This window comes from Hylobates moloch, unplaced genomic scaffold (genome assembly GCF_009828535.3).
Source record: "Hylobates moloch isolate HMO894 unplaced genomic scaffold, HMol_V3 SCAFFOLD_6, whole genome shotgun sequence".
Lineage (NCBI taxonomy): Eukaryota > Metazoa > Chordata > Mammalia > Primates > Hylobatidae > Hylobates > Hylobates moloch.
This window is the reverse complement of record NW_026652281.1, coordinates 82,088,492-82,151,917: the sequence shown is the minus strand read 5'-3', so window position 1 is coordinate 82,151,917 and position 63,426 is coordinate 82,088,492. Positions and strand designations below refer to the sequence as shown.

At 49.9% G+C, this 63,426-nt stretch overlaps 3 protein-coding genes across 3 annotated transcripts; 2 read left to right on the top strand and 1 right to left on the bottom strand.

Annotated features, from left to right (window-relative positions):
- Positions 1 to 5,377: 5,377 nt before the first annotated feature.
- On the top strand, positions 5,378 to 12,857 carry ZNF843 (zinc finger protein 843). The gene is given in 7 exon segments (XM_032156029.2): positions 5,378 to 5,559; positions 5,841 to 5,982; positions 11,767 to 11,997; positions 11,999 to 12,064; positions 12,066 to 12,151; positions 12,153 to 12,463; positions 12,466 to 12,857. Coding segments are annotated over 7 exon segments (1,323 nt in total). The 3' UTR covers positions 12,771 to 12,857.
- Positions 12,858 to 19,582: 6,725 nt separating this feature from the next.
- LOC116471196 (cytochrome c oxidase subunit 6A2, mitochondrial) lies at positions 19,583 to 20,453 on the top strand. Its single transcript, XM_032157238.2, has 3 exons — positions 19,583 to 19,930; positions 20,032 to 20,168; positions 20,328 to 20,453. The coding sequence occupies exons 1-3, from the start codon at positions 19,858 to 19,860 to the stop codon at positions 20,409 to 20,411; spliced, it is 294 nt and encodes a 97-aa protein (XP_032013129.1). The 5' UTR covers positions 19,583 to 19,857; the 3' UTR covers positions 20,412 to 20,453.
- Positions 20,454 to 21,724: 1,271 nt separating this feature from the next.
- On the bottom strand, positions 21,725 to 54,410 carry ITGAD (integrin subunit alpha D). Its single transcript, XM_032155931.1, is given in 30 exon segments — positions 21,725 to 21,838; positions 23,278 to 23,388; positions 23,653 to 23,754; positions 23,898 to 24,011; positions 24,208 to 24,285; positions 24,397 to 24,504; positions 24,664 to 24,742; positions 29,129 to 29,212; positions 29,313 to 29,392; positions 29,502 to 29,618; positions 31,047 to 31,188; positions 31,409 to 31,482; positions 32,693 to 32,824; positions 33,079 to 33,233; positions 34,440 to 34,597; positions 34,718 to 34,848; positions 36,228 to 36,437; positions 36,526 to 36,666; positions 36,864 to 37,006; positions 37,238 to 37,367; positions 39,223 to 39,296; positions 39,817 to 39,967; positions 40,065 to 40,218; positions 44,091 to 44,236; positions 45,525 to 45,655; positions 49,861 to 49,975; positions 50,102 to 50,172; positions 50,306 to 50,409; positions 53,416 to 53,521; positions 54,348 to 54,410. Coding segments are annotated over 30 exon segments (3,486 nt in total). The 5' UTR covers positions 54,379 to 54,410.
- Positions 54,411 to 63,426: the final 9,016 nt, after the last annotated feature.

The following is a 63,426-nucleotide window of genomic DNA, read 5'->3' as shown; positions in this document are numbered from 1 at the left end:
AGCAGTGCCATCCCAATAACAAAAAGGTTTTTATGGTTTTTTGAGATACGGTCTCACTCACTCACCCAGGCTGGGGTGCAGTGGTGTGACCACAGCCCACTGCAGCCTCGACCTCCTGGGCTCAGGTGATCCTCCTGTGTCAGCCTCCCAAGTAGCTGGGACTACAGGCATATGCCACCACACCCAGCTAATTTTTAATTTTTTTTTGTAGAGACAGGGGTCTTGCTACATTGCCCAGGATGGTCCCGAACTCCTGGGCTCAAGCCATCCTCCCACCTCAGTTTCCCAAAGTGCTGGGACTACAGGGGTAACAAACAGTTTTAAGGTAATCAGAATCAAAAAATGCTTGAGGTGATGCTCTGGAATAATGGGGACTAGCGAGTCGTGACAACTAAATGCAATGTGTGGTGTGGTAGCATTTTTCTGGGCTGTAGTCCCTAGATGGGTAGAGAATAAAGCCTCGGAGAGGGTGAAGAGGTGGGATGTGGAAAACGTCACAGAGAGCACAGGGCAGAGTGCAGAGAACTGCGTCCACAGGCTTCGCCACACCAGCGGATGCCCTCGCTTCCCAGCAGTGGACACAGGTCACTGGATCCTCACAAATGAGCAGCCGGGAGAATGTTAGCAGCCTGGAGATTCGGAGCTTTGTCAGCACCCTGGAAAGGTTTTGTTCTTGGGTTTCAGGTTTTTGGTTTTTGGATTTTTTTAGTAACAATATCGCTGTATTTATTCTCCTACAGTACACTTTTACATTGCTTCAACATTTTCCCCTCAAAATAAAAAAGAACAACAAAAAAAGAAATTCCAAACCTTAGAATTGAATTATTTGGCCCTTTCTCTCTCTCTTTTTTTTTTTTTTTTTTTTTGAGATGGAGTCTCGAGCTCTGTTGCCTAGGCTGGAGAGCAGTGGCGCGATCTCGGCTCACTGCAACTTCCACCTCCCGGGATCAAGCAATTCTCCTGCCTTACCCTCCTGAGTAGCTGGGACCACAGATGCATGCCACCACACCAGGCTATTTTTTTTTTTTTTTTTTTTGTATTTTTAGTAGAGACGGGGTTTCACCATGTTAGCCAGGATGGTCTCGATCTCCTGACCTCGTGATCCGCCTGCCTCGGCCTCCCAAAGTGCTGGGATTACAGGTGTGAGCCATCGCGCCTGGCCTTGGCCCTTTCTCTTTTTATCTCCTCGCAGTTCTCTCCCTTTAAAAAAAAATAATAATAATAAATTGAATTTATAAATAGAGGCGAGGTCTTGTTATGTTGCCCAGGCTGGTGTCGAACTCCTAGGCTCAAGGGATCCTCCCACCGTGGCCTCTCAAAGTGCTGATTACACGTGTGAGCCACCCCACCTGGCCCCAGCTCTCTTAATCGCCAGCACTCCTCTTGGAAGTCCCTCATCTTGATTACCTTATTTAACACAGGCCCTATCTTTTTTCTTTTTCTTTTTCTTTTTTTTTTTGAGAGGGATTTTTGTTGCTTTTGCCCAGGCTGCAGTGCAATGGCACGGTCTCGGCTCACTGCAATGTCCGTCTCCTGGGTTCAAGCCATTCGCCTGCCTCAGCGTCCCAAGTAGCTGAGATTACAGACATCTGCCACCACACCCGGCTAATTTTTTGGAATTTTTAGTAGAGACGGTGTTTCACCATGTTGGCCAGGCTAGTCTCCAACTCCTGACCTCAGGTGATCTGCTTCCCTTGGCCTCCCAAAGTGCTGGGATTACAGGCGTGAGGCGCCATGCCCAGCCAGGCCCTGTCTTCAAATACAGTCACACTGGGGTTAAACTTCAATTTATAAATTTGGGGGCGATACAAACATTCAGTCCATAACACCCCCTATCCCCCAACCCTAGGCAACCACTAGTCTACATCATATCTCTACAGATAACCTATTCTGGACATGTCATATAAATGGAATCATACAATGTGTGATCTTTCGTGTCTGGCTTCTTTCACATAGCATAATGTTATCAAGGTTCATCCACACTGTAGCATCCCATTTCTTTTTATTAGGAATAATACAGTTTCACTTTATGGATTGCTGTGGTTTGAATATGTCCCCCAGAGTTCATGTGTTGGAAACTTAACCCCCAATGCAACTGTTGAGAGGTGGGAACTTTAAGAAGTGATTAGGTTATGTGGGCTCTTCCCTCATGAATGGATTAATGGCATTGTTGCATGAGTAGGTTAGTTATCAAGGGAGTGGACAGCTGATAGATAAATGGATGGGTTCTGCCCCCAGCCCACCCCCTCTCTTGCACTGTCTTGCCCTTCCACTTTCTGCTGTGGGATGAGGCAGAAAGAAGGCCCTCACCAGATGCAGAGCCCTTGACCTTCGACTTCCCAACCTCTAGAACTGAAAGAAAGATATTTCTATTCTTTATAAATTATCCAGCCTCAGGCATTCTATGATGCAGCACAAAACAGACTAAGACATAGATATGCCACTTTTATTTCTTCAATCATCAGTTGACGGACATTTGGGTTGTTTCCACTCTGGAGCTATTATGAATAATGCTGCTATGAATATTCGTGTACAAGTTTTTTTGTGGAATATGCTTTTATTTCTCTTGGTTACATATCTAGAAGGGAAATTGCTGGATCATATAATTCTATGTTTAAACATCTGAGGAACTGCCAGAACATTTTCCAAAGTTAGTGAGCGATTTTACATTCCAACCAGCCATGTGTGAGGGTTCCAATCTCTCCATATCCTCACAAAAACTTGCTAATTACCTCTTTCTTTTCAGCTTTTTTTTTTTTTTTTTTGAGTCGGAGTCTCATTCTGTCACCAGGCTGGAGTGCAGTGGCACAATCTCTACTCACTGCAACCTCTGCTTCCTGAGTTCCAGTGATTCTCCTGCCTCAGCCTCCCGAGTAGCTGGGATTACAGGTGCCTGCCACCACGCCCAGCTAATTTTTGTATTTTTAGTAGAGACGGGGTTTCGCCAAGATAACCAGGCTGGTCTTGAACTCCCGACCTCAGGTGATCCGCCAGCCTCGGCCTCCCAGAGTGCTGGGATTACAGGTGTGAGCCACCGAGCTCGGCCTTTAAAATATTATTATTATTATTATTATTATTTGAGATGGAGTCTCACTCTGTTGCCCAGGCTGGAGTGCAGTGGTACGATCTCAGCTCATTGCAGCCTCCACCTGCCAGGTTCAAGGGATTCTCCTGCCTCAGCCTCCTGAGTAGCTGGGACTACAGGTGCCTGCCACCATGTCTGGCTAAGTTTGCTGTTACAACTTTGCAGAATTTGTTTAATAGCTCTAACAAAGTTTTTTTCATAGATTCTTTAGGATTTTCTATAAAATCACCTCATCTATAAATGGAGATAGTTTTACTTCTTCCTTTCTGATTTGCTTGCTTTTTATTTTTCCTTGCCTCATGGCAAGAGCTTCCAGGCAAGAACTGGTGAGAGCTTCCAGTAGTACAAGGCTGAATAGATGTGGCAAAAGTGGGCATCCCTTTCTTGTTTCTGATCTTAGAGGAAGAGCTTTTATTCTGTCACCATTGAGTATGATGTTGGCAGTGGGTTTTTTCATAGATGCCCTTTATTACGTTAATTGAGTTTCCTTCTATTCCTAGTTTGCTATTTTTATGATGAAGGATGCTGAATTTTGTCAAATGCTGTTTTTACACCGATTGAAATAATAATGTTTTCCCTTTATTGTATTGATGTAGTGTATTAATTGATTTTCATAAGTTAAGCTATCCATGCATTCCTGGGATAAATCCTACCTGGTTATCCTTTTTATATATTTCTGAATTTTATTTGCTGGTATTTTCTTGAGGATTTTTATGTCTATATTCATAAGAGATATTAGTCTCTAGTTTTCTTATGATGTCTTTGTCTGATTTTGACAGTAGGGTAATACTGGCCTCAGAATAAGTTGGGAGGTTTTCACTGTCATGACTTTTATAACCTAATTATAAGTAATTCTTGCCAGGTAAGGTGGCTCATGCATGTAATCCCAGCACTTTGGGAGGCTGAGGTGGGTGGATCACCTAAGGCCAGGAGTTCGAGACCAGCCTGGCCAACATGGCAAAACCCCATCTCTACTAAAATTACAAAATTTAGCCTGGTGTGGTGGCCGTGTGTGTAATCCCAGCTACTTGGGAGGCTGAGGCACGAGAATCACTTGAACCCAGGAGGCAGAGGTTGCAGTGAGCCGAGATCGTGCCACTGCACTCCAGCCTGGGTGATAGAGCAAAACTCTGTCAAAAAAAAAAAAAAAAAAAAAAAGAGGAATTAAAGAAAGAAAGAGAAAGAGAGAAACTCCTATAGTGTTCCACAGGTCACATAGACCAACCCTGGTGCACTGTGGGAAGGGACTAAAAAGGATGTGAACACCAGGAGTAGGATCACTGGGAATTATCTCAGCAGATGGCTGCCATAGCCACCAACTGACTAACATTCACTGAACACTTACCATGTGCCAGACATTGTGCTAAGCTCTTCACGTGGCTTTTCTCCTCGAATCTTCCCAGCAACCTTATGAGGTAAGTAGGTGCTGTTATTATTGCCATGTTACAGATGAAGAAATTGAGATACAGAGATTAGATTCACCAAACTGCCCAAACTCCCACAGCTATTAACTGGTGGAACCAGGAATCAAACTCAGTAGGGTGTGCGTATAATATAATTTGGGGTTTTGTTGTTGTTGTTGTTGTTTTTGAGACAGGGTTTCACTCTTTCACCCAGGCTGGAGTGCAGTGGCATGATCTCGGCTCACTGCAACCTCTGCCTCCTGGGTTCAAGCGATTCTCCTGCCTCAGTCTCCTAAGTAGCTGGGATTACAGGTGTGCGCCACCATACCCGGCCTAATTTTTGTATTTTTAGTAGAATAATTTTTGTATTTTTAGTTTCACCATGTTGGCCAGGCTGGTCTTGAACTCCTGACCTCAACTGATCCACTACCCTTGCCCTCCCAAAGGGCTAGGATTACAGGCGTGAGCCACCGCGTCTGGCTTTTTTTTTTTTTTTTTTAAAGAGACATGATCTTGCTCTGTTGCCCAGGCTGGAGTGCAGAGGTGCCACCATAGCTCACTGCAGCTTCAATCTCCTGGGCTCAAGTGATCCTCCCACTTAAGCATCCTGAGTAGCTGGGACCACAGGCGCCCACCACCAAGTCCGGCTAAATTTTAAATTTTTTTTGTAGAGATGGGGGTCTCGCTTTGTTGCCCTGGCTGATCCCTAACTCCTGGCCTCAAGCCATCCTCCCACCTTGGCCTCCCAAAGTGTTGGGATTACAGGCGTGAGCCACCGCGCCCAGTCTGTGTATCCTGATTACTAAATTTTGGGGTGCCTCCTTAAATTCTGTGCCAGAGGCCAGGGCCTCACTCGCCCTACCCTAATCCCACCCAGCCCAGTGACCCAATGTCCCCCTTCAACCTGCAGCATGACGCTTCCCAGCCCGGCTCCTCGCGCCTCCTCCTGCCCCTAGGGGTCGCCGTCGCGCCGTCATTCCCTTCCCTCGGTTCCCGGGCGAGACGCGCTGAAGGTGGGAGGAGGAGAGGCCGGCGCGTGTGCATGAGCATGGCGCGGACTCCCTCATCCTGGTGAGGGAGTGGAGGGGTTGGGTCTCCCGCGGCTGTTTGCGGAGTCCTCACTGTCTCGGTCGTTTCTCCCTGTCTTGGTGGGGGCCATTGGACAGGTCGGGGCAGTATTTGGGGGAAGCGAGAGGCAAGCAGGGCGGGCTGGATACGGGGCGCCCTATGACTGAGGTTAGGGAGGACGTCCGAGACCCCCGGCATCCTAGTCCTGGGCCGTGGGCCCCGGACGCCGGGTCAGGACGCCTCCAGTTCCCAGGGTCCCTTGCGGGGACCACGTTTACCCGCAGGCCCCGTGGCTGCCGGGTCCTCGCCACGTCCCCTTACTGGAGCTACGCGCCCGGCTGGGTTCCGATCCGCCGTGTCTCTCGGGGCGGCTCGCGGGGCAGGGGCGCTTCCGGCTCGGCCGCACGCCCAAGTGTCATGCGGGAGGTACGCGGGCAGGGACCTCACCGGGTAAGAGCGAGCGAAGGGGCCGGGCGCGGTGGCTCACGCCCGTAATCCCAGCACTTTGGGAGGCCGAGGCGGGCGGATCACGAGGTCAGGAGTTCGAGACCAGCCTGGCCAATATGGTGAAATCCCGTCTCTACTAAAAATGCAAAAATTAGCCGGGCGTGGTGGCGGACGCCTGTGGTCCCAGCTACTCGGGAGGCTGAGGCAGGAGAATCGCTTGAACCGGGAGGCAGGGGTTGCAGTGAGCCGAGATCTCACCACTGCACTCCAGCCTGAGGAACACAGCGAGACTCCGTCTCAAAAAAAAAACGAGCGAAGGGCCGCAGCCCGGGCCCACCGCCTCCACCTCTGAACACGCGCCTCCGCCGAGCCCCTCGACCCCGCGCCAGGCGAGGCTTGGTGGGGCGTTCCGTGGACCCCACACGCACGTCGGTGTTATCAGGAGGGAAAGGGCGGGCCAGCCCCTCCACCGCCTTTGCCGCCGGCCGTCCACCCTCCATTCTACTGCTGGAGCCGCTTCCCAGCGATTCTCCGGCAGTGCTGGCTGCAGCACACCCGGCCCGCCTTAAAATCCCAGCCGCCTCCCCCGTCCCCGAGTCCTCCCCTGGGTTCTGTCCTTAACCTCATCACCGACCCCACATACACACAGGCATGAACACCCATCTTTTCACACGCCCCGTTTGCTTTCTCAGAAAGCAGATACTCTTAAACTGAGAGGGTTTGGTGAGGTTAAAATTTATCTTGTGACATTGAGTCCAGCAGTTCAGAGCCTTGAACACCTCAGTACGTGGCCTTGACCTTAGTTTATTACTTCTGTATTCTGCTGGGCGCTGTGGCTCACGTCTGTAATCCCAGCACTTTGGGAAGCCAAGGCGGGAGGATCGCTTAAGCCCAAGAGTTGGAGAGTAGCGTAGGCAACATAATGAGATCCTGTCTACACTAATTATTTAAAAAAGAAAAAAAATTAGCCAGGTGTGGTGGTGCACACCTGTGATCCCAGCTACTCAGGAGGCTGAGGGAGGGTCGCTTGAGCCGAGGAGGTCGAGGCTGCAGTGAGCCATGATGGTGCCACTGCACTCCAGCCTGGATGATAGAGGGAGAGCCTGTCTCTAATACTAATAATAATCAATAATAATACTGTACGGTGTGCCCATTACTCAGGAGGCACTGTAGTAGAAGGATAAGCTGTGGAGGTAACTAAGGATAAACAGATAACCATTTAGCTAAAAAGATTCTTAACCTTGGCTGTTGTTACTCCTGGGTGCAGCACAGACAATTTTGAAAGCTCCCAGGTAATCCTACTGTGCAGCTAGCACTGAGAACCACTGCTTTAACCCCTGAGGAAGGTAGGTAGGGCCTAGGGTGGCCCGAAGCACTGGGCCGGGCACCTCCAGCAGGGAGCAATCTCAACCCTTTATCCCTGTGAGTTGCTCAAATTGTAACATTTTCTGTGGGTTCTATGCTGTGAAAACAGGAAGCACTGCCCTACAGTAACAAGCATGCTTGACAGCCCTTGTGTCAGATCATTCATTGGAAGAGAGGGGAATCAAATCACAAAAGGCCAGCTGGAAAACACACGCTCATCTAGGGATGAGATCAGGAAAGCCTGGGCAAGGCTGATGACAGGGAATGTAGGAGAGGAGTTATAGTCACAGGAAGAATGTTGAGTGATAGTGGAAAACTAGATGGAAATTTCTGGCAGCCTGTGGTACTTTTAATTGGCACAAGGACTGATTTCAGTAACAGGTCCCCACTGACTCCCAAAGGAGAGTTGCGGGAATTGCTGTGGTCTTCCTAGGGCCCTCAAGACCATGAATGGGCTGGAGTCTGGACCAGTCTCAGGCACTAGCAAATTGAACACTAGCTCATTCATACTGGTATAAGAGCTGCTACTTTATCGAGGCCAGAGGCCCTTTCTTATATGGGGCAGCAGCTGCGCTCCTGGGAATGATTCCTACATAAAAGATTCCACGGGGGAAAAAAATAAGCTCTGTGCATTCCATGAAGATGCTCATTACAGCATTATCTCTACCAATGATCTATTCCAATAATAAAGGAAATGAATACAATATAATATGGTATTTCAAACAAAGCCATTAAAATAGATCATTATGAAAGAATGTGAATGAATGAGAAATGTTTGTAAGTTAAAAAAATGCTTATTTTTCAGAGAGCAAAATTAGACTCTTCTGTTGCTTGGAATGGCTTCCTCTTGCTCTGTGTCTGAACTATGATTATGGAGTAGTTAAAATGCATATGCATGTTGGCAAAGCCTGAATAAAATATGCAAACGTAAAAATATTTTTTGTAGAGGAGATGAAATTATGGAGGAAGGAGTGTGTCTATTTCAAAATTGTCCTAATGAGAAGTATTGTGGCATAGTAGTTAAGAGGAAGCTCCCTGGAGCCAAAAAATTTTTTTACTGTATGTATGGCTTTTCTAAATTATTTAAACTTTCTATGCCTCAGTTTCTTCACCTGTAAAATGGGGTAATCGTTAGTATCTTGGAGAGTTGTTGTGAGGTCTAACCAATATGTGGAAACTCTTAGAATAGTATCTGGCACGTAGTAAGTACACTGTAAGTCCTGACTATTTCAACTCCGTTTTATTTATAGCTTAATAAAATATTTTAAAGATAGTTGGCCAGTCAGCACTGATACTCCTGTCTACCTGTGTTACATCTCAGAAGAAGCTTAGCCTATCTGTGCTGACACTTACTGAAGTATAAGTTATATATAAAACACACCCATTTTGAGTGTACAGGTTGCTGGTTTTTGGTGAATGTATACACGGGTATAACCATCATCACATTTAGGGTGCAGAACTTTGCCGTCACCCTCTCATGCCCCATGCAGTCAGCTGCTCTCTCCCTGACCCAGCCCCAGAGAACCACTGGTCTACTTTCTGCCCCTATGAATAAATTTTGCTTTTTGTAGAAACAGAAGTTCACAGAAATTGAATCATATAGTATGTATTCTCTTGTATCTGTCTTCTCTGGTTTAACATAATTTTGAGATTTATCCATTGCTTGCAGGTAACAGCAGTTCCACTTTGTTGCTAGTATTCTGTTACATGGGTAAACCACACTTTCTTTATTCTTCCACCCATTGATGGACATTTGGATGTTTCTAGCTTATGCCTATTATGAATAAAGCTGATATGCACATTTGTGAAAAAGTCTTTGTGTGGACGTATGTTTTTATTTTCCTTGAGTAAATCCTAAGAGTAGAATTATTGAGTCATGTGGTAAGTGTACATTTAATTTACTGTTAACCGAAACTGGTTTCCAAAATGCCCAGGCCATTTTACATTTCCCCAGCAACGTGTGAGACTCCATATCCTCAGGCAACAGTTAGCACCTTCAGTCTGCTCGATTTTAGTGGGTGCATAAGGGCACTCATTGTGGTTTTAATTTGCATTTCCCGGGTGACTGATGATAGCACATCACTTTTTTTTTTTTTTATACTTTAAGTTCTAGGGTACATGTGCACAATGTGCAGGTTTGTTACATATGTATACATGTGCCATGTTGGTGTGCTGCACCCATTAACTCGTCATTTACATTAGGTATATCTCCTAATGCTGTCCCTCCCCCCTTCCCCCACCCCACAACAGGCCCCGGTGTGTGATGTCCCCCTTCCTGTGTCCAAGTGTTCTCATTGTTCAGTTCCCACCTATGAGTGAGAACATGCGATGTTTGTTTTTTTGTCCTTGCGATAGTTTGCTGAGAATGAGCACATCACTTTTAAATGGTAGCTCACTTACTTCTAGGGAAGGAAGGAGAGCAATGAGTCAAAAGAAGTTCCACTGTTTTTGAGCTTAGGTGTCCAAGAGAATGAAACTGGTGCCACCAACAAAAGTGAAATTAGGAGTCAGTGATTTTTTGGCATAGGGGTATTAAATTTGAAGTGATGGCAGGATGTTAAGGGGGAAAATACCTGGGTGGCAGCATGCTTTGCAGGCTTGGAGCTCAGTGGGAGGTCAGGTCCTGAGATAAGAGCCAAGTATCCACTGTGAGGTGAAGCACAAACGGTGAGAGGGAGAGAGATGAGACCCAAGGATCAAGCCAGGGCTCAGAGCAGCCAGAAGCATCTGTTCCCCAGTCCCCATTTCCAAGTAATGGAAAATCCAGACTGATAGGTCTAATAGGCCTAAAAATAGATAAAATTAGCCCACTTATATATGAGCCACTGGAATACTTTCTAGTCCTATTGCAAACTCTACTCTTGGCTAATTTGATTGTTAAAATTGTAAATTAAAAGTTATCTATACCCTTTTTAAAAAAGAGTTTCAATATGGTTTGTGACAAATCAGTTAATTATCTTTGTGGCCTGAGGGCCCCCCTTCTTTTAATCACCTTAACCAATAAAGCAATAATGTCTTTCTGAAGCTGATTCTTTTTGATGGTTTGTGTTTGGATGTTCAAGGTTAGTGAGGAAATGATCCTTACCATGCTTTTGTAATTTTAATACAGACAGGGTCTTGCTTTGTTGCCCAGGCTAGTCTCCTGGGCTCAAGGATCCTCTGGCCTTAGCCTCCCAAAGTGCTGGGATTATAGGCATGAGCCACTGTGCCCAGCCTCTTGCTACACTTTCATTCAGGATAAAGATGGTAATATCCAAGACTACTAAAAGTCTTATAACCCCAATCCAAATTTTAAAATAAATCTTACTATTAAGAAGCATTGATTGGCCATGTGCAGTGGCTCACGCCTGTAATCCCAGCACTTTGGGAGGCCGAGGTGGGTAGATCACGAGGTCAGGAGTTTGAGACCAGCCTGACCAACATGGTGAAATCCCGTCTCTACTAAAATACAAAAAAAAATTAGCCGGGCATGGTGGCAGGCGCCTGTAATCCCAGCTACTCGGGAGGCTGAGGCAGGAGAATCACTTGAACCCGGGAGGCAGAGGTTGCAGTGAGCCAAGATAGATAGCACCACTGCACTCCAGCCTGGGTGACAGAGCAAGACTCCCTCTCAAAAAAAAAAAAGCATTGATTATAGGAGGCCGGGCATGGTAGCTCATGCTTGTAATCCCAGCACTTTGGGTGGCCCAGGTGGGCCAACCGCTTGAGCCCAGGAGTTTGACAGCAGCTTGGGCAACATGATAAAAACCAGCTTCTACCAAAAAAAAAAAAAAAAAAAAAATGCTAGGCCTAGTGGTATGCACCTATAGTCCCAGCTACTTGAGAGACTGAGGTGGGAGGATCACTTGAGTCAGAGAGGCAAAGATTGCAGTGATCAGAGATCGTACCACTGCATTCCATCCTGGGCAACAGAGATAGACCCTGTCTTAAAAAAAAAAAAAAAAGGAAAGAAAAAGTCAAATAATAATAAAGAAGCATTGATTATAGGATTCTGAAAGCAAAGTCTCCTTTGCAGTTTGTAGTAAAATTCTTCTGTGGTTTTCTCTCCCTCTAGAGAGAATGATGGCTCCGGGATCTGAAATCTTTCCTTCCGCAAGAACTGGACACAGCAGTGAGGACCAGCGTATCCAAGAGGACGGACCTAGTGATGGGGAACACCCAGGGACACGCCCGAGAGCCTCAATAAACACCTTCAGATGACATTGCCCAGAGTCTTACATTAGAGAACTCTCCTGACAGCCCCCGAGGCCTGGGGCCGGGTGCGGCTCCCAGACTGTGAGCTCGTGGCCACGGGAAGCCTCAGTGCGGCAGAGGCCCCACAGCTGCGCGGAGTGCGGCAAGAGCCTCCCATACAGTTACTCCCTGAGCGGTCATCTCCGAAGCCCCCCTGCTCGTTAGAAGCCTTCCCCCGCCCTGACTGTGGAAAGCGTTTCAGCCAGAGCTCTGACCTGCTGCAGCAGTGCCTGCGGAAGGGGTTTTACTCAGAGCGCATCCCTCCTCCAGCACTGGCGGGTCCACAGCGACTGGCGAGAGACCTTGTCACTGTCCCCAGTGCGGCAAGACCTGCTGTGGCCGCTCCAACGTCATCAAGCACCAGCGAGTCCACTCGGGAGAAGCCATTCGTCTGCGGGGAGTGCGGCAAGGGCTTAGTGGCCAACTCTGCTGCTGGCTCACCAAGGAGCACACACTGGCCGAAGGAAGCCCTGCGTCTGTCCCCAGTGCCAGCAGGTTTTTGGGGACCGGTGGAAGCTGATCCGCCACCAGCGAATTCACACAGGAGAGCGTCCCTTCTGCTGCTGCAGCTGCGGTGACAGCGTCAGTGAGAAGACCTCCCTCTCCCAGAGCGTCCTCCCGCACCCAAGGGAGAAGACCTGCAGGCCTGGGAGCGTGGAGAGCGTCAGCCTCGCACCCAGCTCAGTCGCCCCGGGCAGCACCTCCGGGCTCCGGCCCTGTGGGAGCCCCGGGTCCTTCCTTCAACATCTGCCCCCATCCACACTCCTGCCCCGACCTCCCTTCCTTTATCCTGGCCCCCCACTCAGTCTCCAGCCTCTGGTTCCATCCGGCCTTCCTGCAGGGCCTGCAGGGCCTCCGGGAGGCCTGAAGTTGCCCAGGTTCCGCCAGCCACCCAGCCAGCAGCTCAGCAGGAAGGGGCAATGGGGCCCAGAAGGTGTGCGAGCACGGGACGGGACTCGCGGGAGGCGGTTCAGGCCCCAGGCTACCCTGAGCCAGTCCGGGAGGCCTCGCAGCACAGAGCGGCCCGACCTCTCGGCGAGGCCAGGGCCAGGCTTCAGCGACAGTGCCGAGCTCCTCCGCCGCCCTCGAACCCACACTGGAGAGGAGCCCTACCAGTGTTTCCGGTGTGGAAGGCCTCCAGCCAGAGGTCCAACCTGGCCCGACACTGAAGAACCAGCGTGCTGCAGCCCTGGGTGGAATAGTTGCAGCCCCCGGTGGACTGTGGATCTGAGATGCAGTCCCCTCCCTCCACAAAGACCCGCTCAGGACGGCTTTTCTGTATGGCAGATCTTTCTCAGAAGTGCTGGGGGCTATGTTGTTTGTTTTTTTCCCCTGAATTCTCGCTCCTTTCCCTTATACATTAAGGGATTTAGGCAGGTGAGGCTGCGGGCGGTGACTCACACCTGTAATCCCAGCGCTTTAAGAGACCGAGGTGGGAGGATCGCGTGAGACCAAAGAATTTGAGACCAGCCTGGGCAGCCTAGCGAGACCGCATCTCTGTGAAATAAAAATAAAACGAGCTGGTGTGGTGGCGCTGGCCTGTAGTCCCAGCTACTCAGGAGGGTGAGGCGGAAGGATTGCTTGAGTTGGAGAGTTCAAGGCTGCAGTGAGCTATGATCAGGCCACTGCACCCCAGCGTGGGCGACAGAGTGAGACCCTGTCTCTCTAAAATAACTAAAATAACAAAAGGATCTAGGTAGGTAGTAGGCAAAGGTATATTATCAAAGTAATAATAATATACAAGGTATATTCTTGGTGTGGACAGGAATAATATTGTGTTATCTTAATATTAGTGATTAATATTATTTCTCTCTCCTTTTTTTTTTTCTTAAGACGGAATCTCGCTCTTTTGCCTAGGCTGCAGTGCAGTGGCATGATCTCTGCTCACTGCAACCTCCATCTCCCGGGTTCAAGCGATTCTTCTACCTCAGCCTCCTGAGTAGCTGGGATTACAGGCGCCTGCCACCACGCCCAGCTAATTTTTGTATTTTTAGTAGAGAGGGAGTTTGACCGTGCTGGCCAGGCTGGTCTTGAACTCCTGACCTCAGGTGATCCGCCCACCTTAGCCTCTCAAAGTGCTGGGATTATAGGCATGAGCCACCGCACCTAGCCTCTCTTTTAGATAAGTATTTTTAAAAGTGTTTGTTGGTTGTCTTAACGATGTGCTATTAGAGTGAGGAAAAAAAAGTTACCCTATGAGAATTTAAACTGCATGAAAGTCTGTGGTAGCATTACTGGTTCGGTTTCCAAGCTTGCTACCCCAGTCCTTGATGCCTCTTTCTCCCAATCCAAGTAGTATCAGGCACTGCCGTCTACTTGTTGTACCTCAGAAGAGGTTTTGACAGCACTCCGTGCCCTCTGTGGCCTGTGCTCTCTCGCAGGTGCAAGTCCTGTCATCATGAGCCTGGACTGTTGCAGAAGACTCCTAGCCAATCTCCCCTGCTTCCCGCCTCTGCATTCTGGTTCAGCATCCATAGAACCTACCAGTTATTATAGATTCCTCCCTCAGACTCCAGACTCCAACACTAAATCTGATGTCAGTCTCCTGCCCAAAAGCATCTCCTGCCTGCCACTCCCACCCCTCCAGCCCCTCCGCCGACCCCAGCAGGGCCTATAGAACAGGGTTCAAATGCTTTAGTGTGGCATGCATGCTTCTCCATTGGGCTTTGCCTGACCTCTGTGCCTTTGCTTGCCAGGGCCTCCTGCACCTCTGTGTCTTTGCACTTGATTTATTTCCTTCCACTGCCCAAAATGACCTTTCCCCTTTTCTGTCTCCCAGACTTGCCCTACTCATTCATATGAGCCCCACTTCCACTGAGAGACTGCCCCACCTCTCGTGTCACACCTGACGTGGTGAGTGCTCCAGTGGCATTGAGAACGTAGGGCATGTCTGTCTGGTAACCTGTCTATCTCCCCAGCAGACTGAGCTCCACGAGAGCAGAGACCCTGGTACAGGGCCTGGCTCACAGTGGGTGCTCAATTAATATTACTTATGTGAAGGAACCAATTCCAGCTGCTCAAGTATTCTGTGCTAAAACTTGGGTTTCTTTCATCCTTGTTGTCCTCCCAAGATACAATGTGTACATACTTGGAAAGTTAGCCAAGGTGACCCCACCCAATCAATCGATGTCTTCCTGGTTACTGTGCCTGTCATTCGATGATTCCATGGTTATGTTTATAGTGATAACAGAAAAAAGCAACTGAAAACAATATTGTTTACTTGGGCCTCGTGCATCTCCTCCACACATTTGTAGAAATGAGATTACCACAAATTGCCAAGACGGTTGTATCAAATTTTCAGCAGCATCAGTCATAGGCCAAAAAGGCCTTTGAGTGTATTTTTAATAATCAGCATTTACTGGTGGCAAAATACTGGTTTAGAAAATATCTGAGATTATGGTCAGGCATGGTAGCTCACGCTGGTAATCCCAACACTTTGGGAGGCTGAATCACCTGAAGTCAGGAGTTCAAGACCAGTCTGGCCATAATTTCAGATAGTGAGATTTTGGTGAAACCCCGTCTTTACTAAAAATGCAAAAATTAGCCAGGCATGATGGCGCACATCTATAATTCTAGCTACTCAGGAGGCTGAGGCTGCAGTGAGCTGAGATTGCACCACTGCACTCTAGCCTGGGCAACACAGTGAGACTCCGTCTAAAAAAAAAAAAAAATTCTGAGATTAATAGGTTGCCATTTTAGGAGCTCTTTATAGACCAGCTGGCCTAGTGGTCCTGGTCCCATAATATGTGAGGTAACGCTCTCGCAGGGGAGCCCCAGTTTCAAACTCTGTCCTAGTTTGCAGCCTTGGCTCAAATGACCCCAGTCATGAGGCAAACCAAGCACAAGTGTGCAAGTATCATGGGTTCAGCCAGAACATCAGTGTTCCCAGCATTACACACAGATTTGAGAGAAATCAAGTCACAGTGTAGAGATGTATTGTGATGTGTCACACTACACTATTATGAAACGGAAGAAAATAAAATTATAAGCCTCAACCTTTAAATATTGAGCAACTTGGGCTGTATCTCAATGTGTAATTTATTTGTCTCACTTCATTTTCACAAATATTAAATCCCTTCATATCAAGTGCCTATTAGGTTTAATTCATTAAAGGCATACATACTCCAGAATGTTTATTAAATATATTTCTATCATTTCTACAAAAGAAGCCCCAAAACTTCAATAAAACATGGATCAGTACAGGGGAACAGAAATCAGAAATGTGCTGGTAAAAGTTTAGAGATGTGCTATAGCTTCACAAAAAATGTTTAACAATAAATTAGGACTTAAAGCCCCATTTCTATAATAATAGGGGATCTGTTATTTCACATAACTGAAAAGTCTTAAGAGTTCAGCTCTTTCTCAATTCTGGTACATCTTGACTCAGAGGTTCACATAATATTAACAGGGCTAGATCTCCCATTTTTCAGGTCTGCTCTGAAAATGGCTTCAATATTGGCTTCAATTGAAGGCCCCAGCCTGAAGCTCCAGCAGCTCCAAGTCCATTTGAAGTACAATTGTATTTCAACAGTCCAAGAGAGAGGCCTGAAAATTGGAACTCATGGACTTGTGCCCCTCCCTACAACAATCATCCCAGCCTGGGCAACACAGTGAGACCCATCTCTACAAAAAATTAAAAAATTAGCTGAGCATAGTGGTTTGTGCCTATAATCCCAGCTACTTGGGAGGCTGACATAGGAGGATTGCTTGAGCCCAGGAGTTCGAGGCTGCAGTGAGCTATGAACACACCACTGCACTCCAGCCTGGGTGACAGAGCCAGACCCTGTCTCAAAACAAAATACAAAAAACAATCACTACGGCCGGGTGGGATGGCTCACTCCTGTAATCCCAGCACTTTGGGAGGCCGAGGCAGGCAGATCACTTGAGGTCAGAAGTTCGAGACCAGCCTGGCCAACGTGGTGAAACCCCATCTCTACTAAAAATGCAAACAAGTAGCCAAGCGTGGTGGTGTGTACCTATAATCCCAGCTACTCGGGCGGCTGAGGCAGAATAATCACTTGAACATGGGAGACAGGGGTTGCAGTGAGCCAAGATTGCACCACTTCACTCCAGCTTGGGGAACAGAGTGAGACTCTGTCACAAAAAAAATAAAATAAAATAAAATAAAATCACTATGGCCTGGAGAATAGAATGCTCTGATTGGGTAGGCCTGGATCATGTGGCCCTTCTTGGAGCTAGAGGAGGGAGTCAACCCCACTTGAACTGAGAATAAGGGGGGCAGGGGTACGTGTGTTAGTATCAGAAAAAAAGGCATAGATATATTGGTCATATGACACAAAACAGTAGACATCCACTATTACATAGCCGCTGGCCCCTCGCAAGTGCAGAGGGAGCTCAGAGCCCTGTTTATTTAGAGTCTATGCCCCTGTTGCCACTGGACCCCACCCCAATGCTGTCTGAGCTCCAACTCTCTCCACCTGTTCGTTCTAGCTAACCCATGTCCTGTATCACCATACAGTTGTTTTTCCAGGACAATTCCAATTTCAAACACGCTGTCCCTAGGGCCCCCATAAACATTTATACTTAGTAGATCACATGTTGTAATCGATCTTTGCTTTAGAAAATGTGGTCACGGTATGCAGCATCCCAGGAAGAGGGCACAAGAGAAACTGACCCTGAGTCATGCCTCCACCTCCTTCACACCTCTGAAAAGTGGCTGAGATGCTGCCCTCCGGGGTTTATTAGCACCTGGTGAGTTTGTTCTTCCCTCTGCCTAAAGTGGAGGAAAAATTAAACCTCTAGAAACTGAAAGTGTTGGCAGCAGCCAGGTTAAGAACTGTGTGAGTGAGAACTTACAAAAACAATGCTGAGTGCACAGCCTTGAAGAGACAGCTCTGCACACCCTCTAGAGAGGCAGGTAAGATGGTGATGGGCCCAGAAAAGCACAGACCACCTGAGCGGAGGTCTCTGGGTACCTGGGCAAGTGCACCTCGTGATGGTGACAGCAGCCCAGGACAGAAGTGGCCCTCCTCAGGGCGTTCTTGACGTCCCAGCAAGAAAACCTCTCCATAGGAGCTCCCAAGCTAAGAACAAACGGATGGGAATTCCCAGGGAATTGTTTGGCAACAACCAGAAAAACTCTGAGGGGCCATTTAGGGGAGAAAAGAAGCCTAGAACCTTTTCTTCCTCCTTTTTTTTTTTGAGACAGTCTTACTCTGTCGCCTAGGCTGAAGTGCAGTGGCACAATCTTGGCTCACTGCAACCTCCACCTCCTAGGATCAAGCGATTCTCCTGCCTCAGCCTCCCGAGTAGCTGGTACTACAGGCACAGGCCACCACACCCAGCTAATTTTTGTATTTTTTAGTAGAGACGGGGTTTCACCATGTTGGCCAGGCAAGCCTCGAACTCTTGACCTCAAGTGATCCACCCTCCTTGTTCTCCCAAAGTGCTGGGATTACAAGCGTGGGCCACCATGCCTGGCCTCTAGAACTTTGTCAAGTAAAAATACCTGTCTTCATGTCTGTTTTCTCCAGGAGCCATTATCTTATATACGTAGGGAGGGGGCTATGTGTAGAGGGAGATGCCAGGTATCTTTAACTGGAATAGGGCCCCATCTTCTCTGCAACAATGCCAAAGTCCAGCTGGGAAAAAAACTGTAGGAAGAATTCTATTATAGTTCAGTGAGAGCTCAGGAATCATTTTTGTAACACTGTATAACATTTGACTGCTTCAAGGAGGTTATTTTTTTTAAAAAAGTAGCAGCAGCAGCTGAAAGTTGGGTGGAACCTACTATTCAGTTTATTACCCAGAAACAGGTATAGATCCCCTTCTTGAAAATGTATCTTCCTCATTTTTCTTTCATATATTAAATTCAGATTATATGTCTATATAATTCATTCTTCTTTTGTATATGAAGTTCATATTAGTACATCAGCCCTTGATCAAAGCTGGAAGCTTCCTATTGGATTGTAATTCTGAAAAGGCATTGCTGTAGGGTTAACCAAAGTAACAAGGTTCAAGCATTCATTACATACATATTTTTAGAACACCTACTTCATGCCAAGGTCCCTGCCTGGTGCTGAGGACAGAACAGGCAGATGTCATCCTGCCTGGTCTTGTGGCTTTCTTGTGACCTGCTTTGATAGAGGGTGAACACCGGCCCTGTCTAGGCTTTCTTTCTCCAAGTAGTTGTATTTTTCAGATTGAAATAATGCACTTTGCAGTAGACACCTGTCAGGCTTGTGGCTGCCTGGAACCTTTTGAATACTCATCCTAGACCTGGAGATTTTCCCTACAATTCCTGCCTCCCTAAGGCAGAATCCAGAGCTCAGTTTCCCATCCCCTCCTGCAGCTGGGGGACCTAGGGGTTGCCAGTTGGTGCAATCACATAATTCTTTCAGAAAAGAGCGACCCAGGATACACGTTTCATGAAGAATCTGTTTTCAAGAGGGGATGAGGGTGGAAAATTCCGGCTTTCCAGGGCAGCCTTAATGAAGCTTTTGGCATCCAGGGTCCAGCAGTGTGAGCTGTGGGAGTGTCACTGCAGCTGGCCAACGGAATGACTCGTTTCTGACTGTGCAGACTGTAGGCCTCTCTGGCTATACCAGACATAGCGAGCTACCTAAGATTCTCAATTACCTATCTTTTGAAACTAGTGAGAGTGAGTTCTGTTCTTCGCAAAGAACTGTGACTAATACATATACTGAACTACTGTTACGTGCCAAAATCCAGGTTGACACATTCCTACCTTACATAAACTTCATAAAAATGATGTAAGGGCCGGGTGCGGTGGCTCATGCCTGTAATCCCAGCACCGTGGGAGGCTGAGGCAGGAGGATCACGTGAGCTCAAGAGTTCCACACCAGCCTGGACAATATAGTGAGATCCCCGTCTCCATTATTTAAAAAATCTTTTAAGGTACAAATTATTATACATTTTACAGCTGAAAACACTGAGACTCAAAAAGACACTTAATTCATTCTACAAATATTTATTAAAGCCCAACTGTGTGCCAGCCACCAGGCATAGAATAGGGAACAAAATAGTTTCCCTGCAACTATATAAAAAGAATGGCATGTTGTACTTAAATGCCCCCTTGCCAAAATAAGAGGCACAGGACAACAGCTGTCTGGAGACGACCTCAAGCCAGTCAGGCCCCATTTTAAATATAGAAACCCCTAAGAATAGCCGCCAGTGCTCCAGACTTAGCATGTGATTGGCCCAGAGAGGGAAGGTGACCCCAGGCCCCAGGAAAGGGAGCGAGGACAGCGCTGGTTCCCGGCTCTCCGCACCACCATGGCTTTGCCTCTGAGGCCCCTGACCCGGGGCTTGGCCAGCGCTGCCAAAGGAGGCCACGGAGGGGCAGGAGGTGAGTGGGGAGCGGGCGGATCCCGGGGCTCCCCTACCCTGCCCACCTGTTCCCGGGCCCGCCGCCTCAAGACCGCCGCGCTCACCCCGCTCCGTCCGCAGCTCGCACCTGGCGTCTGCTGACCTTCGTGCTGGCGCTGCCCAGCGTGGCCCTCTGCACCTTCAACTCCTATCTCCACTCGGGCCACCGCCCGCGCCCCGAGTTCCGTCCCTACCAACACCTCCGCATCCGCACCAAGGTACGCGGGACGGGCGCGCGGGCGGCACGGGGGTGCTGCGGAGTGCGCGGGGCGCGCGGGGGTGCTGTGGGGTGCTGTGGGGTGCTGCGGGGCGCGCGGGAGGCGCGGACTCTGGACTCATGGCGCTTACGCGCGCTCCCTCCTCCGCTCTCTCCACAGCCCTTCCCCTGGGGGGACGGCAACCACACTCTGTTCCACAATACCCACGTCAACCCTCTGCCCACGGGCTACGAACACCCCTGAGGCCCCGGACGCCCCCAGGCACAATAAAGGTGTGAAGCTTCGCGTCTGCGGCTCTGTAGGGAGGGCGGGGCCGCGAGGAGCGCGCCCAGAGGCGCCCGCTCCGCGCATGCGCCCAGCTTGGTCGGCGCCCCTGTTCCGCGCATGCGCCTAGCGCGGTGGGCGCTCCACGTGCTTTTCCCACGTCGCTGATACGGGGGTGCTCGAGGGAGCCTCCTCCACTCACAGGTAGGCGATCCCAGCTCCCTCTCTCTCACCTAGTAATAATGAGGCCTCTCACGCACACCAATTAATAATTAGGGCTCTAGGCTGTAATGGGCTTCCCCGTACACCGAATCCTCACAGTAACGCTGGGAGCAGGGTGTAAATTTAGTTCCCCTTCTCCAGAGGAGGACCTGAGATTCTCGCGAATTAAATGACTTGTCCAAGTTCCGGCAGCTCGGCAGAGCCACCATGGGAGCCCAGGGCTGCAGATCCTGAAGTCCCACTTCTTGCCTGACACCTGAGCCGCTGGTGTCTGTGAATCCCAGCTATCTGGATTTCAGAGGGAGGCTCCACAGTCCTGTGTGTGAGGCCTTGGGACCTAATGCTGGATTTGGAATCTTTTGATAATTCTCTATAATATTTCTCAATGGGTCTTCTATATGAGAAATCACATGCTCCTAGCCTGGCTCTCCTGGCTTCTGAGTACCTCATTCAAGGGGGACAGGAGTTCAAATGAGCTCTGGACGTTTCTTCACCTCCTAGGACAGCCTGCCCACTTACCATTACGGAGGAACCTGAAGTGTGTGAAGAAACCCGTGACCAATGCATGCCTGCGTGCCCGTGCATGCGCATGCACACACACACACACACACACACACTCACTCTTTGACCCTCTCCCCTGATACGCCTCTCAGCCCCATCAAGAAAAGATGACTGCAGGCTCCCATCACCATAGAAAGTGAAAAAACTTTTTCAATGCCCACAAATAGGTTCCCCCAACTATTCCCAGAGAGGCACTCAGGTCCCTGGGTTATAGCTCTTCCATGCAAGGAAAGTGTGCTATAAACATCCTCATTTCATGTGACAGTTCTTACGCATATGAAAATTTATGCTGGTACCATGCCTGCTTCTGTAAAAAGTGGGTCATTGTTGAAAAAGGTGGACAGATATGTAAAAACATTACAATTTCTATCTCTCCGAGAAGGTGCTTAGCACCTGGTAGGTTGCTTAGGCCAGTGCAGATCTATTCAGAAGTTGTTTTCATGTAAGTTGATTTATGGGTGCAAACAAGAGCAGCCCACAGTGGTAGAGATAAACAGAAAAGTGGATTATTAGGACAAAGGCACATTTGGGGCCACACAGCTGAAATCGTCCCCAGTGAATGTGGCAGTGTCTTCAGGCTTGTCCTCCAGCATTTCCTTGTAGTGGCGTTTGAAGAAGCCAAGCTATCAGGGGAAATAAATTAGAAAAGCTGGGTAAGGCCGGGCATGGTGGCTCACACCTGTAATCTCAGCACTTTGGGAAGCTGAGGAAGGTGGATCACCTGAGGTCAGGAGCTGGAGACCAGCCTGGCCATCATGGTGAAACCCCGTCTCTACTAAAAATACAAAAATTAGCTGGGCGTGGTGGTGCGCCTGTAATCCCAGCTACTTGGGAGGCTGAGGCAAGAGAATCGCTTGAACCCGGGAGGCAGAGGTTGCCGTGAGCCGAGATCATGCCACTGCACTCCAGCCTGGGCAAGAGAGCAAGACTCCATATATAAAAAAGAAAGAAGAAGAAGAAAAAGAAAAGAAAAAGAAGCAAAAGAAAGAAAAGCTGGGTAAGAGGGCAGGGAAGAAAATTGGGAATAAGAAGAAGCTGAGAGAGAAGAGGAGGCAACAACTAAGCTAACTTACGTTTGTGTGCGAGAACATTTATGTGAACAGCTATCATATATCGAGCATCTGCTGGCGCCGAGCACAGTAGGTACACACATGACCCGTGGCAGGACAGCATAGATCCAGGCAGATCTGTGCACATGCCCTGGCCTCATTTCTCTCTCACTTCAGCCGCTCTGTGATATAAGCATTATTATAATTTCAAAAATGAGAAACGGCCAGGCGCAGTGGCTCACGCCTGTAAACCCAACACTTTGGGAGGCCGAGGTGGGCGGATCACATGAGGTCAGGAGTTTGAGACCAATCTGACCAACATGGTGAAACCCTCTCTCTACTAAAAATACAAAAATTAGCCAGGTGTGGTGGCGTGTGCCTATAGTCCTAGCTACTTGGGAAGCTGAGGCATGAGAATCTTTTGAACCTAGAAGGTGGAGGTTGCAGTGAGCTGAGATTGTGCCACTGCACTCCAGCCTGGGCAACTGAGTGAGACTCCATCTCGAAAGAAAAAAAAAGAGAAACAGGCTCAGAGAGGTGGAGCAACTTGCCTAACATTAAACAGTGAGTACATGATACAGCCAAAATGTGTGTCCAGGCCTGCCTGCCTCCACAGTCTGAGTTCTCACTATACCAGCCAGTCTGTAGGAGGGCTTGGGTTGGATGCTGATGGTGTCAAGAGTGGGATAAGGCCGGATGCGGTGGCTCACGCCTGTAATCCCAGAACTTTGGGAGGCCGAGGCGGGCAGATCACCTGAGGTCAGGAGTTCGAGACCAGCTTGGCCAACATGATGAAACTCCATCTCTACTAAAAATACAAAAAACTAGCCGGGCATGGTGCAGGCCCCCGGTAATCCCAGCTACTCGGGAGGTTGAGGCAGGAGAATCACTTGAACCCGGGAGGTGGAGGTTGCAGTGAGCCAAGATCACGCCATTGCACTCCAGCCTGGGCAACAAGAGTGGAAACTCCGTCTCAAAAAAAAAAAAAAAAAAGAGTGGGATAAAACACTTGCCTTGTACAGTGTGGCTGTGATGAGCGCCAGCAGTAGCAGAGCCCCCACAGAGCTGCCCATGATGATGGGAATGGCGTTGTAGACCTCGTATTCTTCTAGCACCATCTCCATCTGATTTAGAGATCAGAGAGCATCCGGCCTCCTGCCATCCCAAATGCCTCCCAGGTTCCCCAACCTTTAACTCCCTCCCCTCCTTCCTGAGGCTCTGCTCCAAGGGGTGAGACACAGCAGCACCCATGCCCTTAGGGACAGCTGTCCTGCCCAGAGACCTTCACCCCCCTCCCCCAAGGCTTGCAAACCCCCCACCCAGCACCACAGATGTAGCCCTAGGGGCCCTCTTTCCAGCCTGGTCGCTGCCCTCCACATGGTCTCTACCTGAGCTCTCATAAATGCCTCCTGTCCTGGAAGCTGGGAGTACACGGATGTGTTGAATGTAATTTCAGCCACACTCATGACCGACACCTTCTTCTGCGATGTCTGCAAAGGGGTTGGGGGAAACCTGTGGAACTGGTTCTGGGGGAGGCTCAGAGCTCCGGGGATGCCCTGGCTTGCAGATGGGCACAGACATGCCAGGTCCCGCCTGAGTCTGGGGCAGGGGCTCTGCCGCTGCCCCCACACACCTCGTGGACCCAGCCGAAACTGAGATTGCCCTTCAGGGTGAAATCCAGCTCCTCCTGGACGCTGAAGGTGGGGACGTCACAGCGGAACCGTAGGCAGCCAGCAATGGAGCAGTCCTGGGGGCAGAAGAGGGGTGAAGCTGAAGGGTTCTTCACTGAGGAGGGAACCGTAGGAAAAAAATATGGTCAGGTTTGGGGTGGGGAACAGATGAGCAGTTACAGGACGTGCATGGAACTCTGCGGCCTAGCAGTACATTTCCCAGTATCCCCGGTGGGGGCTGATCTTGCGGTGGGGGTTCAGGGACTTTCTCACCAGCATGGGACTTCTTGAAATCTGGGTGAGGAAGTCAGAATGCTGGGGAGGTTTTCTCTCTGATACACAGGGGAGACTCTGGGGAGAGAGAGAAGCACTTAGCCACAGAATGAGCAACATGTCCCTGGTAAGAGGGAGTGCTGTGCTATGGGATGTCAGTCTGAAGAAAGAGGAGAGACAGGCAGGTACCTGGGATGGGGCCTCCATGACCACATCCCACACAGCCACCCCGTTCAGCAGGACAGGAACCCAGAAGTTAATGCTGATGGCCAGATCTCGCTGGCTGAGGTTATTCACCTGCAGGAAATCAGGGCAGAGTGTTATTGTGGTCTCTGGAGCCTCCCAAATCCTATTTCCCTCCTGGCCCTACCCCAGGGCTCCTCTCCATCTTCTCCACCAACTTCCAACTTCATCCACAACGTGGAAGGCAGACATGGATACTCCCTAGACTCTCACGTGGTATCGATGCTCGGCCTCTTTCATTTTCTTCTCATCAGAGGTTGCAAAGTTGAAGTACTTGGTGGATTCTTCCTGCCTGGAGAGAGAGCCTGTGGGTGAAAAACAGCCCTGAAACTGTCCCCAGCTGTGCCCTGTCCTACTGCAGAGAGCTCTGCTGGGCCGGGCAGATGTCTCAGGGAAATAACAATGGACATTATTTGGCCGGGCACAGTGGCTCATGCCTGTAATCCCAGCACTTTGGGAGGCTGGGGCAGGAGGATTGCTTGAGCCCAGGAGTTCCAGACCAGCTGGGGCAACATAGTGAGACCCTGTCCCTATTCAAAGTAAATACGTAAAAGATGGTCCCACATAACCTTTGCTGCCTCGGCTTCAGCTCCCCTCCCTCCGATGTCCCTTGTCCCCATCACCCAGATCCACTAGCTCTGCCCTGCACACTGCTGGCTCTTTCATAGCCTCATGACTTTGCTCAAGCTCCTCCTTGGAACGTTCTTACTGTCTCCAGTTTTGGAAATTTACACTTAAAGACCCAACTTAAACCTCACATCTCCTACATGGGCCAAAGGCGTTCGCACTGCTTTCTCTAATAGGTAGTGTTTGGCCTCTGGTAATGCTTGCAGAGATTGCAGCAGCACAAGTTAGCCTAAGGGGACTCTAGGAATGAGAGCTGGATCACTCAGGAAGACATGGAGTGAGGGCCCCTTCATGGTGGGAATGAAGAAATTAGATTTGGCTGTCCTGGAGCAGGTGAGTAAATGTGAAGGAAGATGGTGCCTGTGCACAAGCCTGTGGAAGGGACATCAGTGTTCCAGGCAGCAGGTGGGGTCTTTCCACCCAAACTTCCTTCAGCAAACACAGGCTGTGTGGTTGGCACTGGGGATTCAAGTTAAGCCATACTCCCTGCCCTCTCACCACTTAACATCTAAAGTTTTAGTAAAAATGAGCAAGCTGGCCAGGCGAGGTGGCTCACGCCTGTAATCCCAACAGTTAGAGAGGCTAAGGCAGGAGGATCGCTTGAGCCCAGGAGTTCAAGACTGGCCTGGGCAACACAGAGAGACCTCGTCTCTGCAAAAAAAAAAAATATACAAACATTAGCTGCAAGTGGTGGCACACGCCTGTGGTCCCAGCTACTCAGGAGGCTGAGGCAGGAGGATTGCTTGAGCCTGGGAGGTCGAGGCTGCAGTGAGCTACGTTCACACCACTCCCCTCCAGCCTGGGCGACAGAGTGAGACCCTGTCTCAAAACAAACGAACAAACAAACAGCAAAAGTAAGCAGACCAGCAGAGGGGCCTGCACCTCACACACAGCAGCCGGACCAGCTGCACAGGAATGGCCCCAGCAGTTCACCCCCCATCAGCCTGATGACTAAAAACACGGGCTCCAGTGTCAAACCACCTGGTTTCACATCTCAGGTCGACCACTTCCTACCTGAGTCACCGAGGCAAGCCCCTTCACGTCTCTGGACGTGAAAAGCTACTCTGTAGCTTTTCACTCTTTAAAATGGGGATGCAAACCGTAGCACCTCGCTGTAGTAGAGTTGTGACCAGGGCTTGGTAGTGCCCAGCACACAGGGACTCCTCCATAAATCTTAGGATTTATTTTTCCCTAAGTATGCCAGTTTTCCTCTGTGCCCCCGACCCCAAACCCTTCTCTCTATGCTTTTGTTTTCTCACCTTAAAATCTAGTTCTAAACCTCTTTTCATTTTTAAAATTTTATTTTATTTTAATTTTTAATTTTTTTTTTTGGTAGAGATGGGGTCTCACTATGTTGCCCAGGCTGGTCTTGAACTCCTGGGCTCAAGCCATCCTCCCACTCATGCCTGTAATCCCAGCACTTGGCCTCCCAAAGTTCTGGGATTACAGGCATGAGCCACCATGCACAGCCTAAGCCTGTTTTCAGGTCTAAGTAAACCACCCAGGTTTCCCCAGTCCTTGGAGACACATGCCATGTACGGCCACGGGCATGGGCTCTGCAGCCAAACCGTCTGGGTCTGATTCCTGGTTCTGTTGCTCACTTAGAAATTGACAGGAACAAAGTATTTCACTTCTTGATGTCTTTGTTGGTGAAAATGGGGATAACAATATAATTATTGGTAGGATTAAATAAATGTAAATACATATAAAGTATTTAAGATGATGCAAGAAAACCACCATAAAACAACAGCAACATAAAACAATGCCTGACATGGGTATATATAACTGTAAGCTCTTATTGTAAGTATTTTGCTGTAGATAGAAAGGGAAACCTACATGTGGCTTGAAAGGACAATGATATTACTTGATCTCCCTCGCTTCTTCCCCTAACAACTTAATACATCAGAAGCAACAGTGGACAGGTGTGGTGGCTCATGCCTGTAATCCCAGAACTTTGGGAGGCCATGGGGCGGGGGGGGGGGGGGGGGCGGATCACCTGAGGTCGCGAGTTCAAGACCAGCCTGACCAACATGGAGAAACCCTGTCTCTACTAAAAATACAAAACTAGCCGGGCGTGGTGGCATATGCCTGTAATCCCAGCTACTCGAGAGGCTGAGGCAGGAGAATCACTTGAACCTGGGAAGCGGAGATTTCAGTGAGCTGAGATCGCAACATTGCACTCCAGCCTAAGCAACAAGAGTGAAACTCCGTCTCAAAAACAAACAAACAAAAAATTAGCTAGATATGGTTGTGCATACCTGTAATCCAGCTACTCGGGAGGCTGAGGCAGGAGAATCACTTGAACCTGGGAGGTGGAGGTTGCAGTGAGCCCAGATTGCACCACTGAACTCCAGCCTCGGTGACAGAGTGAGACTCCATCAAAAAAAAAAAAAAAAAAAAAAAGCAATAGCAGCAAACTGTCCCACAGCAATGTTACAGGCTTTCAGCCCAGTGTGTGGGATGCCTTGCTCTGCATCCAGCCTTGCCTGCCCCTACACCTCCACCCACCTGCAGAACCCTCTTGCCTTCAGCCCTACACTTGCCCTTCCTGCGCTGCCTCGGCCGGGCTCTTAGAGACCTTCCCAACAGTTTCTCACACCTCTGCCCCGCTCTGAGTTTTATAGAAACCTGACCTTTCCTTTCCTCTGTGTGGCGACAGACCATATCCTGTTGGGCACAGCTCCCCAATTCAGGGTGCTCAGAAAAGCCTTGATCTCCATCTAGCAGCTGTGCTTCAGCACATTCACATTTAATACAAAGGACAGGATTTGTTTCATGTTAAAAAAGGAAGCCTTCCATTTGGAGGGAGAGGGGGAAAGGCACAGTGGTGGCAAAGTGTGTGTGTCCCACCAGCAAGTTGATTTGAGAGAAGCAGCAAGAGCTACGGCATATATTATTAGGGTACAAATACACCAAGGATGCATTCCAAGAAATTAATCGTTAGGCAATTTCTTTTTCTTTTTTTTTTTCTTTTTTTTTTTTTTTTGAGACAGAGTCTTACTCTGTCACCCCCGAGCTGGCGTGCAGTAGCACAATCTCAGCTCACCGCAATCTCTGCCTCCCAAGTTCAAGTGATTCTCTTGCCTTAACCTCCCCAGTAGCTGGGATAACAGGCGTGTGCCACTGAGCCCGGCTAATGTTTGCACTTTTAGTAGACACAAGGTTTCACCATGTTGGCCAGGCTGGTCTTGAACTCCTGACCTCAGGTGATCCGGCTGCCTCAGCCTCCCAAAGTGCTGGGATTACAGGTGTGAGCCACTGCGCCCGGCCTTAGGCAATTTCATCATTGTGCAAACATCATAGGTTGCACTTATGCAAACCTAGATGGTAGGGCCTACTGCACAGCTAGGTGATATGGTATAGCCTATTGCTCCTGGGCTACAAACCTGTGCAGCATGTTACTGTACTGGATATTGTAGGCAATTGTAACACAATGGAAAGTATTTGTGTATCTAGACATAAAAAAGGCAATGAGTTGCACTACAATGTTACAACTGCTATGATATCATTAGGAGATTTTTCAACTCCATTATAATTTTAGGAGACCACCCGTTGTAAATGTGGGTCCATTGTTGACAAAAACACCTTTTTTTTTTTTGAGACAGAATCTCACTCTATTGCCCAGGCTGGAGTGCAGTGGCACAATCTCAGTTCACTGCAACCTCCGTCTCCCAGATTCAAGTGATTCTCCTGCCTCAGCCTCCCGAGTAGCTGGGATTACAGGCAGGCGCCACCACGCCCAGCTAATTAATTTTATATTTTTAGTAGAGATTGGGTTTCACCATGTTGGCCAAGCTGGTCTCGAACTCCTGACGTCAGGTGAACCACCTGCTTCAGCCTCCCAAAGTGCTACAGGCGTGAGCTACTGCGCCCAGCCCAGAAACATCTTTATGCAGCATAAATGTCATTATATATGGCTGTTCACCCACAAAGGCATCCCAAAACAGGAGAGCTTAGCTGTGCATCATTGGAAGAGCAGGCTGGGACTCAGAGGGAGTACCAGGCATAGAGGAAGGCCAGAGGTCCAAGGGGAGGGCCAGGGACTGGGCACCTGCTGATCATGGTGTAGACTGCGTACTTCACTGGGAGCTCCAGCTGGAAGGTGGCCTTGCTGCTTGAAGCCTTATTGTTCTTGCTGGAGAAAGAAAGGGGGGACCAATGGGAAGGAATCCAGGAGAGGGGTCTCTAGCCGGGGCATGCAATGGAGGGTGGGGGATACCCTGGCCTGGACCCACCTGCTTGCACTGGCCCTCATAAGCATCCTGTCTCCCAGGGTGGCCTTGTAGGAGACATCGAATGTGACTATGAAGGTGCCCTGAGGGAAGAAGAAGGAAAGAATGGGGATAAAAGGAAGGGCATGGCAGAGTGAGGGACAGATTGGGACAAGGGAGGACAGTGATGGGGATTTGGGGGGAAGCACTGACATTAGAGCCCTCATGGAAGATGGGGTGGTTGACGCTGCAGCGGCTGCTCCTCAGGCCCTCATCCTCAGTGGGCACTGTCTCACATGCCAGGCGCAGGGCACACTGATGGGGCTGCTTCTAGGGGAGGAGAATGAATTTTAAAAAGTTACCTGCATGCATGTGTGGGCTTGATACACAGCAGTGGTGGCACTGCAGAGCACTAGGGAAAAGGACAGACTTTTCATTTTTTGTTGTTTTTTTTCTTGAGACAGATTTCACTCTTGTCACCCAGGCTGGAGTGCAATGGCATGATCATGGTTCACTGCAACCTCCACCTCCTGGGTTCAAGCAATTCCCCTGCCGCAGGCTCTTGAGTAGTTGGGATTACAGGCGCCTGCCACCAGGCCTGGCTAATATTTTTGTATTTCCAGTAGAGATAGGGTTTCACCATGTTGGCCAGGCTAGTCTCAAACTCCTGACCTCAGGTGATCCACCCGCCTCCGCCTCCCAAAGTGCTGGGATTACAGGTGTGAGCCACTGTGCCCAGCCAAGGACAGACTTTTCAATCAATTTCCATCAATGCCAGGAAAATTGACCCATACAAAAAAATTAAAAAAAGAAGAAGAAAAGTAAAGAAAGAACAAGAGGAAGGAGAGGAGAAAGAAGAAAAAGAAATTGGATCCCTACCTCACTCCATAAATTAAAATAAATTCCAACTGGATTAAATACTTAAATGTGAAAAAGCAAAACCATGAAGCTTTTGGAATATAATATAGGGGGCTATTTTCATAACCTGGAAGTGTTTCTTAAATAAGACCCACACACAGAAACAATATGGTCAGGTGTGGTGGCTCACGCCTGTAATCGCAGCACTTTGAGAGGCTGAGGTGGGAGGATTACTTGAGCCCAGGAGTTTGAGACCAGCCTGGGCAGCATGGTGAGACCCTGTCTCTAAAAAATAAATAAATAAATAAATAAATAAAAATCAGCTGGGCGTAGTGGCATGCACCTGTAGTCCCAGCTACTCAGGAAGCTGACGTGGGAGGATTGCTTGAGCCCAAGAGGTCTAGGCTGCAGTGAGTGGTGATTGTGCCACTGTACTCCAGCCTGGATAACAGAGTAAGACTCGGTCTCAAAAAAAAGAGAGAGAGGGAGGGACGAAGGGAAGGAAGTAAGGGAGGGAGGGAGGGGGGAAGGAGGGGGGAAGGAGAGAGAGAGAGATACAAGGAAATGATGACCACAAAGTCAGAATAGTGATGACCTTTGGGGAGAGGATGGAGCTGTGATGGGGAAAGGTACACGGGGAGAGGGTTCTGGGGATGCTAGCGCGATTTATTTCTTGATCTGGATGTTAACTCTATGGTTTGTTTAATATTCTTCATTAAGCCATATATATGCTTTATGCACTTTCTGTGTGTGTGTGTGTGTGTGTGTGTGTGTGTGTGTCAGACAGAGAGAGAGAGAGCACATATCATCACAGAACAATTTTGAAGAACACTCTGTAACTCCCGCGGCTACAGGGCAGGGGAGAGGCCCCCTCCCACTAGAGCCTACAGCAGTTGTTACCTGGGCTCCTGACACCCGTCGGTGCGACAGCCCTGCTGGGTAGTAGAGGCTGACCACAGTTCCATAGGAATCCTCACCCGCGTTCCACACAGTCACAATCACGTTGAGCTCCAGGGAGCTCCCTACGGTCAGGGTCTGCAGGCTGAAGGGGAAGGACGAGGCTGGGAGTGGGACTGCACTGGAAATAGGCAGGAACTGGGAAGAGCAGGGCAGGATCCCAGGAACTCCAGAGCTCTAGGCCAATAACATCCCAGTCAACATCACTTTTGTTAGAAAGAGAGCTAGAGAGCAGCACAAGCATCCTAGGAGGATGGGGGACTCGGAAGCCCGAGTGTCTGGATATGAAAGGAGTTACAGCTTACCCTGAGAAGCTGAGGGTGACACCCAGGTCCCCTTCACAGAGGCCATCTTGCCCACAGTTCTTCTCGAAGGGGAGCTGCAGCAAAATAGTATATTCTGTTCCCATCTGACATCTTAGTCTTTCTCCAAGCCCCTCCTTAGAAGCACTCACCAACATTGAGCATTACTAAGCCACTGCCCCCACCACTTTGCTGGACACCAACAAGGGGCACAGGTGCGGTTTGGAGGTTGGCATATAAAAGAAAGATAAGACAAGATCCTTGGCTTCAAGGGACATAAAGTTCAGTTGAGTCACATCCAGCTTATCCTGGAACAATTATTCCACAAACATTATTAAGTGCCAATAATTGTGCAGGTTCTGGGTTGGGTGAGGGCTGGGGGAAGGTTGAAATGACAGGCAAATTCGACATGGTTCCTATGCTCAAAGAAGCTACAGTCCCAAGACAGCCTCAAATGTAGATGGAGATGGTTATAACAGCCATGTGATATCTGCTGTGGCACCACCTTGGTGTAACAGGGACCAGAGAAGGAGCGGCAGCTGCTGAGTGTGGCCTTCAGAAGAGAGGGAGGAAAGCCTGGAGCTTCGGGGGGAGACGGGGAGAGAAGGCAGAAGGCAGTGTTTTCTAAATGAGGGACAAAGACACAGAGATAGGAATGAGGAAACTTGGAAGGGATCTGGGAATGAACAAGAGAGTCTGTGCTAGGGAAAAGTGGGAACCGCCTGGGATGTGTACAGTTTCTGGGTGCATGGATGGAGGTGGGAGCAGGGCCTAAGACCAGAAGGGAGAGCGAGGCTGGTGCATTTATGAAAAGCGTGACTAGTAAGGGGGAGTGGGATGCCGTGAGGCCAGAGAGGCCAGGAGGCCAAGTCAGAGATGACATCAGAGGGAAGGACTGGGGTCTTTGTAAATGCAAGGGAGGTTACGCAGGGGAGTGAAGAGACTAGATTTGCATTTTAGGACCAGTCGACTCTAGCTCCTCTTTAGAAAATGGGTGGGAGGGTACAACAATAGATACGGGAACCACTTCGTGTCGACTCTGGTGTAGGTGGGAGAGAATCGAGGGGCTAGAGGAAGGCAGCAGCTGGGACCAAGAGGGGAAATGGGTGGACTTCAGGTCAGTCCTGGATATAGAACCCACAGGCCTGCGTGTGAGGAGGAAGGGAGAGACTGGAGTCAGGTTTCTGGACTGGATGCGGTTGGGTGATGGGGAGCTACAGTGGATTCTTAAGCGCATGGAGACAAAATGAAGTCGGCACATCCCTGGGACTTCATCGGAAGACTCACAGAAGCAGTGAAGAGCTCTTGTGAGCCCACGGCCAGCACAGGGCGCAGGTTCTGGGGAGAGGGGATGGGCTCTCTCACCAGCGAGAATTTGAGGTGCAGAATGATGGGGCTCACCACATCCTCCACACAATCCTGAGGGAGAACAGGCTGTCAAGAACCTGCTGTCCTCTCTACGCTCCACCACAAGTCCTCCTCCACTGCATCTACTCCCCACTGCCCTGACAGTGCTCCCTCCAAGCCGTGGAGCCAGGTTCTCCTGCCCTAACTTCCCTCTCCCCAGCCCCAACATCCTAACCCTTCCCACCTCGCTCAGCAGAGAACGGGGGTGCTCCAGGCCAGCCTTGGGCTCCTCCTCCCTCCCCCTTCCCAGAACCCAAAGTCCTCACTGGCAAAAGCAGCTTCAGGGTTTCACAGTGAACCCCTAGTCCCAGGGTTTCTCTTCGAGCCAAAGTCGGGCTCTTGGTTTCATTGAAAATGGCACGAGAAGTCAGACGGCCTGGGTCCAGTGCCAGATCAAACCTGACAGAGCTTTGGATGTCACCTGAAGTGCAGGGGAGGGTGGAAAATGAAAAGGCAGAAATAACCTAGAATGCTTTGTTTTCATTTATTTGTTCATGCAATACATGTTTGCCGGACACTGCTATGGGCCATGAATTATACCACGTGCTGGGGATACATGTGGAGAAGATAGATGGATGGATAGATGATGGATGGATGGATGGATGGATGGATGGATGGATGGATGGATGGCTGGCTAGATAACAGATAAATAGATGATAGATTAGGTGACAGATTAGATAGATAGATGATAGATAATAGATGATAGATTTGGTAGAGAATAGATTAGGTAGGTGATAGATAGATGATAGCTAATAGGTGATAGATTGGTAGATAGATGATAGATTATATAGGTGATTAGATTAATAGATAATAGATGATAGATTTGGCAGATAGATGATAGATTAGCTAGCTGGATAGATATGGCCCCCACTCTCATGGACCCACAATCTAAGAAAGAAGCCAAGCACATGGGCCGTGATGTTGCAGCATGATCAGTGTGAGGGGAGGCTCTCCTGTGGTTCTAAGGAGAGCACGCTCACTGGACCTGGCCAGGCTGCCATCCCGGATGGACCATGGCTAAGCAGCCGCCTGGAGAATGAGCAGGAGCCAGGTGAGGAGTGGGGAGAACGTCCGGGACCGTGGGAACAGGGCCTCAGACCAGAAGGGAGAGCGAAGCTGGTGCATTTACGAAAAGCGTGCCTAGTAAGGAGGAGTGGGATGCCGTGAGGCCAGAGAGGCCAGGAGGCCAAGTCAGAAAGGGCACTGGAGGGAAGGACTGGAGTCTGTAAATGCAAGGCGGGTTACGCAGGGGAGTGAGGAGTCCAGATTTGCATTTTAGGACCAGTCCACTCTAGTTCCTCTGTGGAAAATGGGTGGGAGGGTGCAAGAACAAATGTGGGAACTGCTTCATGTCATGACTTTGGTATAGGTGGAAGGGAATCAGGCGCTGGGAGAAGGCAGTGGCTGGGGCCCAGGAGAGAACTGGGTGGACTTCAGGTCAGCCCTGGAGACAGAATCCACAGGCCCAGGTGTGAGGAAGAGGGGAGAGAATGAGCCAGGTTTCTGGCACAGGTGGTGAGTGGATGTGGAGGTAAGATTGGATTCCTAGGCCCATGTTATCCTCAGGATGGCATTGGGGCCCCTAATGGGATGAGGGGCCGGGGTCCCCTTTATGGGGGAAATGCACCTAGCTGGTCCAGTGAGCTTTTCTGGATGGTGAGACAGACGGTGGCGTCCCCAGCTTCCAGGACACTGGGCCTCTCTTCCCAGCACCGGTACACAGCCTTGGCCACCTCCACAGGGCTGAATCGCATGGCCACCCCCACTTTCAGCACCGGCAGACTCCTGAGGGCCAGAGTAGTGGGGAGGATAGAACATTGGCTTCTGGGAGGATAACGTGGCTGGGGGGGCAGCACCGGTGAATCAGACATAGCGCGGGAGGGCAGGATGTTGGGGAGTCGCTACCTGAGCAGGAGCACCTGGCCCCGGGCCCCCATGGCCAGGTCCATCAGTCCATCCTGGGTGAGGTCCTGACCCCCGCTCAGCGCCTGCCCAAAATACTGCAGCCTGGGGGAGAGCTGGGAGCCAGCAATCTGCTGGCCAGAAGAGAAAAGGGTGAATCAGGCTGGAAGATGGGGGAAGAAGTTGGAAATAAGTAACAAGGGGAATATGGAGGTAGGACCGTGGCAAAGGGAGAGAAGGGGTGAGCTGTGAACAGATATCACCAACAAGAGCCTGAAAAGAGGAGGTAGGAGTCGGGAGATGATTGTTAAGAAATAGATGTAGGAGTGGAGGTTGGAAGGGTGCCCTGGTGACCCCAGTGTCATTCATTCAATCAGTCTCTAGTTCCAATTCTGACTCCCCCACATATGAGCCACAAGACTGTGGACAAGGGCTGAATCTGTCTGTCCCTCCGTTTGCTCATCTTTTCAGCGACCCGCTAGCCAGAGAGATGGGAGAGGCGGAAGTCAAAGGCAGGTGATGGGAAAGCTTTGAGAAGAAAGATTTGGAAAACAGATTATGGTGAAAGAGGATCTGAAGAGAGAAATTGGAAAGGAGAGATGTGGAGATAGAAATTGAAAGCAAATACAGCCAGGCGGAGTGGCTCACGCTTGTAATCCAAGCACTTTGGGAGGCTGAGGCAAGTGGATCACCTGAGGTCAGGAGTTCGAGACCAGCCTGGCCAACATGGTGAAACCCCATCTCTACTAAAAATACAAAAATTAGCTGGGTGTGGTGGCACATGCCTGTAATCTCAGCTACTCAGGAGGCTGAGGCAAGAGAATTGCTTGAACCTGGGAGGCAGAGGTTGCAGTGAGCCAAGATTACGCCACTGCACTCCAGCCTGGGCAACAGAGTGAGACTCTGTCTCAAAAAAAAAAAAAAAAAGAAAAAGAAAAAGGAAAAGGAAAAGAAAAAGAAAAAAAAAGCAAACAGGGTGAGGACCTCGGGACCCCCAAACAGAGAAGGGGGCTCTTTGGGTCCAACCCATCATGAGGGTACAGGTTGGTGAGGAAGTAAGAGCATAACAATAGGCGTATAATATATTTGTGTATTCATCACTGGTCAGGTCACTCATGAACCTTCAGTGAGTGCAGTGGTGATTGCCTTAGCACTCTCACTGTTATTTCTACAAGAAGTCTAAGGAGTTGGTTTTATCATTTCTGCGTTTTATAGAAAGAAACTAAGGCTGACCAAGGCTGTCAGTCACCTGCCTAAGGCCACACAGCTCAGGATGGCCAGCCCGGCCAGGGATTTGAACTGGCCTCTGACCTCAAAGCCTGCTCTCTTAACCATTAAGCTGCCCACACAGATGGAAGGCTTTCTGGAACAAAGGAGAGGAGAGATGACGTGTGCTTAGCTGACAAACCACTGCAACAAGGAAGGGAATGGTTACAGAGACAGGAGGCTGCGTTCAGTGAACTCAGGACATGGGAAGGAGCTGGGACTAGAAGAGGCTGAAGACCGGCCTCACCTGGCTGTGGGAGGGGCTGATGCTGGATTCTGAGGCTCCGTGAAACAGGTAGACAGCACCCCGGTTCTCCTGCTCTCCCGGGGCCCCAGTGGCCACGTCCGTCAGCTTGTCCTCATTCACGTCCCCCAATACTGTCAGGGCTGCCCCAAAGCGGCCCCAGGGGTGGCCCTGCTCACCACAGAGAGCAGCGTCACACTGCCACTGCACCCTCTGCTGAACACAAGCAGTGTCAGACCCCAACCCAGGCGACGCCTCCACCCACACCAGACCCCCAGCCTAGGTCCCATCAGCCACTCACCCCCCTAGGCAAGGGACACACGGACACCTGGCCCCCTCGGGCCTGCTCATAGTAATGGGGGGCCCCAGTGAGGATCAGGTCGGTGCTGCCATCGCTGTCCACATCCACAGAGCAGAGGGAGGCCCCGAAGTAGGAGCCGATCTGGAGGGCAGAGCCTGGGTCATGCTGCCTGTCCCCGCCAGAGGCAGCCCTGTGGGCCAGGGTCCTGCCTCTCCCCAGGTACCAGGACCTCTCCCAAGGCCCCCAAAGCCCCTCCATCCTCTCCCCAGCCCCAGCCACTCTCCCCACCCTCATCCTCCCCACCCTCATCCTCCCCTCTGGCTCCTGTCATGCCCAACCTGCGTCCCTGTGACTTTGGCCTTCATCCTCCATTGCCTGGACACCTGAGTGAAGATGACAGCCTTCCCGGTATGCTGGTAGCAGGGGGCCCCCAGGACCAGGTTCTGCACCCCCTTCCACAGGGCTAGCTCGGTGGAGTAACCTGAGGGGCCCAGGCCTCAGCACAAAGGCCCCCATTCCCCCTCCCCAGAACCCTGGACCCCCACCCCAGGCAGCGCAGCCCCCATCTCCCCTCCCCAGAACCCTGGAACCCTCCCCAGAACCCTGGAACCCACCCCAGGCAGCAAAGCGCCCATCCCCCCTCTCCAGAACCCTGGACCCCACCCTGGGCAGTGCATCTCCAACCTGTCCCCAACCCCTGGCCGTTTCTCACCCAGGTAAGAGTCCATCATGTCCACATTCTCCTGAGACATGTTGATGAAGGTGGGGCTCATATTTGGGGGATACAGGAAGGCACCTCCAGACCAGCTAAAGCTCCCCACAGCCCCCAGGAAGAGGCCATCCTGGGAGGAAAAAATTCCAGGGCTGGGCAGAGACTAGAGCGGGAAGACAGCATATCCCAGAGACACGCCTGCCGCCTGCATCACTCACCATCCAGGCTTTTCTTCTCTGTCTTCCCGGCCCACACCAGCAGCCTCTGTGCCTCTGCCTGTCCCCACAGCCACTGCTCCGCCAGCCCCCTCTCCTCTCACTCACCATTCTGTCTGCCCCCGCTGTGCTCACCGCTGCCTCTCTGTCTACTGCCCCAGTGCCAGGCTTCCCCAAACCCAAATGTGCAGCCACCCCTGCTGGAAAACCATCGCCAAGGCCCTTACGGTGGTACCTAGGACCCTTCCCCATCAAAGCCATGGAGCCTCCCTCTGTTCCAAAGCACATCAAGCCTTTGGCCGGGACACCTCCCTCCCCTTCTTGTTTTCTGGGACTCAGCTCATTTCCCTTCCCTGGAAGAGTCAAGTTCATCCTTTTTTTTTTTTTTTTGAGACAGGCTGTTGCTCTGTCACGCAGGCTGTGATGCAGTGGCACAATCATAGCTCACTGCAGTCTTGAACTCCTGGACTCATGCAATCCCCCCATCTCAGCCTCCTGAGTAGTTGAGACCACAGGCATGTGCCACCCATGCCTGGCTAATTTTGTTTTATTTTTTGTAGAGACAGAGTCTCACTATGTTGCCCAGGCCAGTCTCAAACTCCTGGCCTCAAGTGACCCTCCCACATCAGCCTCTTAAAGTGTTGGGATTACGGGTGTGAGTCACTATGCCCGGCTGGAAAAGTCAACGTCAATGTCGCCTCCTCTGTGAGGTCTTCCTCAGCTCCTTCAGGGAGCCGCAGGCATTTCCTCCTGGGTGTACTTTGTTTATTGCTTTCTTGAACTTTTGATATGGATAATTTAGAACACATACAGAAGTAGAAATAAGTGTATAATGAACCTCCAAGTACGTGTGACCTACCTTGAGTGAGCAATTCTTGACCAATCTTGTTTCGTTTCACCACTCCCTAGACACCCCGAAATTACTCTGAAGTAAACCCATCTGGGTTTTTGTGGGTTTTTTTGCTTTTTTTTTTTGAGAGAGTCTCGTTCTGTCACCTAGGCTGGAGTGCAGTGGCATGATCTCAGCTCAGTGCAACCTCTGCCTCCTGGGTTCAAGTGATTCTCCTGCCTTGGCCTCCCAAGTAGCTGGGATTACAGGCATGAGCCACCACGCCTGGCTAATTTTTTTGTATTTTTATAGAGACGGGGTTTTGCCATGTTGGCCAGTTGGTCTCAAACTCCTGACCTCAAGTGATCCGCCCGTCTCAGCCTCCCAAAGTGCTGGGATTACAGGCGTGAACCACAGTGCCTGGCCCCGTCTGGATTCTTTGAACACACACGCACTTCCAAACCACATCTTTGATCCCACCTGGTCCTTCTCAGCCTCCAGCCCTCTCCTTCCAGGCTGCCTGGGCTCTGGCAAGCCTGGCTCTCTCCCGCCGAGGACCTGGGTCCTGCCTCAGGACCTTGGCACTTGCTTTGTCCTGTGCCCAGAGCAGTCTCCCCTGATTTGTCCAGGGCTGGCCTTTTCCATTACTGAGCCTCCTCTGGCTATCTCTCTCTCTACCCTGATGCTTAGTGCTATCTGAGAGGCTCTTGCTTACTGTCTCCTCCACTAGAATACATGATCCTTGAGAGCAGGAACCCAGGCTACCCTCCTCCCTGCTATGCTCCTGGCCCCTGACACACGGCGTGGGGGCCCCTGCCTGGCGAGAGGGTGAAATTGAGGACGGGGTCTGCTCTTGTTGATGTCTGGCTCCCAGCCCCCAGCCCAGGGTGGGTGCAGAGTTGATATCCAAGAGCTATGGATTGAGGGCAGGCTCTACCCACCATTGTGAGGGCTGCACTGAAGCCTTCTTGGGACATCTCGTGCTGGAAGGAGCTGCTTGCCCTGGACTGGGTTCCTGTAGGGAAACAGGTCAGTGAAGTTCCTAGAAGCTGTGAGACCCATGAGGACTCAGAACACAGGGAGGAGAACATGATCTGAGGCTTGGGTTCCGGACAGCAATTTTGAGTGAGTTGTGAACAGGAATGGCCCATCAAGACTGTGCGGGACAAGCTGGGCACAGTGGCTCACGCCTGTAATCCCAGCACTTTGAGAGGCTAAGGTTGGCAGATCACCTGAGGTCAGGAGTTGGAGAACAGCCTGGCCAACATGACAAAACCCCGCCTCTATTAAAAATACAAAAATTAGCTGGGCATGGTGGCGTGCATCTGTAATCCCAGCTACTCAGGAGCCTGAGGCGACAGAATCAGTTGAACCCAGGAGGCAGAGGTTGCAGTGAGCCGAGATCGTGCCACTGCACTCCAGCCTGGGGACAAAGTGAGACTCCATCTCAAAAAACAAACAAACAAACAAAAGACTGCATGGGATAATTGGGTGGGGATCCCTTGGGTCCCAGGCGCACCCTTGCTTCCATTTACCCTCAACTGCGTAGATCTTCTCCTGCAGCTGTTTCTGGATGCTGCCAAGGGCTGCAAAGTTGTCCACCTTGAACACGTGGTCCTGCAGAGGTGCTGAGCCGATGGTATTCAGCTCCTGCCTGGCGGTGGGTTCCTGGAAAGCGTGTCCCACCTGCAGCAGAGAGGCAGCTGAGGAGGATGAGCCCAGCAGCACTGCACCTGAAGGAGGTGCAGGCTGAGCCTGGGGCAGGGGTGAAGAAGAGGCACACCCCGATAGCATAGCGGATGATGCCAGCCTTCTCTGCCTGGGGGATGACATCACTGTATTCCAGGGGGTCTTTGTACTTCTGCCCATCTGTGATGACAATGAGGATCTTCTTGGCACTTTTTCGGGCCCCATTCTTATGATGAAATAGCTGTGTCCTGTCGGGGAGGAAAGGAAGATGACTCTACTGAGATGTGATTGACTCTGGAAAGACATCATTTGTAGTGCTCTCATCTGGAGAGGCTGGGGAGTCCTGGCACCCTCACATTCTATCAGGCATATTAAGGAATTGATTTGGCCATTTTTGGTTTTCTTTTGAGACAGAGTCTCGCTCTGATGCCCAGGGTCTGCAGTGCAGTGGCGTAATCTCGGCTCACTGCAACCTCCATCTCCCGGGTTCAAGCGATTCTCCTGCCTCAGCCTCCTGAGTAGTTGGGATTATGGGTGCCCACCACCGTGACCGGCTAATTTTTGTATTTTTAGTAGAGAGGAGGTTTTACCATGTTGGCCAGGCTGATCTCAAACTCCTGACCTCAAGTGATCCACCAGCCCCAGCCTCCCAAAGTGCTGGGATTACAGGCATGAGCCACCACAGCCAGCTAATTTGGCCATTTTTGAAAGCCACGCAAACCATAATTAGATTAATAATAAAAGAAGTCACATTCTTTGTTTCTAAATTCTATCCATGGCTGAACTCTCTTCCCCAGAGGCAGTGTGGTTCAAAGCAGGGGCTTTGGAGTCAGACACACTTTGGGCATGGGACTTAACCTCTCCGGGCCTCTGCCTCTCTCCATGCATGATGAGGATAACTGTGCTGTAGCTGTCTCTAAAGATGGCCCCCAGTGAACCACACCTGGTTCCCTCCCACACTGGACCTGGCCTGGCTGAGTCCCACTCTCATCAGTAGCATGCGGTGGAAGTGACACCATGCCAGTTATAGGTCTCAGAAGCCTTGGTTTCTTTTGCTTTTGCACTTTTGGGAGCCCTGAGCCACGATGAGAGAAGTCCGGCTGCCCTATTGGAGGCACCCATGGAGGAAGGCCACCTGAAGTAAGAGGCTCAGCCATCCCCACCAAGCCTACCTTCCAGCATATCCCCCACAGGCACCAGACACTAGCTTAGTGCTGGGTTGTTTAACCCACTTAATTTGGGGATGGTTTGTTAGGCAACAGTAGATAACTGAAACAAGTAGTGTCAGGTTATCCTGAAGATTAAACAAGGTCAAGCTTTTACAGTGAATAGCCTACGGTGACTACTAATTCGATAACAGCTGTAACAAACAATTAAAAATGTAACTATCAGCCGGGCACAGTGGCCCACGCCTGTAATCCCAGCACTTTGGGAAGCCAAGATGGGAGGATCACGAGGTCAGGAGTTTGAGACCAGCCTGATCAACATGGTGAAACCCCATCTCTACTAAAAATACAAAAATTAGCCAGGTGTGGTGGCGCGTGCCTGTAATCTCAGCTACTCAGGAGGCTGAGGCAGGAGAATTGCTTGAACCTGGGAGGTAGAGGTTGCAGTGAGCCGAGATCATGCCATTGCACTCCAGCCTGGGTGACAGAGCAAGACTCCGTCTCAAAAAAAAAGAAAAAATAAAATTAACTACCTGCTCATGTAACTCTATAAACTCAGATAAACTCAGAGCAAATACACACAGGTGCCAAATACTATAATGGAAATAACCCAAATATCCAACACTGGGGAAAGGGTTTAGCCAGTCATGACCTAGCCTGTTAGTAGACACAGCCATTTCAAAGGAAAGCAGTATGGGAGCCTGAGGCAGGAGGATCTCTCGAGGCCCAGAGTTCAAGACCAGCCTGGGAAACATAGCAAGACCCCATCTCTACAAAAAATGTTTTTTAAAATTAGCCAGATGTGGTGGCATGCACCTGTGATCCCAACTCGGGAGGCTGAGTCAGGAGGATTGTTGGGCCCAGGAGCTTGAGGCTGCAGTGAGCCGTGATCGTACCACCGCACCCCAGCCTGGGTGACAGAGTGAGACCTGTCTCAAAAAAAGAAAAAAAAAAGGAAAACAAAAAATTGTGGACCTAGATGAGGGGGAAAAAACCCAAACAGGATGAAAATAGCTTCTGCCCTGAATGTGACCATACAAAATAAGCCTGAATAAAGATGAGGATGGAAGTGGCATTGTGCTATGCAGCTGAGATTTATTGATTCACTTGTAAGTATCCCTTGATGTTACTAAAATACTGTAGGGCAGTTGACTAGAGAGACTGTGGATAATATAATACTTCTTTTTTAAAAAGTTTCCTTACCATTATTGCCGTTTGGGTTTTGCTTTGTTTTTGTTTTTTTGTAATAAAACTTCTTTTTAAAAAAAGAAGAAAAGAAAGAAAGTGAAGAAAAGAAGAAAGAGAAGGAAGAGGCTGGGTATGGTGGCTCACACCTGTAATCCCAGCATTTGGGAGGCTGAGGCGGGCAGATCACTTGAGGTCAGGAGTTCGAGACCAGCCTGGCCAACATGGTGAAACCCCATCTCTACTAAAAATACAAACATTAGCCAGGTGTGGTGGTGCAGGCCTGTAGTCCCAGCTACTCAGAGGCTGAGGCAGGAGAATTGCTTGAACTGGGAATACAAAAATCAGCCGGGCATGGTGGTGTGCACTTGTAATCCCAGCTACTTGGGAAACTGAGGCAGGAGAATCCAGGAACCCAGGAGATGGAGGTTGCAGTGAGCCAAGATTGTGCCATTGCACTCCAGCCTGGGTGACAGAGCGAGACTCTGTCTAAAATACAAAACAGAGAGAGAGAGAGAAGGAACGAAGTAAGGGAGGGAAGGGAGGGAAGGGAGAAAGGGAGGAAGAGAGGAAGGGAAGAAAGGAAGGAGGGAAGGAGGGAGGGAGGGAGAAAGGAAGGGAGGGAGGGAAGGGAAGGACCGGCAGCAGGGAGGTCCAATCCTTGGCTGAGTCCAGCCCTGAGATGGGCTTGGCTCTGGGGAGCAGAGGCTGCTGGGAAATTTCCTGCCCTCTGGGCATGACAGCAGGACTGGAGTTGGTGAGAATCACTCGGTCACCCCTGCCTCATTCATTTTTTTCCCCAGGCCCCACCACTGGGAGAACTTTGAGGGGTGAGGTGGAGACTCCAGAAGGGGACTCCCGTGTGACTTTAAACTTACAGGACAGACAGAGGCCTTCCTCTGGGTTGCTGAGTCACAAGGGGCCACCATTCAAGGCAGAAGAGCCTCCCAGAAGTAAAGAGGGTGCGTTTGGCGGGAGCATCTCTTTTTTAAGCCAAATTCTAGCACCACCCCAGGGCCGCTCCCAGGTGTGTGTAGAGGAAGCCAAGGATCCCCGACCTTCAGCCGAGCTCCTTCCCATAAGAACCACATGCCCTTCTCGGGGGTCCCACCTCCTACATCGTTTTAGGAATAGACCGCATGTGCACGGGGCAGGCCCACGGTGAGTGCCTGGGTAGCACAGGGGGTGCGCAGGGGTGAGGGATGCGGGGGAGGAGGTGAGTGGGGAGAAATGCACCAGGACGACCTTGAGTGACAATTCCTGAGTCGCTGACTGCCCCATCCTCTGATAAGACCTCAGGCATTTATCCGACACCTCCTGCGTGCCGCGGGCTGAGCACCCCACACACATGATCTCAATCCTAAGCTGTGAGTTTATCCTCATCTGAGAGTCACCGAGACTTAGAGCCCATCACCCCCAGGGTTACACCCAGAGTAGCTCACGGGGAGCCAGGATGGGAGCCTGATGTGTCTGAGCCAAAGCCCGGGCCTCTGGCTGCTGTGGGGTGGGGAGGGGTCCTGGGGTCCAGGCTCTGCAGAACCAGGCAAAGGGGAGGCACAGCTGCAGAGGAGCCTAGTCCTATATCAGGGAGACCGGCAGCGAGGCAACCAGGAGCACCCCAGGGGGAGGTTCTCCATGCAGCCCCGACATGCCCCTTGGTAGCCCCTTTCCCTGGAGCCTCCCTTAGCCTCTGAGAAGAGCTGTGCTGACCCAGGGTTAGGAAGTGGGGGTGGCAGCCACATCGGCAAGCCGGGGTCGGGGATGCTTACACCACTTTCCGGATGCCCGTGGCCGTGAACGTCAGGCCTTTCAGTTGGACGATGGGATCCACCAGGCTCTGCTGGCTCGGGCTGGTCCGGTATTGGGTGAAGGTGAAGTGAATCTTCAGGAGGTTTGAGTACTGCATCAGTGCAAACTGCAAAGGCCAGTGGGGAGGGCCCAGGGCTCAGTGCCTGTTACTATTGTTTTTATTTTAATTTTTTGTAGAGACAGGGTCTCTCAAACTCCTGGCCTCAAGTGATCCTCCTGACTCAGCCTCCAAGTAGCTGGAACTACAGGCACACGCCACTATGCCTGGCTTTGTTTTTAGTTTAGTTTTGTTTTGTTTTTGGTAGCGACAAGGTCTCACTATGTTGCCCAGGCTGGTCTCGACCTCTTGGCCTCAAGCAATACTCCCACCTCAGCCTCCCAAAGTGCTGGGATTACAGGTGTGAGCCACCACACCAAGCCATATTGTTTTTAGTTTTAATAAACTTTATTTTGGACTTATTTTGGATTTACAAACCATTTCCCATGTGTTTTGAGGCCCTACAAATAATATACTGAAACCCAGAGAAGAAAATTCATTGGCCCAAAAATACAAAATATAAACTGGAAAATCTAAACCAAATATTTCCTTCACAGTTTATTAAAAATAACTGCCAACCACAATATTTGCTATGCTTAGCTTTTTAAAAATTTTATCACACATTAAATCAATTTGTGTATTTCCTCACTTCTCAAGAATTTGAGGCTGGGAGTAGTGACTCATGCCTGTAATCCCAGCAGTTTGAGAGGCCAAGGTGGGAGGGTTGTTTGAGCCAGGAGTTGGAGACCAGGTTGGGCAATATAGCAAGACCCCATCTCTACAAATAAAAATTTTTAAAAATTAGCCAGGCATGGTGGCATGCACCTGTAGTCCCATCTACTCAGGAGGCTGAGGCAAGTGGATCACTTGAGCCTGGGAGATCAAGGCTGCAGTGAGCTATGATTGCACCCCCACACTGCAGCCTGGATGACAGAACAAGACCCTGTTTAAAAAACAAAAAGTGGGGGGTTTTTTGCACATACATAGGCACTAGTTATTGGAAAATAAAATAATAAAAATAAATCATCAGTTACATAGAAAATATAATAAATCATCAATCAGTTGGCTGAGTTATAGTCGGTCAAATTTCATAGCAAAATTATTTTTTAAACACTTTCAATGTTTTTAAACAGGAGAAACATTGTATTTCCTGTAGCTTTTGGATACATTATCAAATGTCAATGGTGGCCTCCTAGGTCAGGGCTCAAGTTGGGCCTGTGCTGGGACCATAGCTTCATTCTCCACCCCAGCCCCATCCCGCACAGCTCACTGGCCTGCCCCCACCCCTCCCAGGATGCCTCCCCCAGGCCAGCCTCCCCCGTCCCCTAACCCCCAGCCCCAGGTGCCCAGTCTTCACCAGGGTGTCAGTGCCCTCAAACTGATCCATGACAGCTTGGACAAAGCCCTTCATCTGGTTAAAGTCATTTTGGCCAATGCCTCCAGAGCCGTCAATCAAGAAGACGATGTCCATCTCTTGATGTGGACACTCTGTGGGGGAATGGGGAGGAATCGGAGATGCACTGCGGGGGCCCAGCCCCCTCCTGCAGCTCCTGCTCAACAGAGCCCGGGGGCTGTTCTTGGCATCCCCACCTGGTTTCCGACCCCTCCTTGGAGGAGGCCCCAATCTGCCACCCCAGCCCCCAGCTCCCTTCCTCCGACATGGCCTGGAAAGAGGGGGATGAGAACACAGGACCCAGGTGGGTTCCTCATCCATTTAATCAACAAATATTCATTAAACACAGATGCTAGGGGTGCCACAAGCATCAAGGGCGAATGTTTAGCAAAGTGGTTCAGGGCGCCTGTTCTGGAGCCAGTGTGCCTGGGCTAAACCCCAGCTCAGCCACGTGCTAATTGGTGAATTCAGGCACATTACTTAACTTCTCTGGACTTCAGTGTCCCTATCTGTAAAATGAAGGTAATAGCAGTGGCTACCACGTGGGATTACTGCAAGGATAAAGCAACACGCACATGGGTGCTGGAGACAAGTCCTGGCCCTCTGCCAGGGTCAGCCGCTGGCACCATTCTCACCATGTGTCGGGCACCTTCGAGGCCTATAGGATATGTCTTAGGGATGCTGTGGGGGTGGGGTGGGGATCCACCCCAGACCCCACCCTACCCTGGTCAGGTCAGAGGTCCTGATTTCCAGCTACATGGAGTTGGCTCTGAGCTGAGTTCCTTCCCAGGAATCATGCTAGGCAGAGGGGAACTGTTGCCCACAGGGACACCTCCTGCACCTGGAGGAAACCTTGACCGATGACTGGTTCAGCGTCTGAAGGGCCAGCTGCACTCTGAGCCCCCCAGGCATTGGCTGAGGCCTCTGGTTTTTTAATTTTTTGTTTTTTTGAGGCAGAGTCTCACTCTCACCCAGGCTGGAGTGTAGTGGTGTGATCACAGGTCAGTGCAGCCTCGACCTCCCCAGGCTCAGGCAATTCTCCCACCTCAGCCTCCTGAGTAGCTGGGACTACAGGCGTGCACCACCTTGCCTGGCTAATTTTTGTATCTTTTTGTAGAGACGGAGTTTCGCCATGTTGCCCAGGCTGGTCTCAAACTCCTGGGCTCTAATGATCCACCCACCTCAGCCTCCCAAAGTGCTGGGATGACAGGAAAGCACCCCTGTGCTGGCCTTGGGCCTCTGTTATGATTGCACTGCGTCCACCCTTCACACTCCCATGGGGCGGCACCCAGGAATATTCCCAGTTGGGAGTGGTGGCTCACGCCTGTAATCCTAGCACTTTGGGACGCTGAGGTGGGCAGATTGAGGTCAGGAGTTCAAAACCAGCCTGGCCAACGTGGTGAAACCCCATCTCTACTAAAAATACAAAAAAAAAAAAACAGCCAGGCATGGTGGCGGGTGCCTGTAATCCTAGCTATTCGGGGGGCTGAGGCAGGAGAATCACTTGAACCCAGGAGGTGCAGGCTGCAGTGAGCCAAGATTGTGCCACTGCACTCCAGCCTGGGCGACAGAGTGAGACTCCATCTCAAAAAAAAAGAACATTCCCAAGTGACCTCAGAGTCTATGGAGTTCACTCTGCAATCTTGAGGGCACACCATATGCACATAAACAAACAAGACTTTTCATGCCGTCCCCAGGCTCATGGGGGGTGTGGCCTGTGTTCAGGGCCCAGTTGGTACCTCCACCAGCAGCCACATCCTGTGCTGCCCACAGGGCGGTGGGAGATCAGGCCACCAGAGCACTAAGGTGTGAGGCCCACACCACAGGGCTGTGGTTTCTGCCCCCTGCCCACCATTGCAGAAAAAAAATGCCTTTTCCTCTTTCCTCTCCCCCACCCCACCTGCTCAACCACTTGCTGCTTCAAGGGTGCTGGGGAGAAACAGAAGGTCACTTCCTTCCTGCTTCTTCAATCACCAGCAAATCTTGACATACACGGGGCAGGCTGCAGATCCCCCCAGGAGCTCCCCTTTTTTGCCCACATCTGGGCAGCCAACATCTTGCAGTGGTGCCTGTTTTTTCAGCTGCATCAAGAAACCACCCTCTCATCCTCTCTCAGGCCAGGTCTGTGGCAAATCCTCTCACAATGTCTCTTCTGTTTCTTGGTCTTTTTATTGTATCCCCTGGGCTTCCACTAGCAGAAGCCTGGACTTATCCTTTTGAAAAAGGACCCCACCAATCAGGCAAGGATGGCTCAAGCTCTGGGCTCTGCCTCTTGCTATCGATGGGAACTCATCTATCTGAACCTTGGTTTTCATATCTGTAAAATGGGAATGGGCCTGCCCACCACCTGGGATGTTGTGAGGATGCAATAAGGTGATTCATACCAGGTATTCAGCACTGCCTGGCACACAGGTGATCCTCAGTGGACCCTGGTCCCTTCCACTTGGACCCACACCCTCCTTGCCTGCACCAGTTTTGTGCTCCAGTCCCATTTGCATCAGGCATCCCACCTCATGAGTTCCACAGATGGCTGTGAGAAGACATTTACCCCTTGTTTTTAAGTGCCACCTCCCTAACCTGGCTTCACAGACATCTCAGGCTGGGCACGGTCCCCCCAAGAGCCTTGGATGTCCCTTCCCCCTTCCCTTGGTCCCCTCCATAGGCTCCACCCTCACCATTTGCTCTGGGAATATTTCTGCTGCTGCTCCACCTTTGTCTAAAGGCCCAGCATGCCTGTCATCATGGCCTCTCTGGTCTGAAGCCCCACCCTCGGTCAGCACCCTGAGCGGCCCCTGGCATTCCCTCTCACACCGCAGATGAGACAGTTTGCCTGTATCTTCCTCCCAGTCCCAGCACACAGTCCCCAGCTGGAAGATGGGTCAGAGGGGCTATCACATAGTATGTGCCAGGCAGGGTTCCAAGCGCTTTATGCACCTCAATCCCTTTCATCTTCATAACGCCCTGATTATTGAGCTCTATTTTACCAATGAGGAAACTGAATGGCTTTGAGGGAATGAAGCTTCAAGGGAATGAAGCCTGGTGCCCATGGAAAACAAACTTGGGCACCACCATGATGCAGACCAACCCTCAGAGAGATGTCGTGGTGGTGTCCCCAGGCCCTGTTCTCTGTGGAAGACATGGGCACTGACAAAATTGCACATCGCGTTTTCCGCAGCCCTGTCGTTTGCTTCTCTTCGAGAGGAAAGTTAGTTTGGGGAATCCTGGAAGCTCAGCAGTGAACCATCCAGAAGAAACACCTCCCTCATGGATTTATCTTCCTCACCACGTCTTTACCACCCTAAGGTCCTTCCTCTGAAACTCAAGAAGTGGCCATGCACCTGTTGGCAACTGGAAGATGTTTGTGCCCTCCACAGCCTGCACAGTGGGGCGCCTCTCTGCCTCCATCAGAACTTTCATGCCTCAGGCCAGGCACAAGGACTCACGCCTGTCATCCCAACACTTTGAGAGGCTGTGGCAGAGGTTTACTTGAGCCCACGAGTTCAAGACCAGGCTGGGTAACATAGCAAGACCCCCATCTCTACAAAAAACAGTTTTTTTTTAATTACCCAGGTGTGATGCATGTACCTGCAGTCCCAACTACTCAGTAGGCTGAGGGAGGAGGATCACTTGAGCCCAGGAGTTCGAGGCTGCAGTGAGCTATGATTGCACCACTGCACTCCAGCCTGGGCGACAGAGCAAGACTCTGTCTCAAAAAAATTAGCAGGGTGTGGTGGTGCATGCAGCCTGACAGAGACTCTATTTTTTGTGTTTTTTTTTGAGATGGAGTTTTGCTCTTGTCACCCAGGCTGGAGTGCAATGGCACAATCTTGGCTCACTGCAACCTCCGCCTCTTAGGTTCAAGCAATTCTCCTGCCTCAGCTTCCCGAGTGGCTGGGATTACAGGTGCGCACCACCACATCCAGCTATTTTTTTTGTTTTGTTTTGTTTTTGTATTTTTAGTAGAGGGATTTTACCACATTGGCCAGGCTGGTCTCAAACTCCTGACCTCAGGTGATCCGCCCACCTCAGCCTCCTCAAATGCTGGTATTACAGGCCTGAGCCACTGTGCCTGGTGGGGACCCTGTCTTAAAAAGAAAAAAATATAAAGAAAAACTCCACAAAAAACTTCTACCCTGGAGCAGCAGGGCTCCTGCCTGAGCCGCCCTCCCCTCCTGGCTTCTCTCCTAGCCACACTCGGCCCTCCAGGGAGGGCCCAGGGGCCCAGACACAGGCCTCACGCCTGCTCACCCTCAGTGCCAGCATGTGCTCCACAGGGAACCACGGCCTGCCAGGGACCTACCTGGTGGGGCGTTGGGGACTGTCTAGATGATCTCCCAGCGCGAGCCCAGCAGGAGGCAGGAACCCTTTGAGTACGAGTTCTCCCCACAGACTCTGTGCAGGGTCGGGCCACAGGCCTGGAGGCAGAAGCCTGTGAGCCAGGAGCCCCTAGCAGCCCCTCCTCCTTCACCCCCAGCCCCAGCCTCCTTCCCCACAACACCCCCGCCCCACCCCACCCCCTGTGGCCCGAGACACTCACTCACCAGGAGCCAGGAGCTGTTGGTGGAGGCTGCCAGGGTCGGGCCTAAGAACATGTTCACGGCCTCAGGGCGGACTGCGAGGGCAGACACGCGGGGTCTCATTCACAGCACACACTCATTTGCGGGGAGGGTCTGGACTGGAAGCTAAGCGGGGGCACAGTTGGGTCCAGGAGGGTTGAGGGGCCCGATTCCCAGGTGGTCACTCACTGTGCAGCGGGATGGGCTGGCACATGCCGGTGGCAGCTGCACAGTCATACAGCCGTCCCGTCTGGTTGGCCGCCACCACCTCCAGGGGTGCTCCTACCACGAGTCTGGAGACACAACCGTGGCCATGTCACTGCAGCCACAGGAGGGGTGGGAGCAGCGGGCACTTGGGGGCGAGAAAGTGTCCCTCCATGGGGAAGTGAGACTCTGTGGGGGAAATTCCTGGCATTTGCCACTTGGCAGAATATTCAGAAATCAGGGCCTGAGTGTAACCCACAGATGCCCAGGGGCCATGCTGGGGTTTATTTGGTTTTGAGCGTGCATACATACTTATGTGTGTATTTATGTTTAGAAATTTTTTTTAACATTCACCAAAAAAAAAAAAAAACTATTTAAAGACCAAAATGGCATTTCCCAATCATGGGTAAGCACATTGCGTTTCTGAGTTGCCATTATTTTGAGCCACCCAAGAAATAAGATCATCTCAAGTTAATTGGAACAATTTCCTGAAGACATGTGCTTTCAAAACAAATAGTTGATTCTGTAATTCAATGGACCAATTTAAATATTGTATAAGCAATTTCAATTGGCCAATGTAAAGTAGTGTACTAGGATCCATAACTATATCTATAGTTATGTAAAGTCAATGGTTTATTTGCAAAACTCCCTGAGTGGGAAAGTTTTTTAATTTTGGAAATGTTTTCTCTCACTACCCACAATCTCCTCACCCCGGTGAGAAAAGCAGACAGATACTGGTGTATTTTAATGCGCCAAGCAAGGCTTCATTAAATGGCCATGTGAGGGCTCCTTCTAGGTGCCACTCCTTTACAGAAAGCTACAATCCCTGTGCATCATGATTCAGGGGATGCCTAAGGCTTTGTGAAGAAAATCTGAGCATTGGCTAGAGAGGTAGCAGTTTGGAACCTGCTGATACAAATGATGAGCAAAACTTTAGTGTAACCCATCAACCCGTATGTTTTTTGAGACGGAGTTTCACTCTGTCACCCAGGTTGGAGTGCAATGGCGTGATCTCAGCTCACTGCAACCTCCACCTCCCAGATTCAAGCAAATCTCCTGTTTCAGTCACCCAGCTAGCTGGGATTACAGGCACCTGCCATCACGCCAGGCTAGTTTCTGTATTTTTTAGTAGAGACAGGGTTTCACCATATTGGTCAGGCTGGTCTCAAACTCTTGACCTTAGGTGATCCACCTGCCTCGGCCTCCCAAAGTGCTAGGATTATACGCATGAGCCACTGCACTCAGCCAATGTATTCTTTTTTTTAAATGTGTCCTGAAAAACTGATGGTGACAGAAGTCTGACCAGGGGTTCTCTGGGTTTGTTGGGTAATGAGAAGGGGTCCACAGCAGCCCTGTGCCTGTGGGATTTTACACAGGAGCAGCTGACCTAGTTAGGGCTCACCCAGGCACGCACATGTGTATCCTTCATCAGATTGGGTCTTTCAGATTTGTGCACTTCAGTTGACCACATTTCCAAATAAAGAAAAACAAAACCCTGGTTCCTGGTGCTTGCTTCCATCCCCCCAGACTGCTGGTCACATGAGGAAGGGAGAGGGGCGCGCAGTTGGAGCTCGGTGACCTCTTATAGCTCCTTGTGACCAACTGAGCCTTCCTGTCCACTGGGGCTCACTGCCAGCACCACTTCCTCCATGGAGTCCTCCTGGGTCTGCTCTCTCCCTGCCTGTGCCCCCCAGACCTTGGTGACACCTGTGTCACATTGTGACTTGAACTCTCTGGGACAGGAGAATGTGAGCTCCTGGAAGTGGGGGCAGGTTCATAATTTGTGGGTCCCAATTTGAAATAAAACCGTGGGGTCTTTTGGGGTTGGGGGCTCTTACCTTTCTTCTCTCTCTTCCTCAACCTGTCCTGGCATTTTTTATTTGCTATGTAGTGTCCCACTCCCTCGGGGTACTCCCAGGGTGAGCGCCCCAACTGACCTTACCCAGCTCATGCCAGGGGCAGAAGGTAGCAGCGGTCATTGCTCCCACATGGGTGGGGGAGCCAGCAGCTGACACCCCTTCCCCAGGAGGCAGTGGGAGGTGGGGCTGCTGCTGAGCTAAGGCTCCAAACCCCCAGTGCATCTCCCTACTCCCATGACTTTTTTTTTTTGACGGAGTCTCACTCTGTCATCCAGGCTGGAGTCAAGTGGCACGATGTCGGCTCACTGCAACCTCCACCTCCCAGGTTCAAGCGATTCTCCTGCCTCACCCTCCTAAGTAGCTGGGATTACAGATGCCTGCCACCACACCCGGCTAATTTTTTTTGCATTTTTAGTAGAGATGGGGTTTTGCTGTGTTGGCCAAACTGGACTCAAACTCCTGGCCTCAGATGATCTGCCCACCTCGGCCTCCCAAAGTGTTGGGATTATAGGCGTGAGCCATGGTGCCCAGCCCTGCCGTCATTCTTTACTTACAAAACACAAATGCACAGATCATTAAGAATTGGCAAGGCAGGGTAGCTCACACCTGTAATCCCAGCACTTTGGGAGGCCAAGGCAGGAGGATTGCTTGAGCCCAGGAGTTCAGCCAGTCTGGACAACATAGCAAGACTCCGTCTCTGTAAAACGTAAGACAAAACAAAACAAAACAAAAAACAGGCATGATGTCATGCACCTGTGGTCCCAGCTATTCAGGAGGCTGAGGTGAGAGGATCACTTGTGCTTGGGAGTTTGAGGCTGCAGTAACCTGTGATTGCACCACTGCACTCCAGCCTGAGCAACAGAGCTGGAGTAAAAATAAAATAAAAATAAAAATAAAATAATCAGGAATTTCAAGAGGTCAAGGGCAGAACATTAAACTCCAAACTTAATGAGTGTGGGCCCTGTGGGACTGTACTGGCCCCAAGAAGTGGGCCCTGCCTGGAAGGCAGGTTCAAGGCCTCCCTCCCACGGTAAGGTGGGGTCTTGTCTAGAGTTTTGTGGCCCTTCCTGGGATTGAGAATAATACGTGCTGATGTCAGGGCCTCCAAGGAGCCAAAGAAAGACTTCTCACCCCTGCTGCCCTTCCTCCAGGACACCACCCTGGGGTAACCCATGTGTACCCATCCACAGGACTTGACGTAGTAGAGGTTGGGGAAGGAGGGTGAGTGGGGCCTACCGAGATCCACCAAACTGCACCACGCTCTGCCCAAAGCCGCCTGCCTCCTCCTGGAAGATCGTAGGCTCCTCCACATCCAGGTTGAATCCATGATAAGAAGCCGGGACTGAGGAATATTTGGTGGGCGGGGGGGGATGGGAGTTAAAGAAGCCCCAACCCCTCGGACGTCCCAGCCTCTTTTTTTTTTTTTTTTGAGATGGAGTCTCGCTCTGTTGCCAAGGCTGGAGTGCAATGGCACAATCTCGGCTCACTGCAACTTCCATCTCCTGGGTTCAAGCGATTATCCTGCCTCAGCTTCCCAAGTAGCTGGGATTACAAGTGCACGCCACCATGCCTGGCTAATTTTTATATTTTTGGTAAAGATGGGGTTTCACCATGTTGGCCAGGCTGGTCACAAACTCCTGACCTCAGGGGATCTGCCCATCTCGGCTTCCCAAAGTGCTGGAATTATAGGCATGAGCCATTGTGCCCAGCCAAGCCTGATTTTTGATGGCACATGAATATGGCTCTGATGCAGTTTTCAGCAGGAGGACTCTTCCCTACTTGCCGTCAGGACTTGGGGGAAACAGGCCCAGGGAGGTGATGTCCAACCTTTCCCCCTCCCTGGTGGCTTATGTGGCCTTCCACTCCCGGGGGAGGCTGGGGAGACTTCTCTCACCCACACCAGGGACCGCATGAGCAGGAGTGGGGAAGCCTGGGACAACATAGCCAGCTGGAGAGGTAGCTTAGTCGCCACCTGAGCACAGCCCCTGAGCCCCTCTTCATTCAGGTCACACTCTCCCGACTCTGGGCCACTCGCACGTGAAGCATTCCCCTGCCTCAGCTCCTCATGAGAGTGGTTGGAGCCGACCACCAGCCCCCAGCCTGCCCTCCCAGATGGAATTCCCTCAGAACTCCTCCAAGCTTCTCCCCAGCCCCCTGGCCCCACTTACCACTCAGAAGAAGCACGGTGCCGAAGGTCATCCCTGAGCAGCAGGGAAGTGGAAGGTTGGGGACAGAGCACGGAAGGTGCTCACCCTCCCAGGGGGTAGTTAAAATAATGATTCAGGGCCTCCACGCAGCAGGAGGAGGGGGGCAGTGGGTAGGAGGGCCCTGGTTAATGATGGAACAGAAATGGGGGCATGGGCCAACAAACACCCTGGGGAAAAACCCTCATTCTGTCCCCGTCTGCCACCTGCAGGGACCTGGCTTCCTTCTCCCGGAAGACCACCCTCCCCCAGGCCTCAGGAGCCAGTTGGTACCCAGGGAGCCCCATAGCTCTCTGAGATCCCACAGGAGGGGAAGGACAGGAAGCAGAACGGCTGCAGAGGCCTTGGCATGTGGATGTGAGCCTGGAGAGAGGCAGGGAGAAGGGGAGCTAGGCCAGGGTGTGGTTTCAAAAAGCAGAGCCCCTCCAGAGGAGAATGGACACCCAAAATAACAAAGTCACTCAGCAAGAAATAAGATCAAACTACAGATCAGATGCCGCGGCTCATGCCTGTGGTCCCAGAGCTTAGCAGGTGGATTGCTTGAGGCCAACAATTCGAGACCAGCCTGGGCAACATAGCCAGACCCTGTCTTTACAATAAATAACAAAGAACAAACTACAGTTCTGTACAACAACACAGGTTAACTCAATTTTGTCTTAAGTGAAAGAAACCAGACACCAGAATGCCTAATGTCTGGTTCCTTTCATATACAAGTTAGAGAATGGGTAAAATTCATCTACGAAGATAGAAATCAGAAGAGTGGTTGTCCATGGCAGGGCAGAGAGGAAATTTTTTTTTTTTTTTGACAAGTTTTGCTATGTCGCCTATGCTGGAATGCAGTGGCATGATCAGGGCTCACTGCAGCCTTAAATTCCCAGACTCAAGCAATTCTCCCACCTCAGCCTCCCAGTCACTGGGATTACAGATGCACACCACCATGCCCAGCTAATTTTTTTGTTTTTTGTAGAGATGAGATCGCACTATGTTGCCCATGCTGGTCTCAAGCTCCTGGACTCAAGCAATCCTCCCACCTCCTCCTCCAAAGTACTGGGATTACAGGCGTGAGGCACCACATCCAGCCAGGAACCTTTAGCATGTATTAAATTTAGCATTTAACACAATATTTTAACATTTATTACATGGAGTTGGGGAGAAGATAAATGAGTGGTTGTTATTTATTTTCTGTGATTTTTCTGTATGTTTGAAGTATTCCATGATTAAACATAAATGTTCCTTTAAAATGTGAAAAAAAAAAAAAGTTCTATATATAAAAGGCTAGGAATAGGCCAGGCGCAGTGGCTCACACCTGTAATCCCAGCACTTTGAGAGGCCGAGGTGGATGGATCACCTGAGGTCAGGAGTTTGAGACCAGCTCTGGCCAATGTGGTGAAACCCCGTCTCTACTAAAAATACAAAAATTAGCTGGGCATGGTGGTGCGCACCTGTAATCCCAGCTACTCAAGAGGCTGAGGCAGGAGAATCGTTTGAACCCAGGAGGTGGAGGTTGCAGTGAGTCGAGATTGCGCCACTGCACTCCGGCCTGGGCGACAGAGCAAGACTCTGTCTCAAAAACAAAACAAAATGAAACAAACAAAACATTTAAAATGTAATTAAACATCAAGTGCAAATAATATGAAATAGTTTTCTATACAAAAGTTTTACATCAATTTACCTGAGAACTGACATTTAATGGACAGAAGAAATTAATTGTGATGCATTAACGATGCCCTTGCAGGAAACCCAGCCGAGGGCTGTGATTGTTAACTTCAAGGCTGACTTATCTACCGCCTTACAAAGACTGTCCAGGCAAAGTGGAGCGGCAGCCTTCTCCCTCTTGTGCTGAAAGGTTTGTGGCTGGCAGCACCCTGTCATCAGTTCTGTGGATCTGTGAACTTCTCCCTGTATTTGGAACCACAAAATAATTTGTTGGCGATTCTTCATAATTCAGAAATTTAAAGATCTCTTCATTTTCTCCATCTTCACCGCACCTCATCTTTTACACATTTCTATGTCCCCTTTAATTTTGGACTTCCTTCTGTAAGCAGTGCTTGAAACTCACGATTTGCTGATATCGGCAACTATAAAATTCTCCAACTTCCCCTAACTTGTATTATTGCTTGCCTCAGCAAAATTTTTTGTTTTCCACTCATTTTTGGAGAGCAATGATAAAGGCAAAATGCAGTAAGATAGTCAAATGCTCACAATCACCGCATGCTGCCGGGAAATCATCTTTCTCCCAGGCCTGGAGCGGGAGCTGCCAAGGCTCGGAGTCCACAGCAGCTGAAGGTGATGCCCCCAAATTCAGGGCATCCTCTGGGGGCTTGATGGCGGCTCCACCCTTAAAGGAACCACCAGCTCTCAGTAAATTTTTAATTAATTAATTAATTAGTTTTTATTTTGAGATGGAGTCCTGCTCTGTCGCCCAGGCTGGAGTGCAATGGCGCAATCTCATCTCACTGCAACCTCTGCCTCCCGGGTTCAAGTGATTTTCCTGTCTCAGCCTCCCGAGTAGCTGGGATTACAGGCGTGCACCACCATGCCTGGCTAATTTTTGTATTTTTAGTAGAGACGGTGTTTTGCCATATTGGCCAGCTGGTCTCAAACTCCTGACCATAGGTGATCCACCTGCCTTGACCTCCCAAAGTACTGGATTACAGCAGTGAGCCACCGTGCCCGTCTTCTCTCAGTAAGTTTTAAAAAGTTACACCTAGATAAATAAGAAAACAACGAATTTAATAATTGTTTTCAAATCAATGTGAAGGAGAATATTTTTGCAGCCTTTCTCCAGAATGAGCTGTGTCTGCCTGGAGAGCACAACTCCAGGTCCCCAGGCCTTAGAGGCCACAGCCAGGATTTGGTTTTGTTTCTCCTGGTCTTCCCCTCCTCCCAGGAAATTTGACTTTATTCTTCACATGCATTCATAATTCTCTCTCTCCAAATCACTTTTTCCCCCTGCATGAGAAAAATGCATCCATAGTAATGTATTCAAATTGCCGGCTTCCAATCCTCCCCTTTTCCATTTGGGGTATGGATTGGATGCCCTGGAATATTTGCATTGAATTTTACCTATTCATCTACTTTGCTCATCACAATGATCGCTGAGGGAAGCCAGGCTGTCAATAGACACATCTAAAATACAAAGTTGATGAGAAGGATAGAGTTTGCAAATGAAAGTAATTAAATGCATTAGTCAAAAGCGGAGAAAAAGAAAACCTAGCCAATAGTTCATCAGATAGAAAAGATTTTTCTTAATGGAAGGATATCATGAAACTGACAGTTAAAGTAGAATTAATTTTTGTTGTTGTTGTTGTTATGAGACAGAGTCTGGCACTGTTGCCCAAGCTAGAGGACAGTGGCATGACCATAGCTCACTGCAGCCTCCAACTCCTGGGCTCAAGTGATCCTCCCACCTCTGGTTTTTTTGTTGTTGTTGTTTGTTTGTTTGTTTTCTACAGATGGAGTCTCACTATGTTGCCCAGGTTGATCTCGAACTCTTGGGCTCAAGCAATCCTCTGGCCTCCTAAAGCACTGGAATTACAGGTATGAACCACTGCACCTGGAGCCACTGCACCTGGCCTCGAAATTAATTTTGTTTTTTTTGAGACAGAGTCTCACTCTGTCACCCAGGCTAGAGTGCAGTGGTGTGACTCACTGCAACCTCGGCCTCCTGAGTTCAAGCAATTCTCTCGCCTCAGCCTCCTGAGTAGCTGGGATTATAGGGGCACGCCACCATGTCCGGCTAATTTTTTTGTATTATTAGTTGATATAGGCTGGTCTCCGACTCCTGATGTCAGGTGATTCGCCCTCCTCAGCCTCCCAAAGTGCTGGGATTACAGGTGTCAGCCACCACGCCCGGCCCAAAATTAATTTTTATATCATCAGGGATAATACCCTTGTCCAGAGGGCACAAATACAGATGTTGACTTCAAATTCTTGGTCATGTCACACAATATACTATCTTGAAGATTTTCAGTAGATCCTTTTACTTATCTGTTCACACGTGTTTTGTGCGTTCCTTTGTCATGCTGAATTCCTGACAGGTTTGTATAAACCATGTAGTGCGGAGACAGGTTTTCCCCTCTGAGCTGATAAACTTTATAAAATATTCTGGACACACATTCACTCAGGCTAGAAATGAAATCATGACTAACTTGGATTCTGTATGTACGCCCCTCTTAAGAATCAGTTTGGCCACTTTGCCCCACTCACCCATGGGTGGGCTAACAGGCACAGATGAACAGGGGCCAGCAGAAAACACCCATGACCAACAGGCACTTTGCATCCAATCTAGTTAATGTATTTCTTTTTTTCACTCAGTTCTCCCAAAACCACCAGCCCAGGCTCCTTGTTACAAAAATTGCCAGGTCGTGAGAGTTAAGTCATAAAAAGTTGGATGCTCAACTTTTCTGGCTTTATAGATGTGTTTTTTGCAGACATGCAACATTAAAGACAATTTAGCTAGGCCAGGCATGGTGGCTCATGCCTGTAATCCCAGCACTTTGGGAGGCAGAAGCAGGAGGATCACTTTAGGGCAAGAGTTCAAGACCAGCCTGGGCAACACAGTGAGACACCATCTCTACAATTTTTTTTTTTTTTTTTTGAGACAGAGTCTTACCCTGTCACTCAGGCTGGAGTGCAGTGGTGCAATCTCGGCTCATTGCAGCCTCTGCCACCCGGGTTCCAGCAATTCTCCTGCCTGTAGCTGGAACTACAGGCACATGCCACCATACCCAGCTAATTTTTGTATTTTTAGTACAGGCGAGATTTCACCATGTTGGCAAGGCTGGTCTCAAACTTCTGACCTCAGGTGATCCACCTGCCTCAGCCTCCCAAAGTGCTAGGATTACAAGCACGAGCCACCATGCCTGGCAAAATTTTAAAAAAATTAGCCAGGCATGATGGCACACACCTTTAGTCCCAGAAGCTCAGAAGGCTGAAGCAAGAGGATCGCTTGAGCCCAGAAGATCAAGGCTGCAGTGAGCTCTGATTGTGCCACTGCACTCCAGCCTGGGCAACAGAGCAAGATTCTGTCTCAAAAAAAAATTACCATATGATTCAGCAATTCCACTTCTGGGTGTATACTCAAGAGAATTGAAAGCATGGTATTGAAGAGATATTTGTGCACCCATGTTCATCATTCACAAGAGCCAAAAAAAGCAACCCAAATGCCCATTGATGGGCAAATGGACAAACAAAACGTGGTATATACACACAATGTAATATTATTCAGCCTTCAAAAAGAGGGGAATTCTGACACATGCTACCACATGGGTGAACCTTGAGGACATTATGCTAAGCAAAATATGCCAGTCGCAAAAAGACAAACACTGTATGAGTCTATTTCTATGACATGCCAAAGCAGTCAAATCCATAGAGACAGAAAGAACTGTGGTTGCCAGGAGTCAGGGAGAGGGGAGAATTCGGAGCTGTTTAATGGGTATAGGGTTTCAGTTTTACAAGATAGAAAGAGCTCTTGAGATTGGCTACACTTAAAAATGGTTAAGATGGTAAATTTTATGTTATGTATATTTTATCACAATTAATTTTTTTAAGTTCCAAGTAACTATCTTTCTCTTTGACATTAATGTGAAAAGCAATCTCCTACTTGTCTATTTCTCCATACAGTACTGAAAAGACGAATAGGCAATGGCCATGATTTGATCATGTTCGCCATTTTCCCTCCTTTCTTAAGCACTAAGTCAAGGGTGAGAGGCATCCTGCGAACTACCGTGTGCTCTGTGAATAGTGCCCTGCAAGCATCAGCCACTTTAGCCTGAGTGCACCATAAGTGGTTAGCCCATTCTACTGATTCAGGGCAGGCAAGCTCCAAAACTGGGGCTTAGCCAGGGAGGGTTCTTAGCTTTGCTCAGGAAAGAACTGAAGAGTGAGCCTGTGGTGGAAGAAAGCAGGTTTATTGAAGCAGCAGTGGCAGCAAAGTGACTGTTCCTTGCAAAGCAGGACAACCCATAGGCAGTGAGCCCACAGTAGCAGCCAGGGGGCTGCTGGCTAACTGTACTTATACTGACTTTTAATTACATGCAAATTAAGGGGTGGGTTATTCAGAATTTTCTGGAAAAGGTGTGGGGAGTTTCCAGAACCATATGAGGTAACTTGCTGACCGTTGCTATGGTGTGTTGCCATGGCATTTGTAAACTGTCATGGCACCGGTGGGTGTGTCTTTATGCTAATAAGTGGTGAGAGTAACAAGAGTTTGCTTTCCTGGCCATCTGCTGGTTTGGGCTGTTTTTTTAGTGCATCCCGTCTTGACCAGATCATGTTCTGATTAGCTGGGTTGTGACCAGAAAACAAGTCCTGCTGATCTACCTCACTATCTCTCCCACCACTCATAGGATTAACATTAATTACAAACGAACAACAAAACCTCCTTTTCTGTTGCTAGAGGTTTCGGCAGCTGAAAAGCTCCCACATACATGCGTTGCACAAAGACGAAGGCTGATTCAGACTTTGTAAGGCAGTGACTTATTCCAAGTACGAGGTGACATGCTTGCTCTCCCACACAAGCGTTAGTCACTGCTATTCTGCTGTATACCTCTGACATTACACAATGTCCAAGCTGTTCCTTCACAAAGGAATCTTGCTCACAGCATAGTCTTCAAGCATAATATTTGCCAGACACTGTAGGTAGCCTAGCCAATAGCCACCAGCACTGCCACCTTCCTAGCTGGCGGAGCTACCCCTCCTTTTTTTTTTTTTTTTTTTTTTTGAGACAGAGTTCCACTCTGTCCCCCAGGCTGGAGTGCAGTGGCATGACCTCAGCTCACTGTAACTTCCACCTCTTGGGTTCAAGTGATTCTCCTGCCTCAGCCTCCCAAGTAGCTGGGATTACAGACACCCGCCACCATGCCCGGCTAATTTTTGTATTTTTAGTAGAGACGGAGTTTTGCCATGTTGGTCAGGCTGGTCTCGATATCCTGACCTCAGGTGATCCACCCACCTCGGCCTCCCAAAGTGCTGAGATTATAGGCATGAGTCACTGCACCTGGCTGGAGCTACCTCTTTTTATTAAGCCTGTGAAAAGCACATGCTCACCTTCTCAGCACTGCATGCAACCAAGGGGATAGAATTTGACTCAACCCTAGTCAATGGGAAAGAACTAAACCGTCCCCCCAAGGACGATCAATTGGAAGATCAGAAAGAATCTGTCAATGCTGAGACTCTGCACTAAACACTAACCTGCACCTGAACCTCTTGCAGAGTAGTAAAGCCCTTCTGTCTGCTCTTACATGCTTTTGTTTTTTTCTATTATTTGGAGACAAAAGCAACCTTTCAATACAGGTATGAACTCTACTGCTGTTTCTACAAGCTTCTCGGAAGTTATGTGACTTGTACCTACTTTTGCTACTTTAAAAAGCACCTTTGATTTATGACACTGTAGTTTTGTTGTCTCCTCTGTATTCGGTGACAACATTAATCACTTTTGAATAGGAAAGCTACATGTAGCAGCTGTTCTAAGAAATCTCTATTGCTTTACCTGAGGCGGGCAGATCATGAGGTCAGGGGTTCGAGACCAGCCTGACCAACATGGCGAAACCCCATCTATACTAAAAATACAAAAATTAGCTGGGCATGGTAGTGTGTGTCTGTAATCCCAGCTACTCCAGAGGCTGAGGCAGGAGAATCGCTTGAACTTGAACCTGGGAGGCGGAGGTTGCAGTGAGCCAAGATCATGCCACTGCACTCCAGCCTAGGTGACAGAGCGAGACTCTGTCTCAAAAATAAATAAATAAATAGAAATGGGCATGGTGGTGCACCCCTGTACTCCCAGCTACTTGGGAAGCTGAGGCAGGGGGATCACTTGAACCCGGGAGACGGAGGTTGCAGTGGGCCGAGATCATGCCACTGCACTCCAGCCAGGGCGACAAAGTGAGACTGTCTCAAAAAATAATAATAATAAAATAAAATAGAAAATAACAACTTGTTACCTGAATTTAAACAAGAGCCCACTGTAGTCCCTGGAGTCCATGTGCCACACAATTATTAAGGCTACAACACTATTTCTGTGCAAATCACCAGTTTCAAATGTTTGAGATGTATGGATTTCTTGCTCTTTTTCTCTAAAACCTTCCACTTAGAAGACCATCACTGACCACCAGTGGTTCGTGGAACATATTTTGAGAAACACCACTCTAGAGTCAATTTTTTTTTTTTTTTTTTTGAGACACGATCTTGCTCTGTTGCCCAGGCTGGAGTGTGGTGGTCCAATCACAGCTCACTGTATCCTCAACCTCCCAGGCTCAAGTTATCCTCCTGCTTCAGCCTACCAAGTAGCTGGGACTACAGGCACATGCCACCATGCCTGGGTAATTTTTAAATTTTTTGTGGAGACCAGGTTTCAATATATTTCCCAGGGTGGTCTCAAATTTCTGAGCACAAACAATCCTCCCTGCCTCGGCCTCCCAAAGTGCTGGGATTACAGGCATCAGCCACTGTGCCCAGCCACTAGGGCTGAATTCTTACAAAGTCTCATCATCTGACTCCTTTTCTGGGGAAACTGCATAATAATTAGTCGTCCTGGGGACCCAAAAGCTTCAAAATCCACAGGGATTTTGGACCCTCTGCTGATGTATAGGAGAGATGTTTTTGGCTGGAGGTAAACGGCCACTTTCCATCTTCCCTTCAAATCACTCAACTGCCTCCCTTCTGTTTTTCTAACTGAAACATCCACACGGCCCAGGTCCCTTGCTGGTGAATCGCTTGTCTTGTGTGGCCCCCAGCTCAGTGCCAAGCACCATGATGAACTTTATGCCAGGATGGTGGCATAATAACAAGAATGACCTTATTGTGGGCAGCAGCTCTTAATGTGGGACCCCAACGTGCTCTTCAATCACTCACTATATGCAGACAGTGTGCCCTTCGACACATCCTAGGACTCGTAGGAAACGCTTGTGAGTACTGGTCACTCCAGAGACCTTTCCAGGTGGAAAAGTAGCCACTGGGGGTTGTCCCTTCTCTATTCTATGCCCCCTCCACCCAACAGCTCCACCAGCTTCCCATCGGCACCAGCCCTGAGAGTGGAGTGAGC

Bases quoted from the DNA above. Each gene is read 5' to 3' on its own strand.
- LOC116471196 (XM_032157238.2), top strand. From the start codon at position 19,858: ATGGCTTTGCCTCTGAGGCCCCTGACCCGGGGCTTGGCCAGCGCTGCC. The intron at 19,931-20,031 runs GTGAGTGGGGAG...CTCCGTCCGCAG, and splicing joins AGGCCACGGAGGGGCAGGAG to CTCGCACCTGGCGTCTGCTG. The intron at 20,169-20,327 runs GTACGCGGGACG...CTCTCTCCACAG, and splicing joins ACCTCCGCATCCGCACCAAG to CCCTTCCCCTGGGGGGACGG.